Source organism: Ostrea edulis, chromosome 9, assembly GCF_947568905.1.
Source record: "Ostrea edulis chromosome 9, xbOstEdul1.1, whole genome shotgun sequence".
NCBI classification, from domain to species: Eukaryota; Metazoa; Mollusca; class Bivalvia; order Ostreida; family Ostreidae; genus Ostrea; species Ostrea edulis.
In genome coordinates this window covers 49,423,502-49,484,449 of record NC_079172.1, presented here as the reverse complement: position 1 = coordinate 49,484,449, position 60,948 = coordinate 49,423,502, and the positions used below count along the sequence as shown (strand labels likewise).

The 60,948-nt window shown below is 36.0% G+C and overlaps 2 protein-coding genes across 2 annotated transcripts; one reads left to right on the top strand and one right to left on the bottom strand.

Annotated features, from left to right (window-relative positions):
- Positions 1-12,430: 12,430 nt before the first annotated feature.
- LOC125660100 (hepatic lectin-like) lies at positions 12,431-17,468 on the top strand. Its single transcript, XM_056149485.1, has 5 exons — positions 12,431-12,492; positions 12,608-12,714; positions 14,030-14,106; positions 14,843-14,918; positions 16,151-17,468. The coding sequence occupies exons 2-5, from the start codon at positions 12,627-12,629 to the stop codon at positions 16,372-16,374; spliced, it is 465 nt and encodes a 154-aa protein (XP_056005460.1). The 5' UTR covers positions 12,431-12,492; positions 12,608-12,626; the 3' UTR covers positions 16,375-17,468.
- A 1,119-nt stretch (positions 17,469-18,587) lies between these two features.
- LOC125659234 (proton channel OtopLc-like) lies at positions 18,588-20,691 on the bottom strand. The gene has a single exon (XM_048890839.2). It carries the CDS (start codon positions 20,572-20,574, stop codon positions 19,033-19,035), a length of 1,542 nt encoding a protein of 513 aa, XP_048746796.1. The 5' UTR covers positions 20,575-20,691; the 3' UTR covers positions 18,588-19,032.
- Positions 20,692-60,948: the final 40,257 nt, after the last annotated feature.

Here is a 60,948-nt window from a genome sequence, read left to right as displayed (position 1 = left end):
TTGATACTACATTTCAATGAATGCACGATCGTGTCAAACTGATTTGACAAGTAGTTCTAATTATTTTACGCCTATGTTTATGAAAGACATTGTCAATAAATGTATTTACTCCTTTCCCCAACATTTGAAACTTTTGTATCGTTTAGCCGAGAGGTTAGCGCGTTCGCCCCGCATGCGGAAGGCCAGGGTTCGAATCCCGGCCGCGACAGACCTAAGTCGTTAAAACAGGTAGTTCCATCGCCAAACGCTCGGCATAAGATGTGAATGTCACGGGTCCTCGGAGATGACCTTAAAAACGGATGACCCATGTCACAGTAGGTGTGGCACGCTAAAGAACCCTCAATGCTCAATGGCCGTTAACTCCAACCATAGGCCTAAATTTGAAGCCCTTCACCGATCTTTGTGACATCTCCATATAAGTGAAATATTCTCGAGCGAGACGTTAAGCAAGATACAATCAATCAATCTCTAATATAAAGATGTAATTTTTATCGTTCATTTCTGCCTCACACATAATATACGTGTACTTCAGTATACAATAAACAGTTTTATCCGCATCAAATATATACAAAAATATATTGCACAATCTAAATGTAATTCATGGTGACACTATTTTGTACATACATTAATTCTAAGATTATTTCCTCAGGTCGATATACTGTACATGTAGTTACAATATAGTGAATTACACAATTAAAATGTACGTGGGAATGAACCTTTTGTACTATTTAGAAGCGTTCAGGCATCAACACGATGTACTACCCTTTTTACGATCATTTCATGAGAAATAGATGTATTCAGAACTGTAGAACATTCAGATACATCTGTATGTTCAGTCCATATATATATACTTAGGCAATTTTTCACATTATATATATATATATATATATATATATATATATATATATATATATATATATAATGTGAAAAATTGCCTAAGTATCCAGTAATCAATAAGTAAAAAAAAAACAAACAAAAAAAAACGGACGCTGAGACAATTTTTCATATCATTTTTTATTACCGGACACTGCAGTCTGATTAATATCAGCACCCCTTATCCTATCGTCGTCGATAGAAGGGGGGCTGGTTTTATACAGTCTGCGGACACAGGCATTTTTTTCACATATATATATATATATTTAGAGAAATGTAAACAATAAAAGAAAGCAGTAATTTCTTCTACTCTCAGAGAATTTTTTGGGAGAACTTATTTTTTTCCCAAAAACCCTTAAACTTTGCATTATTCCATCAATTTCGCATTAAAAATGACAGAAAATAGTAAAAATGACTGCACAGGACATATTTCAAGCCCTATAAAATCTGTAAAATCCCAGCTAGAAATCTCAGCGTTACTAGTAATTGAAGGAGGGGTGGAATTGGAAGGTTCCGCTGAGTTGGAGATGTTATGTCTGGCAGCTGAAGCTGAAAATGGTGTGTGGTAGGAATATATATCTTGAAAAAGATCATCTGCAGATAATTCTTCTAAAGGGTTGCATGATCTGTCTCTGATATTGCGTGGAGCACGTTTCAATTTGGCATTTGTCGGCATGCAGCCATTTTTATAAAAGCAAACGACACTTTGAGCACATACTTTAAATCTCAAGTAAGCTATTGAGCTTACTCGAGATTTAAGCATGGCATACTCCATTTGGAGTATGTTTTCCTTACTCAAAAGTTTTATAACCCTCATTTCGAGTATGTGCTCCGTCTCAAAATTTCAAGACAACGTTCGAGCCTGATTTGGAGCCAGAGCTTGAGCCAGTTTTTATAACCTAAAATTATTTGGAGCCATACTCCAAATCTTGTTTTCGAGCTAGAGATGGAACTGGAGCCCAAGCCAACTTTTAAAACCTCCTAGCCTGATGTGTAATTAAAAAGTGTTTGTCCTATCTAATAAATAAAGATACATGTATGATTAAACAACATTTTAACTTCATTTTAAACATCTCTGGAGTTCTTCATAATTATCAGTTAAAATTTGTCTCTCCATTGTTATATCAGTTGAGGGATTCAAGCTCCTGAAAAACTTTTGTTTACTATGGCATGTTTGTTCGGTAATTTGTCTAGTGAAGTTACAAATCTCAATATTTTCATTTCATTTTTTTAAATTGATGTTCAAAGTGCTACATGTTGCAATTTTTTTAAATTACTATTTTACGAAATTGTTGTCTCATGTACTTGCAAGTTGAAGATAACAAACAGTGATGAATCTCATAACTCCTAAAAGCAATACAAAAGAAAGAGTTGGGCAAACACGGACCCCTGGAGATACCATAGGTGGGATCAGGTGCCTAAGAGAAGTAAACATCCCTTGTCGACCGGTCACACCCGCCGTGAGCCCTATCAAGATATCATGTAAACGGAGTTATCCGTAGTCAAAATCAATGTGCCAAGAACGGCCTAACATTCGGTATGAAACAAGTTAGACAGCATTCGACTCAATGATAAGTTGTATTAAACATTCTGATCCCATATCATAGTCCCAAATGGTCATAACATTAAAAAAAACCTGTAGTACAAGGTCAATAATGATCATGGTATAAACTATAAGGTCTTGTCATAAGGAATTTATATTCTAAATATTGAAGTCCTACCTTAAACAAAAGGTGAAGATAACGAATAGTGATCATTCTCACAACTTCTATAAGCAATACAAAATAGATAGTTGGGCAAACACGGACCCCAGGACACACCAGAGGTGGGATCAGGTGCCTAGGAGGAGTAAGCATCCCCTGTCCACCGGTCACACCAAGTATTCTGAGAGTATTGCATGGCAATACATACTTCCCTACTGGTCGCAAAAATTATTGGACCGCAACAATATTCAAAATTTATCATTTACGTTATATTGAAGGGGAACATTGGGAAACCAGGATAGGAAAAGAATGGTTGGAAATCAACTATGTACTATTCAGGTACAAGTACTAGACCAGGAAAAAGACAAATCTGTAATACGGAAGTTCCGAGTTCCCCAAGAGTTATTTCCCTTTGTCGAACTCTTCCGTAAATTATGACGTAAAATATGATGACAGTGGGTACATTTGCTAATTACTATCGTTGTATTATTTCTTAAAAGATGATATCCAGAGTTTCTGAGACCATCCTATCTCAGGGAAAAGGCAACTTTAGTGAGTTTATAAGTATTGGATAACAAAATGGCTCAAACAAATATTGTTAATTGCCATCTTTCTTTGATAAAAGCGTCACTCATGTAGAAAAGGAAACGAATAATGATTCAATAGCCAATTTGATGATCTTATTCAAACAGATTATGCTTGATATGGCCAGAATATGCATACCAGTGATTGATATAAACAAAAGTTACGCTTTTATTACATTAATCGTACGTAATCGTTATGTACAATGCCAGTCTACGATATAATGTATACATTGTGTACCACCATACGTCATAAAATGCGAAAGAGTTCGACAAAGGGAAATAACTTTTGGGTAACTCGGAACTTGCGTATTAGGTTTGGACTTTCACCAAGTCAATGAACTGTGAAATGTTGGCGATAATGATAATTTAGCTACATTTTTATCACTATGCTAGAAGTTTTAAGGAGTGTAGTACTCGTATCTACAGAAATAAAAAAATTTGGATGTAAACTGATAATTCATGGCATTTTTTAAAGTCCAAGGGCAATTACTTAGTGAACAAGAAGCCCACAGTCCTTATCGGTCATCTGAGTACTAGAGAAAAAGTATCACGACTCCCAAGGGCTATGAAATTTAGAAAACAATTCCTGTTCTGAATATCTAAGTGCATACACTGATGAAAGGCTTAACATAATATAATATAATAGGTGTATTAACATTAAAAGATATGACTAATTTGGACCCACCCTAGAGTCAAAACCCTGGGTTGTGAAATTCACCATTTTTTGTACATCCTTTTTTACTATTCCTAAGTATGCATTTAGATTTTATACAGTATCAACAAACTTACACATAAATACTATATGGTAAGTCTGGCCCCACCCTGGGGTCAAAACTCTTACTCTGGGGAAAATCCTGGGATAATAATTTCAATCTCTGAATCCATTTCTGAAATGCGTCACGGTACGCTGATTTAGCTAGACTTCTGAAGCACTGGCTGATGGCTGAGCCAAGGATTTGTCGGGACTTGTAACGACGACCAGATAAGAAATGTTTAAGTTTTGGAAAAAGGGAAAAGTCGCATGAGGCTAGATCTTGAGAGTATGGTGGGTGTGGCAAGACGGTAACCTTCTCCGACTTCAAAACTTGCTTCACAAGCTCAGATGTATGTGATGGAGCATTATCATGAAGTAGACGAACATGCCTACCGGTAAATCCTGACACAGGGCGTCGTTTATGATAATATTTCTTGAGCGTTTTTATTATAACATCTCCGAGTCGGTAATACAGACCTGTAACACCTTTGTCCTTCGGCACCGGAATGTGTACGGCTATACCATCACATGAGAAGAATATGCAATAAAGAACCTTCTTTGTGCTTATGGTTCTTTTGGCAATTACAGGCCCTCTACCGTGTTTAGTTAGCTATATTTTGTTTCCAATTTTTTTTACTGGTTCGAGATAGTGAACCCATGTTTCGTCACCAGTAACAATGTTTGCAAATTGTATTTGATTGAATTTGGGAAACATTTTGAGAAATTGCTTAGCGGTTCGTACTAGTATCCGTTTTTGCCATATTTTGTTTCCAATTTTTCTTACTTGTTCGAAATAGTGAACCCATGTTTCGTCACCAGTACGATTGTTTGCAAATTGTCTTTGATTGAGTTTGGGAAACATCTTGAGCAATTGCTTAGCGGTTTGTACTTGTACTCTTTTTTCGTCATCTTATCCATCTGGCAGAAATCTTTCGTACTTTCAAAATACACTTCAAAATGAAATGCACCCGCAATAGCGATATGCCAACAGCTTTGGCAATATCACGAATCGTGTATCTGCCATATTTCCATGACTTTTGAGACATTTGCCTTGCCTGTTACAGTCACAGGTCGACCCGATTTTGCTGCATCTTTGACGGACTCTGTACCAGTCAGAAATTTCTTTCTCCACCCATGAACTGTCTCATAAAATACCTTATCAGACCCATAACCCCCCCCCCCCATTCAGTAAAAATCTGCATTACCGAATGACCGAGTTTTGTGCAAACTTTTATATAAGCTCTAATTTCTTCAATATTCTCAACCCGTTTCCCAACCATTTATACAATAGTGGTCACCGGTAGTGGTGATGTCTCCATATGAGTGAAATATGACAAACAAGTTGATGGTACAAGGATTTCAACAGTCTCGATTGAAGTCAGCATTTCGCAAATTCTATGGTCGTTATAACGATCTAGTTCGTCAATACAACCTCACATTGGGTCAAATGCTGTCTGACGTGTTTCATACCGATTGTTAAGCCGTTCTTGGCACACTGATTTTGACTGCGGATAACTCCGTTTACCTGATCAGGATATAGGGCTCACGGCGGGTGTGACCGGTCAACAGGGGATGCTTACTCCTCCTAGGCACCTGATCCCACCTCTGGTGTGTCCAGGGGTCCGTGTTTGCCCAACTATCTATTTTCTATTGCTTGTAGGAGTTATGAGATTGATCACTGTTCGTTATCTTCACCTTGCATTCTCGAGAGGGACGTTAAACAATATTCGATCAATCAACAGTGGTCAACGACTGACTCTATTGAAATGACTAAAACTATGTGGAGCTGAAGGCTCATGTTTATACCGTTGGGAAGGTATTAGATGCAAGGTGAAGATAACGAACAGTGATCAATCTCATAACTCCTATAAGCAATACAAAGTAGATAGTTGGGCAAACACGGAGCTTTTCAAGAATATCATCGTCCATGAAATCGTGGACGCGTTATCGCGCTGTGATACAATACACATTACATATCGAACAACCCTCGTATTGTGTGCCCAGACAAGGTGTCTGAAGAATCTGAACCAATGGAAGTAGAAGATGGTGAAGGTGATGTTTATTTTGGTTTGATTTGCAAAAACCAGATTCAGGAGCAAGAGAAAGTCGAATCTTTTGGACAGCGTAGAATTTGTTGCGATATGTGTGAGAACTGGTTTCATTTCAAATGCATAGGCATGTCAAAGTCAGTTTGCACTTCCACTTGGTTATGTCAAACTTGTTCAAGTATGTCTTGAGGTGTTTGATCCATTATAGAACATAAACTAATTTTGAGTTATTAAATGATCATTAGATATTTTTAAAAAAAATAATTTGAAGTAATGTAGAGTAGAAATAAATTGGTTTACAAAAATTTCAAAATTGTACCAGATATTTACTCAAGTAGTAATCGAAGGTCTGTGAGGTCTGTGGAGATACACTGATTTTTTACCTTTTAAAAAATAAATATGAAATGTCATAGTAAAACGAAGGTGCATTTTATATTTCGAGTAATAATTGATTTAAATTAGAAATTTTGCCAGTTCCAATGCGTGCTTAAACACAAAGGTAGAAACGTCATAGTTTAAAGTTTTAAGTTAAGGACATACAATGTACTTTATTATTAAAATACTTTTACTTGTAGTTATGAAAATAGAATATTGAGTAAAAATACAGTACACGTCTGTTAAGAATTCAAATTCATTGTGTCTTGGATGGAATACCTTAACCCTGTAGAAGTGCAGTTGTGTATATCACATCAATTGATATCCCAGAAGATATAATTTGTGCTGTGTTTCTAGGCATGTTATTTTGCTATATTGAATTTTCTTTTTTTTTTCTTTCAAGAACTTAATTGTTTGAAAAAAATGCATGTCCTGGTTGAATGTTTTGTTTCATATATAATACTTACAATACTACCAATGCTTTAGTGCCAATGTAAACATTCAGTTATGACATAATCAACTCCCAAGACTCTTAAAAAGAGTGTCAAATATTAGATACTAGTATGCAGCAAGATATTGATATTTAAACATTGACAATGTGGTGACAGTAGTCAATATTAGTATCTTGGTAGTGGTGGCTACAAATTGCAAACACCAGCAATGACCTTAACTATATCATCTAAGTGATGTAAAAGTGTTATCGGCATTTCATTTTTGATGATATGAAATTGCTTCATACGGCGAATTGCCTGCTTTACATATATTCGTCTGTTTGCAATAGACTTAAAAGTGAGGTAGCTAAGTTTTATGGCCCCGGGGCCAAAGGTAGACGTCTATCTGAGAAATTCCGCGTCTACCTGGAGGTACCAAGAGTTCAGACCCTAACAAGGGGAGCTCTTCTCGTATTGGGAAACCCCTATCTGTCATAACTTTATTGTAAGGCTCTATTATATTAAGAAATGTTACAAACTTATCACTGGCACGACCAGTCCAAGCCTCTGAAACAAAATTGATCATGCCAGCAGGAGTTATACTTACTTTTAAAAAATTGCAGTATGGTGGTGTTTGTAGTCACTCCAAGTTTGTGTAGCTACCTGCTAATTATTTGGTGTCTCGGTGAAAAATTTTGTGCCGTCGATATTATGCCGCACACCTCTATTCACATTGTTTTGGAAGGATTGGGGTAAATTTGATAAAACCACTTCTCTTGGTGGATTAAATACTAAAGTCCCAAGTACTGAACTCAAGAGTTTTATCCAAGTTGTGAATACACTAGATACATGTGTAGCTGAAACACCAAACCTATCAGCAATATCTTCATTTAAAAGCCCTAATCTTAGTTTCATAAGACATACTAACATCATCTCCTCTTTTGGACTTAGGATTGCATAATCTTTTGGGACCCTTCCAGTAACGTACTTTTTGAATATGAGGTAGAATTGCTTGAAATACTGAATTGAATGAAGCTTGATTGGGCAGACCTGTGTAATATTTTACTTTAGCGTCAGACTTCATTACTGTAGTAGTACATACTGAATTTTTTTAATTGGTACCAAAGACTTTTCTTTTGACTTTGGTTCAAGTTTCTTTATTTTCTCTTCTGAATGGGCAACTTTTTCCACATTGTCATTTGAGAATACATGCAAACTTAGCTCACCTTCACAAATAAAGTCCGAACTGTGTTGCTGAGTCAAACATTGATGTGATTCTGCTGCCAAATAAAGTTTCTTTCTTTTTCTTTTGTTGGCGTGGGGAAGTCTAATATTTCCATTGGTGGAGGCCTAGATGTGATAGGTTTGTGGGGTGTATAACCTAAGTTTAGTGTAGTGTAGGGGTTTGAGGTAGTAGGTTTATCGTCTTCAAAATGCTCTGAACATACCCTTGAATCTTCTTTGGGTCTCCAGTTTTGTGACCCATTCTTTCTGTTCATGACGCTTGTCCATTTTTGTCGTGCATAATTGTCTTTCAATTCAGTTGGAAAAGGATAGAGGTGAAAATGTGGTTCACAAATGCAAGAACTTAATCCATAATTAATGTGGTAAATTTCACATGTCTGTTTTATCGATTTTGTAATTTTGGTTGCATTACTAGTATTTGTGCAGAAGTTGAAAGCACAACATCTGGTAGACATAATCGTCAGCATTTGAAATTCAACTTCAGAATTGTAAACGTCATGCAGACTTACATCAATAAAGTTCAAATTTTAAAGCAACATGAAATCAACGACATTACCCAATAATTTTGTATGTTCTGAAAATTGTGAAATGGAGGATGTTTATCATGTTAGATGTAAAATATAATTTTAATAGATCTGTTAAAGAGCGCAGCAACGACGATTTGCTTGTATTTCGGTGTAGAAATGACGCATTAACATTTAGAAAAACACAATATTTTTTAATGGAATAAGGCTTGTTAAAGATTAAAAACAAGAATTCTTACGTGATATATCAATATTTGTGATAGATTTTATAGGCTGGTGTGCAAGAATTACGCAGCAATTTGGCTTTATTTCTCGTCGACGATTTGTTTACATCGCTTATGTCCGAGTGACTTTTGACCGGGGCCGCTTTCCGAAAGTGTTGACAGGAGTATTAAAGCGACGCTCACAGATCACTTGGCACAAGTCTATTTCTTTTCAGTTTCAGTGTCCAAATTTTCATAATTTAGGGTCTTTTTGGGAAGAGAAACATATACTAAATCCCTGTCCCGATTTCACATTGCAGTTCAAAGCAGCGCATTGTACCATAAATGCAGGACTTTTCTATGTAAACTCAATGCAATCGAAAGTTGTCTCAGATGACGTCATAAGTTAGGGGCAATAACTTATGTCACAAGACAAATTATCGATCGCTCAGGTAAAATTTTGATAGCGCCGTGTAAATCACGCCAAGTTATTTTCGTCAAAATTGCCATGGAAATTAATCCCAGTGGCGTAGCTTCCATTGAGGCAACCGAGGCAGCTGCCTCGTTAAAAAAAACCCCACCTTTTACGTTGTTAAAATGTCGATAGCTTCTGGGGGCTGCGCCCCCCAGACCCCCTGCCTCGGTAATATTCGAACCCAAGCTACGCCTATGCATAAGTGTACGACAGACAATTTTCTGTATAAAACTCGTTTTAGGAAAATCACCGTACTTGACCTTTAAACATTTCCAATGAGTTGCCCCTCCAATATCATATGCCGTCGTTGCCACTATGCCTTCATCTGTAAAGGAAAAATTGTTGAGTGTGGTGATCTGGGGAATCTTGAACAACAGTGACAAAAAGTTTGATTTAAAAAATGTAGAATTCTGGTGAAAATGAAGACTTTTAAAACGTTTTTGCCTAATGTATACAATGTGACCTTGAAGACAATATATATACTTTGATTGGGTCTTGGGCATTGGCTTTGTTTTGAAATCTTGTTTATATCCAAATTAGGAGTAAAATGCTACAGCTCAGACAGTGTAAACAAATGGACAAGACAGGGTGCTTCCTATAACCCATTCCCTCTATGTGTCAGGGGGTTAAAATAAGTTAGTTTCAAAATACATTGTTAACCAAGAGTACTGCAAACAGAACATTTAAAATTTACTAAGTCAGGAACTAATTAAAGTTTTTAGTACTTGAACGGAGAATGGGATTTCCATAATGATCATCGAACACCATAGCTGAAAATTTTAAACTCGATATATTTAGTGTTATTAACTGCCAGAAGGTCTCCCTATTTAGGATTAGAGTGCTGTGGTTACTAAGTCTCCTGTTAGTTAAAAAATAATAAATCAAACACAAGATGTTTAACTTGTTGACTAAATAAGATCATGAATTATTATTTATTGTTTTATACATGTCACATTCCCTGTTGTAAGTATACACATACACGGTATTATGTGTAAATGCATGTACATGTGCGTTAATGACGTTTTGCCACGGGGGGTGGGGGGTATAAACCACGTGTGTGGTGTTTTTTTTCATTCTCTATCCATAGGTGTCACTCCTCGCTAACACCTCTGTCAATGCCGAAATTTCAAAATTCTTATAAATTGCCTTGTGAATCTTTATATTAACGTTTAACTAAATTCGCTTACTCAATTTATGATGCAAAATTTTAAGATATAGTTGTTTTATCGCTTGTAAACAATTCCCAAATTGTTGATTTTAATCAAAATGAATCAACCCCCCCCCCCCCATTTTTATCTACATAATTAATCATTCTAATTGTTAAATTCCGCTCCGTGTTTTAGCAACACCCTGATGGCTGCAATCCCGTGGGAAGATTTTGCTATGATCGCATGTGAAATGTATACAGGTAACAAAAAACAAAGACAATAAATTGATGAAATATGCAATGTTACCCCAACCACCTCTTCAACCTTTCCCGCAATTTGTACACTAGAAGTATTTTGATTGGTTAAAAGGGTTACATCATTTCAATGACAATGCAACAGGGAGAAGTCATTATGATCACCGGGGGGATCTAAAGAGATATCTTTTTTTTGAAAATTTAAAGAGATATCTCTTTTTACATCGATAGAGAGATATTTCTTTACGCTCAAAGAGGAAGGGATATTTCTTTTGGTTAAAGAGATATCTCCCTAGCGTAAAAAGATATATCTCTAACTTACAGAGATATTTCTTTAACCAATAGAGCTATATCTTTTATTTAAAGAGATATCTTATTTCACGAATAAATAGTAAAAGGGCTTCCCATATCAAATTTTTGTTAGAGAGAACCTTCAGCAATTACGTACAACGTCAACGGGAATCTATGCAAAGGAATATAAATGCAATTTTACATGCTCTTGTGTCGTTTTGAGTCACCTAACTTACACAACATGCTGTACGTAACTAATGCCTCATTACTAAGTCTATGTTTGTAAAGTTCTTACTCATGGTATCATCATCGTACATTACATGAAATAATCAGCATACATATACTTATACAAGGTAACAGAGTTTGTAATGGTGTACATTGCACTATAAAAGTTCATTTTCAAATAAAAACTTACCAACTATTGATAAATTTTCCTATACAATCCTGTATTCAGGCCAAAATAAGATATATGTGTTTCCTGTTTTCCGCCCCTATGAACAAAATAAAAATCCAGAATTTTCAAACTGGAATATTTTGAATACCATACAGTGAAATCCAGAAACAAAACAATATATATCAAACTGTATGTAGTGTTTTCGAATACAACCATATTCAGTGACTTCTTAAAGCCTAGCATTTTTCTATTTTCGTTACATACATTTTTTAAAATAATAATAATGATAATTTATTTGGCAACTGGACAGTTGAAATTACATAATCACAGTTCACATGTAAAATTTCATAAAACAATAATTTATAAAATGATTAACTTATTGACATATTACAAAAGAAAAACAAACATAAGATTATTTGCACTAAAAAAAAAATTAAAAATATGTTTACTTTAAAAAGTTATTGCACACTGACATTGACTGTTAATACTTGTGAAAGGTGAAGATAACGAACAGTAATCAATCCGATAACTCCTATAAGCAATACAAAATAGAGTTGGGCAAACACGGACCCCTGGACACACCAGAGTTGGGTTCAGGTGTCAAGTTGTTTGGCACACCAAGAGATAAAACATCTTCGGAACTTATTAAATTGCATTTAATTCGAGTTCTATACTCTTAAGACTGATTGTGGTGGAGATTTGTGGCTGATTCATCCCATCGGATACAAAAGATATTGATATACAATGTGGATATGCATTAACAAAGTAAATAGAATGGTTCATTCTATCATTTGCTATATTTGTAATAATGCGCTTAAATAAGTACTTAAATAACGAAAGCCTGTATTATTTGAGAATATTTCTACTATATTATATGTAGGACTATAGAACTACGGGAATGTAAATAAGATTTTAATTGCATTTAATGCATCTATGTTAGAAACAAACAAGAAAAAGATTGTATAAAACGACCAATATAGAAAAATCTTTTTAAACCAATAAAACAATCAATCGCATTTTGATAATGTTGTGTTATACACTGTACATACATTCGCATGAAATGCACCCAGCTTTATTTTCCTCCTCCACCATGACAGTGACAGAGTGCGCCACACTGGTTAGATCGACAGTTTGGATGCTGTCAATACTTACAGCAATCTCAACTGCAGAGACTGGTCAATCTTACTGTCGTATGTCTGCCTATGACAACGCCGAAATATCAACGACTTTTACAGAAATAACACACATTTCCTCGTCCGTCGAATGTGCAATGATTTGTTCAATGAAAACGTGTCTTTCTTTCAGTTATCACTCGGGCACACTGATGTGTAAAGTCCACGATCTTCATTTCCTAGCGTCTAAAGCTAATCTGAATCCTACCAACATAACAGGATGGAATTATTTCACATACGGTGTGTATGGTTTTTTTTTTCCAAATGAAATATATTTTGCATTTTTAAATTGTTTTCTTTCTCTCCACATAAATATGAGTTTGTATCATTTTAAAGAGACCTCTACAACTCATTTTCTACATTTTAATCAAGTATTTTTGAAAACATGTACATGTATTGATAAAATGATAATAATCAAATTGGTACTGGCAATTTATAAGAATTTGAATGTATCAATTTGCTCTCTACTGCGCTTTGTAGATCAACCGGAATTCAAAAGTTTCTTCATGCCGACTCGGACATTTTACATCCCGTGATATAGAATGACATTAAAGGCGTTGTGCAGAAACTTGCATGTATCTAAATACCTCTTTAGGGGTCCACACTCGCTTTTCTCTATACAAATGAAAAATTCTCGAGCGGAACGTTACACAGTATACAACCAACCAATCAAGAATCGGATTATTCCTCACTTCTTATAATTAAGTACAAATTATAAATCATTTTCTTACAGAAACCCTTCCATGCATGACCAAACAATGTAATGTTTTAAGGAGGTACTCTACGTCGTCATAATGACCGACTTTCTTTTAAAACATGAATGAAAGTATAAATATCAGCAATATTTGTCATTCATTTCCATTATTATTGCCTAACCGGGTAGCTCAGTAGGTTAGCACGTCGACTGCTGTACTGTAGATCATGGGATGAAGTATACCAGGGTTTCTTCTTCTTCAGATTTCTACTACAACTGCATTTTTTAATAAATAAAGTAAATTTGAAAGTTTTCAATTTCAAAATATTGTGGTACATATCTTCCACTTTTCATCCATATCAATTTTTTCTGGTGTAGCATTCCTCCTTAAAAATTCAAACTAACACGTGAGGTGTTCAGATGAAAATAGCACTTACTTTTAAAGCCCTGCGTGTGTCTCCTAGCTCTTTGTTACTGATCCCCACGTAAATTTTATCCTTATGACTTGTATCTCATTCTATTTTAACTCCTTTTCTCGCATGGTCTGTCATAACTACTGCACGCTTTCTCTCACTGGACGACAAGCTGCATCGTTTACCGTCTGTGCTCATGCGTGTGCAGACCGAAAGGAAAGTCTCAATGTATTTTGTTTTACAGGGCCGTCAAAAAGTATTATTTTTTGCGTTTAAAGGAGAATTTTAAATTTTAAAATGTGTTATTTTCTTAAAGTTTATATATTCTACTATGCAACAAACTTTAAGAAAGCTCAGGGGAAATTGGAATTTATGATTTTTGCGCAAAATGAGCTGTAGTGTCTCTTTAAAAAAGAATCTGAAAATTTCAAAATCATTTTTATTTTAGCTTTTAGACGCACAGCAAAGTTTTTGGAACGCAGTTATATGCTGGTAAACTTTAAAAGTACATGGACGAAAGCAAAGGTAAGGATCGCTGTAAGACATATTTCCGGGACATACATTTGTACATGTACATATACGATAGAATGAAACTAGACCTGCCATAATGGTACAATGTATTAACACCCAACCCCGCGGGACTCATATATATTGGATGGTTGGTTGTATATTGTTTATAGTCCTACTCGAGAATCTCTCGCTTATATGGAGACGTCACTTTTGCAGGGCTGCAAAGTTTTGGCCTATGCTCTGTGCGTACGGCCTTTGAGCAAGGAAATATTTTTTTCGTACATTGTAACACACCTGCTGTGAAACGGAGCCTCATTTTATGCGGTCTCATCCGAAGGACCGGGGTGGTCGCCTCTTACGACAAACAAAGGGTAATGGGGATCTATTCTAACCCGGATCCCCACGGGACCATCGTTATTGGGGTATATTTGAAATTTTGTATAGCCGAAGACCAGCAAGACTTGAGTATTAAAATTATCCATGCTTTACCTGAATACAAAATCTAAAACAAAATGATTTAAGTCCATTAAAATCGAGAGAAAAAACGCACAGTGAAATGAAGGGGAAATGTGATGTTCTATTCAGGACACGCGATATTTTGCGACATGACACAATGGACATGAATCTTAATTGAATATCACTGCCTGTTATCAGATTCATTTACAATTTTTATGTTTGTCTTTAAAACCATGGGCACTATATAAGCACTAGTTCCCCCACAATAAAGTATGGCTTTCTTTCCGTTTTGTAGGAATACTGCTTAGCCATGGCTTATCACTTGTTGGAAATCGCCTCTGTAGAAGAAAATACCTTCATAGATGGTTTAGGTTTGTACAGAAATGCTTTATTTGTATATATGTATGTTGCTTTTGTTTCGATAATTTTTCACTCTGGTGTAGAGAGGTAACCACATATTTTAACAGATGCATTATGTGCAGGGCCGTAACAGTGGGCGACCTTTATCATGCCAACGCCTACCGTGACCTGCGTCATTTTCGAAAGACCTGCGACTCTCACTTTCAATGACGGACGCTTATCGAAGGAATAGTCACGACCTACGTTAAACGTCTTAGGTTTGACACCGCACCACGGGTCCTTGCGGGTGCGACAACATGGAGAACCTAACGAAGGAATTGCCAACAATTTTTTTAATTGATGATGCTATATCTTGTTTAGTATTATTTAAACGTAATTCATTTACATATAGTCTAATCATAAAAATATTCTCTCTATATTTCTCTTCATATATAAAGCACTAAAATCTAAAATAACAAACGATACAAACAATTAAATTGTCAAATTTTCGAGACGGTCGTCCCTTCCTTAAAGCTGTATGACCCGATTTTCATGTATTATTTTTGTACATAATTATTTTAAAGCAGATTAATTACTTTATAAAGTTATTAACTTTCCCTTAATTACATCCTTGTAAACATCTGCATGTAAAAGAAAACAGTGAGAATACCATTTAGAAAGTAAATACAGTGTGGTACATATATAAATCGTCCCATAAATTATACAGTGTGAGAGGTCTATAAATAAACCCACGCACGTCAGGGGAATCCCAACATGATGTTTTAACTCGTACGCAACTGTCTAGTTTTAGGGCTGAAAGAGCGTAAAACAACGAATTACTAAGAGGTATTTGATATTTTTATTTCTATTTAACTTATGGCACGGTACTGTTGTAACAAAATACTCAGCTTTTCACAGATAAGACCACCGACGATCTGAAAGTTTGAACTGGTCACGTGACTGTCACTTGAAATGGCAGAGTGACGCGGTTATTTGTAAACATCGATTTAAAATCAAATAAGTTTGGTTAAAACAGGTGAAATAATGTATGATATGTCATACAGCCTCATAACTACATATGTGCGATGATTTAATAGTGTTTTTACGAGATGGAAAAAAAATTTGTAATTCGGACCATACAGCTTTAAGACAAACGAAAAAGTTTTACATAAATAAAACATGTTTTGAAAAGTTAGCACTAAATCTATAAACGTGCATATAAAAAGCAAAATACATGTATATTGGTTTGTTGTTTTTTTTACAGCACAGAATAATCAGGTGTGGATCGGCCTTTATGGTGAGACCATGTCACCTGATGCGTATGTGTGGAATTTTTCCATGAGACGACCACAGGATTACAATTATATGAACTGGGCAAATTCTGAACCGTCAACATTCTCAAATGAAAACTGTGTTGTATTCGAGTTTGACGGTTCTTGGAATAACATAAATTGTAAATTTGAAAAAGCATTTGTTTGTGAGAAATGAGTAGGAAAGGCTGTGAATCTTGTATTGCCTAGGGTGTGACCTATTACTGAATAGATATTTGGTCACTCATCAATATTGTGAGAAGGGGTTGGTCTAGTCCAGCCAGCTAGAGGTTCAGTGGCAACACTTTATTCTTATGTTATCATGTATCATAAACTCTTGGGTTTTTGTTTCTAAAGCGATCGATTAAAAATTTCAAATTAACGTAGTTCCACACTCCTGTGACGTCATAGGATTTTGCAAAGTCAATGATTTAATGATAGGAACATAAATTTTGTTGGAATCTTTTTCAACAGTTATTGTAAAAAATCTTGTTAGCCATAAAATATTTCAAAATTCTTAGTTATATTTGAATAGTCAATGATATGTTTCAAAATATTGAATCCAAGGACGATAACTCTGTTTTCATTCAATTATTTATCAAGTCCATAATGCGATAGATTTCCTTTATTTTTGACAAACATTTTACCAAGGTGATAAGGAATCATTATCTGTGTCTTTTCATGAAATTACATAAAATTTTAATCCATGAGTGATTTTAAATAGCTCAGCTGTATGGTGTCAGACTTCAATTTTTGATGGGGGTATACATAATCTGGAAGCTATAGATTTGAAATTATTAAGGAAAGGTATGGATTTTCCCCCATGAATAACTATAACAGATGTAACTCTACTAATATAAACAGAAAAAATGATATGTAAACCATGCTATAAGGAAAATGCGTCCACGTTTGTTTGTTTTTTAACATTTTGGGGAATAACGCTAATTCAATAACTTTGCACATATTATTCTAAAACTTGATGAACATATTGAAAATGACGTGTTTTAGTTATTAACATGTTTCCCAATAAATAAATGCAATTCAAAAAATATTTTGTTGTTTTTATATTCAAATAAGAACAAATAACTGTTTCCAATGAATTTCATAAAAATCTACATCGGGGTATATGACTTTAGTGGTGTATGTAATGAAAATTAATATGGAAACCCTTAACTGTTTTGCCTTTTTTCATTACTCTGAATGTTAATTTATTGATTCCAAACAAAAAAATGCTACCTAAACCCCAAAAATCCAGGACTAAGGACCCACCTTAAGATAAAAGATAAATCATTTCTATTATGGATCCAAAGTCATGGATTAGTATTAAAATTATTTGACTATATATTGTCATTGGAGTATTTACATGTACGTCCAGTTACACACTGTGATTTTTAGCAAAGAAGGAGAGGGACTTGTAAGTTGTTAGAATTTGTTCCCAATTCTTTTGATTTGAGCAATAAAATATGTTCAAAACAAGATGGGGGGGGGGGGGGCTTGTGAAATGGTTTTTTTTATTTACTAGAGAAATAAAGCTCCCGTTTTGAAAAAGCACGAGCGTATCATATCCTCACGCCTTTTCCAAAAGGAAATTCATTTCTTATTTTTTACATTCTACTTTCATTCCCAGCCGTTAAGATTTATCAAGATTGATAAGCCCATTGCAAACAACTGCACGTTACTTCACATGATATTTGTACATGTATTTTTAATTGTACTATAAATGGAAAACACGTTGTTCCATACACCTTTTAATTTTTGAAACATCAGTTCTGATAAATTGATTTGTCGATCAGACAAGAAGGTTTGCTTTGAAATTGTCAAAACCCAAATCTAATTACAACAAGATGTACTGTGAGCAACAATGCTCACTAAGAATCCCCCCCCTCGCTTACCCCAATCTCCCAAAGGGTGTTGTTAATAGGTATAAATTACCTCTTTCCTGAGTGTCAAAATATGGTATGCTTTTGTAGATATAGCCCGAACACAAATCCATGGCATAAACCTATAATTTTGACCTTGGAATCAAAGGTCAAGGTCATAAAGAGGTCATGAATGTACATGACACATCGTCTCATGGTGATACACTCATGTGTCAAATATGATATGCCTATGTCAAAGAACAAAGAAGTCACGGCCCTGACACGAATCCATTGTAAAAACCTTTAATTTTGACCTTGAGGTCAAGGTCATGAAGGCACATGACATATCGTGTCATGGTGATACACTCATGTGTCAAATATGGTATGCCTATGTCAAAGAACAAAGAAGTTATGGCCCGGACACGAATCTGCACAGACAGACGGACGGACAGACAGACAGACAGAGTGATTCCTATATACCCCCAGACCTTCGTTCGGGGGGGGGGGGGGTATAATAAATCAACTAAATATATTACATGTAGATTAATTTTCTTTGTTCATTTTACAGCATACATCTACAATGAACTGCATGTACAATACACGACCATCTTACAATGTATATGTTATCATGTTCAATTGATTTATACAATATTGCTACCTAAAAGTCTTACTAGCTGTCCAAGCTTCTTACATCACGTTCAAATGTCATGTTTAAGCCATCATTCGGTTTTGTCTTTCTCCATGTAAAATATTTGAAAATATGTATGCAGTATTCACTTTTTTCGCATTTTAGAAAATTCGTAGTCTAATGTATTTTTTTATCAGATCGAACATCTCTTCCACATATCGGATCTAGAGATGAATGAATAGTGCGTCAATGTTTTTAATACACGTACATTACATAATCCTTCTATGATACTTGTTTTTACGTGTACAAGGTATTGCGAACCACTTGACTTGAATTAGACACGATATCTTCAATTGTATTTTCTGCAGCATTCGTAAAAGTGCATCGAAGTATGGAAACGGTAAAACATAGTCACAGGAAACAATCCATCGTGAATGTCATTCCACAGTGTTTCGCCGTAAAAGCACGTTTCAATGATCATAGCGCGACCCTGCGAGCCAAGAAGCAAACTGAACACGAGCCACTGGATAAGGTTGATAAGGCAGAGGGTGCCAAGAAGTCTCTTGACTGTTTGTTTCTTACCGGGTACCGCGCACTTCTCCATCTGCCATGACTGACGGATAAGCAGCGTTTGTAGAAACATGGTAAGAATTTCAAACAAAGTCTTAAACAAACTGGTAGAAATGGTCCTGGAATCAAATGACACAAAGCCATGAAGAGTAGAATTACATGGATTTGGCATGCGAGTGGGGACCATAATCTTAAATGCACTGTAGCATAAAGCACCCGCCATTGTCAGAATTAGAACGAAACTTTTATTCTTCGTGATGGTAGTAGACTTAATGTTCCTCCACTGGGAATATATGTTCATTTGTATGAAAGTGGCCAGAATCAGAATGAAATGTCCTGCATATAATAGGAGAAGCGTTATCAGGAATGCATTGTAATTCCTGAGACTGTACGTAGACGAATAGGAAAGTACCACGGAAGACACTATCAAGGGGAGACTGAGAAGAGTTCCGAATAGAATGCATATGTAAAACGTATTCGTGATAGTCAAACGACGGTGTGCTGTTTTTCTTGATAATGAATGTCCCGCCGAGTCTCGAATAAGGCTTGTAGATTCGTCACTTGCCCCTGTGTAATTAAATTCCTCCCCATTTTCCTCATCGCCATCTACAGAGTAAATCCATATAACCACTATCAGCTCAACAGCAAGCAAAGAAAACTCTATTTTGGCAGGTTGTATAAGTGGTTGCAATTTGTTCCGCCAATTCGCAATATACGAATTATAGAAGCACATATCGGGATCTGTTTTGCTATGTATATTTTTGTAAAAGGTTAAAAACCACAGCACCAAATGTGTTAGGATAGCAAATGAAATCATGTAATTTTGAGCAATGGAAATTTGAGGAGCATGTCCGGCAAATGAGCTTAGAAACCCTAATTGCACGAAACAAAATATAATGTGAAGGGAAAGTACCACCACCCCATACTCGTATTGTCCTTTGAAAGAGATTGGCTTACCGCGAAACAGACAATCAAAGTTAACAGCAATGTCGTAACAAAAGCTAAAAATAATTAACAGTCCAAATATCCAAAGGAAGACGAGTTTAATTCTAAGAGTGAGGTCTCTGTTAATCTGTCTTCTCAAACGATATCTCCCTTGCTGTATAAAAATCACCAAAATCCCAATGGAAGACAAAATTCCTATTGCAAGTACTGTTCCCTCAACGATCCATGGTTCTTTGGCTACTATTTGAGGAAAATGAGGATAATTCACAATAATAATGACTATGCAAAACACTGTTAGCGATAATCCGAACGCAGCTGATGAAAATCTACCGTCATGTCCATTCACAGCCCGACTTAAGGAGTCCATAATTCCCATTTCGTATATATGAAATTTCACGTACAAGCAAACTTCTATTGACTTCAGGTTTACGAGAAGGAAGGTATTACGTTCTCGTGATTCAATTCTAGTCAGGACTAGAAACAATCGAAAACGAAAATCTTATTCTTTCCTGTTTACAATGTCCTTGTACCATGCATAATGTATTTGTTTTAGATATTTCTTCCTGCATGGTAATATCTCATGATTTCTGTCAGTGATATTACTGATTCAATATAGATCGATCTTCCCGTGATGCCATAAAATGTATGGGGTTTTTTGCAAATTTTTTTATTACATTAAACTTTGCGCATGATAGAAATATATTTTTTAGAGGAGTTCATTTATTCACTGAATAAAATAAAAAATACTGGTAAACTATTGATTGTGAAAGTTGATACTTTTCGTAGATAATCATTTATAATAAAACAAAATGTCAAGGGCAATAACTCCTATGCTGGTATTCCCTCTACTGTATGTCTATTATACATGATTTCCCAAATATCCACATTTTATACATATTTATAAATTAGAAGTTTTTGTAAACTGCTGATATTACAAATTAGCTGCAGAACTGTAGCTCTCTGAAAAAATATTGTGACGGACAGAGAGCGATAGATCCACCCTTTATAAAAACCTTCGATTTACGGCGCACAAAAAGCTGCGCACGGTTAAGACCCGATATCGTTGTATTTTTGTGTTGCTGTCACATAAATTTAATATCAAAAAATTCTTAACATATTGTCCTACTATTCTTGTGTCCAAACATACCTTCAAATATTCATTAAAGCCCCATACGACCTGAAAACTCACAGCTTTTGATGATTTCGTTTGTTGACGTAACCATGTTAAATAGCCAGTCAATTCGAATCCCGGTTCATTTCCATACTTGCACGATAACGTCTAGATGTGAACTAATATCCCTATAAATATTTTAGTTAATTATTTTAAATAATATATCATCCCAGTTCCGTTATATAATAATCATTCAAATAGGTAAACTCACGGCAACGCGGCTTTCATTAATCTGGTCCGGTCTCCATCCCTGCCACTGGCGTGTTAAGGAACATAATGGGCTTTTTGTAGCATTTTCATTTGTCAAGATCACATTTTACCTTTAGAAAAACTATGTTTTTTAATTTCTGTTAATAATTCGTGCTGATAACAAGTAGAGAGCGAATACATGACTTATAACGAATTTTATGAATAGATACCAATAGCATCGGGGGTAGAATTGACCGGCTACCAAACATGGCTACGTCAACAAACGAAATCATTTGAAGTTGTGAGTTTTTCGGGTCGTATGGGGATTTAATGAATATTTGAAGGTATGTTTGGACACAAGAATAGTAGGAAAATATGTTAAGAATTTTTTGATATTTAAATTTGTGACAGTAAAGTGATTTCCTACACACAAAGAACACCGGAAAAACACTTATAAACAGATATATTAACAAATACACAGAACAACTTACAAAGGGTCAACAAATGCAACGACTACAATAGCTCTCTGTCCGTCACAATATTTTTTCACAGAGCTACAGTTCTGCAGCTAATATTACTTAGTCATTTGAACAAGTTTTTATCCATTTATTATTAAGTTTTACGAAACTGAGTGATTTTCCAATGTTGATCAATATGTCTTATACCACAAGAAGGTGGGTAATTGATTGTATCTTGTTTAACGTCCCTCTTGAAAAGTTTTCACTCATATGGAGACGTCACAAAGACCGGTGAAGGGCTTCAAATTTAGGTCTATGGTCGGCGCTTATGGCTATTGAGCAGTGAGGGTTCTTTAGCGTGCCACACCTACTGTGACACGGGACATCTGTTTTTAAGGTCATCTCCGAGGATCTATGACATTCACAACTGATGCCAAGCGTTTGGCGATGGAACTGTTACTACCTGTTTTAACGACTTAGGTCTGTTGCGGCCGGGATTCGAACCCAATCTTCCGCATGCGGGGCGAACGCTCTACCTCTATACCACTGCGGGTTCGTAGTTGGCATATAATGTATTCTACACTCGCAAAAGTAAAGATTAATAGCTATGAAGAAAACCGTCTCCAATGGTTTTCTGTGCATGAGTCAAAGAAACAATCAAAATCCCTCCTTATAAAGGGCATCGCAAATTTACAGATCGTCGGCAAAGAAAACTAGCCTAGTACGCATCTATTTTATCACAATAATAATTTGATTAAAATCTTGTTTGATATTGCATAGGGTTGTTGTGATGATAGGAGATTCAGGGAAGCAACTCTGTTGGCGTGGACAATTAGTTGTCCGAGGTCAAGTCGCAAATGATTAGGAATAAATCTTAAAATTTATATGTTTTGTACTGCTTCCATTTTAATTGTCTTATATAAAGACTCATTAAATATTCCTGGGACTCTTCAAATTTTTATGGAACTCGTCATATTTTCATGGGACTCAAGCTGCTTAAATCAATAATTTCTAGTGACAACCCTGCTTTTACATCAGAAGCCAAAGATTTAAAATGCTCATGTGAACCCTCTTGCATGTGAAACATTTACTTCGTTTGCTTTTATTTTTATTTTTTTTTTTTCGGTTGCAAATTTTGAGAAAAACATTTTTGGATTTGCCTTCCTAATACTTTTATGATCGGTTGTTTACAGTTTTACCTAATTATTCTCAAATTTTACTAACGTAGATATCATTTGGCAAATTCGTAGTGTCTTGCGTGATTCCATGTTCATTAGAAGGGTTAATTAAGCTCCGGATCACGATATCATTTATTATGAGATGACCACAAAAAGTCGGTTCCGAGCGATTATTGTGATGGATGTATATTTTCATATGTACGTATACATTTTATGAATAATGATGACCAAATCTTGTTCATTTTATTGCTAATTTGCTAAATGACATTAACCTTAGCGAATATTGGAATCATGTTTTACATACATATACATGTACTATACTCGCTGGGATTTCCTACTGATAATAATAAATAAAGTAATTTATTTGTGTGTTTTTTGTTTTGATTCTGAATTAAATTAAATTGACTAACTCTTGTGCAGTTTTGATTCGGAGGTGTGATGTCACGACATGGTGGTCAGGCCTTGGTGGGAATGTTCAAAATAACGTTAAAGTATGTCCGGTGTTGGATTGTTGCGAGGCCATTTAGACTTCTGAGGCGACGGATGGGAAGGAAAATCATTTCTGATCTTAACCGTATTGGAGAAAAGGTTTTTTGTCAGCGAATTTGATAATAATATTGGACCCGAATCGAGGAGGGGGAGCAAAATGTCGCTGCACACCTGGGGTATTTAAATATATAAATACGAGATTTTTTATGTTTTCTATTTATATCTATAGATTAAAATACAGATCAAGCGCGTACAGAAAGAGCGCGAAGTGTACGCAAAGTATGGCAAGGGGTCTGGGAGTCTTCTTGAGGTTACCAGTGGGTCTACTTTAAGGCAAAACTCTGGTGGGGACCCAGGGGGCGAAGCCTCCGGAAGCTCCTGGGTTTTACCAAAGAAATATTAACCTAATTTTGTGCATAGACACAGTATTTTGGGGTCAATTTCCAGACCCCAAAGAATTCACAAATTTTTAAATTATTTTCTAGAGTGTTTATTATGTCAACTCACTGTGTATACTTGGATTGACAATAGGCCTCGTTTCAAAGGACAGCCGACACATTTCAAAAGGACACTGCCATCAAGGAGCAAAAGGACACTGCCATCAAGGAGCAAAAGGACACTGATCTTTTCTGTCTTCACAAAATTTCGCAATCAGACAAAGCTGATATCAATCTAGTCAAAATGGATGAATAAAACTGACAAATGCAGCGAAGTCATATGCTTTTTTTAAATCATATTCTGCACCATAAATTGATTAAGCTTAGGTAAATGTATAAAAGTTAGAAGTGTTTTACAAGAATATTGTGATTGCCGCACTATGACAGCAATACATATGGGCAAAGAATGGAAAGACTAAGTTTCAAATTGCAATTACATTTTCACGAGAGAGAGAGAGAGAGAGAGAGAGGAGAGAGAGAGAGAGAGAGAGCAAAAACAAAAGCTGAAGAACAAACAAGAGGCCCATGGGCCACATCGCTCACCTGAGTCACCTTGGCCCATATCTGGAGACTTTCCATATATATTTGCATGTAAAACCTTAGTCCCTATTATGGCCCAAACTACTCTTTGCAAACTTGAATCTACACTATGTCAGAAAGCTTTCATGTAAATGTCAACTTCTTTGGTCCAATGGTTCTTGAGAAGAAGATTTTTAAAGCTTTTTCCTATATTTGTGTCTAAAACTTTGATCCCCCCTTGGGGCCCCATCTTATCCCCGGGGGCCATGATTTGAACAAACTTGAATCTGCACTATGTCAGAAAGTTGTCATGTAAAAATCAGCTTTTCTCTCTCAGTGGTTCTTGAGAAGAAGATTTTTGCTATATATTTGTATGTAAAACTTTGATCCCCTATTGTGGCCCCATCCAACCCCCGGAGCCCATGATTTGAACAAACTTGAATCTGCATTATGTCAGGAAGCTTTCATGTAAATCTCAGCTCTTCTGGCTTAGTGGTTCTTGATAAGAAGATTTTTAAAGTTTTCCCCTATATATTTGTGCCTAAAACTTTGATCCCTCCTTGGGGCCCCATCTTATCCCCGGGGGCCAAGATTTGAACAAACTTGAATCTGCACTATGTCAGAAAGTTTTCATGTAAAAATCAGCTTTTCTGGCTCAGTGGTTCTTGAGAAGATTTTTAAAGTTTTCCCCTATATATTAGTATGTAAAACTTTGATCCTCCCTTGGGGCCCCATCCTACCACCGGGGGCCATAATTTGAACAAACTTGAATCTTCAATATGTCAGGAAGCTTTCAGCTCTTCTTGAGAAGAAGATTTTTAATTGACTCCACCCTATTTTTGCATTTTTGTGATTATCTCCCCTTTGAAAGGGACATGGCCCTTCATTTGAACAAACTTGAAAGCCCTTCACCCAAGGAAGGTTTTTGGCCATGTTTGGTTGAAATTGGCCCAGTGGTTCTGGAGAAGAAGTCGAAAATGTGAAAAGTTTAACAGACAGACAGACAGACGGACAGAAGACTGACAAAACGCGATCAGAAAAGCTCACTTGAGCTTTCAGCTCAGGTGAGCTAAGAAGGAGAGGTTGCAATTGCAATTTTATCTTCTCAATGTTGTTTTCAGGGGATGAAACCCGTATTAATTGGATAGGCTTATAAAATTATTTCTAAAGGTGACTACCAGAGAAGAAGTAATAAGATTGAAAGGTTATTTCTTTTTCAGTATTTGTTTTTATATTTTTAATTTTGTTTTATATCAGTGAAACAACATACTATCACAATTGGTGGGGGGAGGGTGTCAGACAATGGCAAATCCGGGGAAAGGTGGTGGTACATGTATCCTCAAGCGCTTGCTTAAATAGTAAGTTATTACAATTTTAGAATACGTAAATACATACAACTTATTAAGTACATGTATATGAAACAGTGGAACATGATGATGACTTCCCGTTTTCACTGAAATTTCTGTTGTCCTTGTTCATTATACAATAAGCCTTTTAATTTTACAAAACGCTGATCACCCCATAGTATCAACTATGCATGAAGTATTCTACGTTCCGTTCCATTCCGCGTTTTATCAACACCCGATTGATTGATTGAATATTGTTTTACGTCCCTCTCGAGAATATTTCACTCATATGGAGATGTCACCACTGCCAGTGAAGGGCTGCAAAATTTAGGCCTATGCTCGGCGTTTATGGCCATTGAGCAGGATCTTTATCGTGCCACACCTGCTGCAAAACGGGACCTCGGTGTTTGCGATCTCATCCGAAAGACCGGAAGATTTACAGTTCTAAGACAAGCAAGGGGGTACTGAGGACCTATACTAACCCGGATCCCCACGGGATAGCAACATCCGAAAATTGTTTACAAAGTTCCAAAATCCACGCGATTTATTCCAACCCACGCGGTTTTTATATCCTCCCCTACGCGTTTGTGACACACAAAACATCCGCTTGCTATTGTAGCACAAGAATATTCTAAGTACTTTTAAAGAAATGTATGATACTGCGTCGGTATTTTGACAGAAGCGCAAATGCATGAGGGCATTTTCAATCTCTACCCAGAGTTATCGTTCCTTACACTATTTGTTCTGCATACTCTATTTGCTGATAGGTGTCGTTGATTGGAAGACCTTTGGCTACTCTCCTACATGTAATAGCCGCAGACGCATGTACCCGGGGCAGTACATATTCACCACAGGTCACATATCAAAACTAGTGTTGATTTTATACCATTATGTCTAAACTCCCTGCAGTAGAGGCATGCGTCAAACAAGAATCGTCGATAGAGTTAGAAGGACACTGCCCACAGACGAACGGAAATGATAATTTCATACCCCAAAACTGTATTTCCGTTATATGAATATATATATTCCAAAGTTCACAAAACAGAGAATAAGGAAAACCTTAAAAGGTTGTACAAAACTGAATGATCGTTTTCCCTCAAGGAAAATGAACCTGGACTGGAAGTACATTTCTGTGATGTCGAAACGGCGACAATATACAGAATAAAAGAAGGAAAATGAAAGAAGGAAATCTGGTTACATCCATGCACGTCTTTGTACTGTAAGGTACACGCGACTATTTTCAAAGTGACTTAAGGTTATTGTATACTCCAAAAACAATTGTAGAATTTTGTAAAACTATATGTAATACTGGCAAAAACTCATTTACCACAAATTTCCGTATGAAACCACGTTTACTTGAAAATTCAATGGAAAAACATTATCCAAAAATTGAAATCCTCAAAATACGTCTTTTTAATGGTGCATTTCAGGTACACGTGTATTTTGAATGACAAATTAACATAGTTGCTTGATCAAATGGCAGAAAATCCCACGTAATCACTTCATTTGATGCGTCCAAAGTCTTGGGTATCCTATGACCGGAACAATATAAGACAGAATTTTATCTATTTGTAATAGTGGGAAATGTCTTACGAAGATCTTCTTGCATAGTTTTAGTAAAAGAGATACAGCTAGACCTCGCTGTTACGCAAGAAACCTTGTTCTTCAAACCTGAAAAGTGATAGTGGTTATCCTTTTGTGATAGAAATTTAAGGTGTGAATAGTTTCCCCCTAAAAGGGTTTAATAAAGATAATGCATCCCCCCCTAACTCTCCGAAAGGGTAACTTATTAAAATTTGCCAGATACAACAACATATCATGTACCTGTGATCCTTATAGTTTGGAAACATTTATGATTAGAAACTTTTACTTGAGACAAAACTAACATTTTCTGTATAGATAATTTTACGATGTCAATATGCCTGCAAATATATACGTGTAGCCCTCGGTCTCTAGATAATTGTTAAATTTTTTTTCCTTAGCAGGCACAAGCTAAATGTAACTCATCATCCGTTTGATATTGAAGAAAAATCTTTTGCATATGTAAATGTATGATTTGTCTGGATATGATTGATTCATTGATTGAATATTGTTTTACGTCCCTCTCGAGAGTATTTCACTCATATGGAGACGTCACCACTGCCGGTGAAGGGCTGCAAAATTTAGGCCTATGCTCGGCGCTTATGGCCATTGAACATGGAGGGATCTTTATCGTGCCACACCTGCTGTGACGCGGGACCTCGGTTTTTGCGGTCTCATCCGAAGGACCGCCCCATTTAGTCGCCTCTTACGACAAGCAAGGGTACTGAGGACCTATTCTAACGGGATTGGTATCATTTTGAAGGGTTTATCATATAAAAATAATCCACCATAGAAAGTTTTTAAATTTTGTTTACTGCTTGATTTATTTCACCAAGAAAATAAAATTGAAGCCTATGGGAAGAGCATGTTTTATTAAAATATTTTTCAAAGAAATTATCTTCATACAAGTTACATGTACATACACTTTCTCTTTATGAAAATATTTCATTTAGTCGCCTCTCACGACAAGCAAGGGGTATGGAGGATCTATTCTAACCTGGATCCCCACCAGGTGGTGAATGTACGGAATTTCACCTAACATAAATTGATTCCAAATGAGGCAACCTTTTATACACACCGTATGAAACGCCATAGCTGTCTTTTCTTAGTTTCTTTAATTATATGATGCGTTTTCATAAGCATATGCTGTGGTTTCATAATTATATTCTGTGTTTTTAAGTTCTACTTTGTATTCAAGTTCAAGTTCTTTATTATCCTTGAACCAAACGGCTCTTCAGAAACAGAATAACACAAATATGGTATACACAGACATCACACAGGAGAGTATACATAAATAGAAAAAAAAGCTAAATTAAGCATCTCTTTTTAAACATGCTAAATACAAGTATTTACTTAAATTAAAATTTAAATTGGTTGTCATGGCAACAAAAAAATGTATATTGAACAGCTTTATAAGATCTACGTCAGAAAAAAAATTACTTTAAAAATAATATTTGGACCATAAATATTTAAAGAAGCATATAGAATTACTACTCAGCAGGCTTTGTTTCCATGGTAACAGATTAAAAAGAATTATTTCATTTAAGCGATTTGTCACTTTGTTTAATAATTGTACAACTTTTGAAGAATGCATTGAGCATTTTCATGAATAAGATACAATTCCAGCCCAAAAATGATATTTATATTTATTTGTCAAGTATTGTAGTATCACATTTATTAGAAATTAGGAAGTTGAGGTTTTTTTCTAAATTCAATACAATATTTTCAATATCCAGGCGGGTTTTCCACGGTCCTGCTTCGTCATAAATTCCGTGTTACATTAGCCCGAACCTGTCTTACATACTACATCTTTGAAATAATTCCCCTCTCCTTGTTCCATTGCTTGATGTTTGTTTACCTTGTAACCTTCGGGACAATATAAAGTATAAAGCCCGGTCAGTGGTGGATCTAGAGGAGGGGGGGGGGGGGGGGTAACGTAAAGTTAGTAAAAATGACACTAATAAATCTGTTTTATGTAGACGTTATGCGAATGTTCCTAAGACAAAATTAAGACTATTTTAATATGTACTAGAGAAGACCCCTTTTTTATTTTTATACCATCAGATCAGTCGCGTTTTCTACATTTCAAAGTTCATGCGATAAATCGCCCTATCAGCGCATGTAGATGTCATAGCATTGAAATATGAAGTACATGTGATTAGAGAGCATTGTCGGGTTTATTTTAAAAAATGCCTGTGAATGTCATAAAAATTTCTAGCTTCGTTAATGTCGAACCTTGTCTTTGAGGATACTATTCACAAACAATGATCGATTATAACAGCATCAAAATAAATCCTACTTTCCCTACTGAGCAAGATTCGCAGAGATTACATGGTCACAGCATAATTTTAATGGAAATTAACCGTAGCGCATACTATATATGTATATAAAAAAAATTGTAGACTTTCATAATATCAAAGAAAATAATTTATGATCCTTAGCTCAAAAGCACTAGCCAAGTGGACTGCACTCGTTTTTTGCTCAAAGCAGGCAAAACAGAACAAGTTTGAGAATAGAAAATGTCATTTATTTAGTAAATGACGAAAAGTATATACAGTACAGGGGGTCATTAAAACCAAGTAAAGGTTACACATTTGACACTTGACAGCGGTAGTAGATAACAATTTTCCCTCGATTCAACTATGACGTGACGCATTTTTTCATTATGACGTCATAAAGCGCGAACTGCACTGAGGTATATCCAGAGTTATTTCCCTGTTGTTGCAAACCTTACCTTAAAGGATAGACTATGTTATTGAAAATTATTTTTATAGATATTTTAATGAATATTGTGTAGATACAGAATTCTTTGTTCAAAACGCTATATACATGTAGTATACTACATGCTTACAATTTACATGCTGATCTACACATTAGGAGTTTTGTCGTGTTTATTTATATGTTTCCAAGATAATATTTGTTATTTCCTCTGACGACCAGCATTAAATCTAGATAATATATTGTTTCTTCATGGGCCCAATTTTAAAACATCGGAACGTCTCTTTCACAATTCCACTGACTACTGTGGTGACGTAATTTTTAATTACTAATACGTATTATAAGTCTACTATGACGTCATATGGTATAAAAAATTAACAACGAGCGGCATATTTGTTTTCAAAAATGTCAAAAAGAAAATCATATTATCACTATTTTAAAACATTTTTGTCGTATTTAAAAACAATTCCTTCCACATGTATTACTCAGTATGCCTATGCAGAGCACAGATTTACGTCTGACATTATCTAATGACATGCTGTTTGTACATAGTGATTATCATTTTGCTTAGTTTTTCGTACAAAACTGACATTAATATATATAGCTGACCATGGGTATGATGCATGTGACCCAAAGCCATTAAGCATGCCTGTACATTTAATGCGAATTAGCTTCGCTTAGCGTTCACACGGAGCTAATGCGATTTAAATTTAATTCGCATTAAATCTTAATTCGAAGTAAACTAATGCGCATTAAAATCTCCGTGTGAACGCAGTTCAGATTTAATTCGCATTAACTTACGTTTAATGCGAATTAAATTCTTCGTGTGAATGAGGCATAAAGACGCTAATCAGCAGGTGACGTCCGGTAAACAACGAGTAAATATGGTGTTTTGTGCGGTTCCTAACTGCAAGGTTTAATATAGACAGAGTAACAATGTTTAGTTTCCCTAAACACAAAAACAATTGCGGAATTTGGGTGAGGAAATTGACAACAAAGGATTAATTATTGGCCGTCGAAGCACTCTATTGAGGACTGTTAAGCCTACATAATAAGCCGTCCATGGCATGGTCTTTGCATGGAACACTCAAGAATACAATGAAAGAAAAAGCCAATCCCAATTCTCTTTGATTACAAACCGCTACACGTACATGTAACTACAAAGACCTGAAAGGGCCGAAAACGGAAAACAGATTTGGACTTTCCCCTTCAGAAACAAAACTTCCAGAGCTGTGGAGAAAAGAACGTAAGTTTTGATGTAAATCATATTGGCATTTTTATTGACATTAATATAGTATGACACGATTTATTTATCCCCCTACTCCCACCCGTCACACAATTCTTATTTCATACTGAAGCTTATTTTTATTACACCACCCCCCCCCCCCCCCCCTTGTGCAGTCACACAAGTCATTCATAACTGAAGTTTACTTTTATTCATTTGTTTATATTAGTTTATATGAGTTAGAAGTTGATAACAATGTCCAAATCATTCTTCCCCCACCTCCCCAATTCCAAGACAATCAACAAAAAAACAACCAATTCCATTCAATGTCATATGATCCCGCTATTCAAAATGATTAAATCATGAATAGGACAAACACTTATGAAATGACTACACAAACCACATATGGAATGATTGCAAGATTTGTATTAGAGCCACAAAATGACATGAATTGTATTATCAAATTTGTTTTCAAAAATATTCCATATTGGTGTAAATTTAATGGATACTTTGAATGTTCATGTAACATACATACATACATATGTATACAAGTTAGGTGAAGAATATCAAGTAAATATCTATGAATATTATTCTAGATTGAAGTGAACTTTTGCGAATGTGTAAATTAGAATCATAGCCAATATGCATGTTAAGTAACTTTGTATAAAATCTTAATCTTTTTTCACTTGTGTTCTGCATACATGCCCTTTAGGTTTTTTACACTTTGTCCATGATGTTACTCTCGATACTGTTACTAAATTTGAATACAAACTCAATACAGTGTCAAACATGACAAAAATGTAAATTTTTCTAAAATTCATTATTTTTATGCCATAAAGGTAAATGATTTTAAAACAAGTAAATATAGGACACATATTTGTACTGAGTTTTCTCTCAAGTACAATAATTAATATAAAATCCAGAAATAGGTATAGAAAAATCTACACAAGTAGTAGTACAATCAAAATATCACTAGTCGAGTATACTTAATCGGCTTTATGATAAATACATGCAACATGACTAAGTACACATTATCCACATTTGATTAATTAAATGTGGAGCATATGATACTATGCAAATTTACCAAGTTACAGAACCAAAAAAAAAAGCAATTTTACAATTTACTAAATTGATAAATAAATATCTCTTACAACCATATTTTTGATAATATTCTTATGATTATGACATGGAAAATTAAACTTGTATCATTAAATAAATCCAGTTTATATTTATTTATATCACTTATGAAAAATGCATTAAGAATTTATCACACATTTAAATTAATATCAAAGGGTATTTAAATCCACAGTACTGTTGTGATGGAATGATTTCTTATCATAGTCACAACGCAGGATAGAAGAACTTTCCAATTCTTTTTCCCAAGCTACTACCAGATCTCCAATATGCATGATGTCTGTAAAATCTGTTAAAAAATTAAAAAGAATTAAGAATTTTCAAAAATAATTGATGACTTTCATCTAACAAAAAAAAAAGGGGGGTGTATTTTAAATATGAATGATTTTTCAGGAATTAATTTCTGATTTAAAATTGATATAAATGGTTAGACAGTAAATTAGGTAAATATAAATCATAAGAAATTGATCGAGGCACATTTTATGTTTATTTGAAAGGAAGTGCATAAAAGGGCCAACCATTCAGTGGGTTTAGATATTCAAATAGGAGATGTTCATTATGACTATGGCTCATAGTGAATCAGGAGACACCGAGTGCCCCCCCACCCCCACCCCCCGTCATCAATATTAACTTTGAGTAATCATAACAAAATACATACTTGTGAATCAATTCCCCCTCCTCCAAGGGACCAATATTTTGTATGCACTCATAATAAGCTGTTCCTATAACCTATCTGTTGAGACAGTTTGCCACAACAAAACCTTCGTGATCTGTGATGCAGCCACGACACGCCCACCTCTTCAATCCTATGCACGACAACATTTGGACTCCCTTCTTGAGGGCATTGCGATGAAATTACTAGCCTATATGATCACCTGTTAAAATGATAGTAAACTAGTCTTAGAAATACATGCTGATACACTTCTGAGCTTTGAGTAATCGTTTCGTTTCCATTAAAAGCGAATGGGTCAACCATATGATATTTTAATCCTTAAATCTATATTATATCTTAAAATTCATAAAAATATAAACAATAAAATGTTTTTCTTTGCCTAAGCGGGTTATGAAATTTTCATGCAATGCTACATGTAGGTACCTTCATCACCTGATAAAACAACAAAGAAATAATTTTGACCCATTCGCTACCTTAAACGGAACAGACAATGCACCATTTGATCTTGATGACGCTCCATATTTGGTAATGAATACAAAGACAGTTGATACTAAAAACCGGATTGAACTAGTTCATAACAAACATGTATTCATTGTCGCAGATGAATGCAATGCCAATTTCAAAAGAAATGTAAGAGAAAAGATTTAGTAAATATAAATATTATGAAATGACTGCCACGTTTTTGCCAGAAATATATGGTGTATTAGTATTTTTGATGTTGCTAATTTAAAACTAACGTTTTGTTAACATCGTACAAGGCCATTGTCTTCTCTGTAAGGCGTATTGTCGTCACTTGTAGTTGATTGACTTAATTCAAAATTCTCGAGATAACAAGATACAATCCATCAAAATGATTTCTAAAACGTTCATTATATATATATATATATATATATATATATATATATATTTATATATGGTATGTGTGTGTGTCCAACTTCCGCTATATGTAAAATAGGGAAGTGTGAAATTTTTCTACATAATATACAATGGGTGCGTACATGTACCAGCATCACAACAAAAGCATCTAAATAGAAGAATGATGCGATTAAACTCGACGCTGGAAATAATTCTCATAATTAACTGGAATATTGTCTATGTTATATGTGAAGGAATAGGTTTTTGTACACAAGGGTGAGTGCGTTTGAGTATGTCTTCAGTCATTTGTATGATAGAAATAATTCTATGAAGTTAATAAAAAAAAACTTTCTTCACTGTAAGAATCATATCTCAAAAGTCCAATTAAATCATAAAACCATTGTGTTCAAACTATACTACTTCTAATAAAAGAAAATTCAATAAATTTAATGTGGTCCACTTTATTTCTTATTGTCATTATTGGGAAGAGATTTGCGCATGCAAAGCACGACTGTGAACAAAACTAGAAAGCGAGAAAACATGTTGGAATCGTAATTTTAAGTTGTTCATGGTCTTAACTAATAATGCGATCAAAATACAACCATACGTCCAGTTATCGTGTACATTCACATCAGAATCCAAAAGTAACATCAAATAAAAAATCAATCGAAATCTGACACTGGTTGCACATAAAAAGAACAGACAGAAACGGTTTGTTTTTTTCTATTCCACTCTCCTGCCGCGATAGTGTTTGCATATGAAAATGCAGGTTTTGAATTCATTTCAAGGGGTGGGGGGGGGGGCTGGTTTTAATAATCGAAAGACGTGTAGATTAGAGTTGACATATACGATACGAAAAACAGAGATCTTTTGTAACGTTTAAAAATATTCAGGACTTGCGGACCATGTATCTTTAAAAATTAGATTAGGCCAAAAATAATATTTTTCAACAATGTGGATAAAATCGCAACGTTCATTAAAAATATTGCTCTATTGTATTGAAAGATACGTTGGTATACAATTATCATACATGGGAAAATTATGTTTAAGAAAAGATAAAACAGCTCAAACTAGAGCTGTCTTCTTCACTCGCAATTAAGGAGATATGCTACACCAGAGAAAGTTGATATGGGTGAAAAGTGAAGGATTTGTACTCAATTGTACAGAATTTTGAAAACTTTCAAAATTACTGTATTTACATGTAGTCATAAAATGCAATTTTAGTAGAAAGAAATCTGGGGGGGGGGGGGGGATTAAAACTCCTGCTGGACATAACCCCGCAATCTACATTTTAGCAGTCTAACATGCTGAGCTACTCAGCTAGGCGATAATATTTTAAACGAATAGACAAATATTGATGATAATTATATTTTCATCCATGTTTCAAAAGGAAGTCAGCCATTGTGACGATTTAGAGTACATCCTTAAAGTTCGGGAAAACGCACCTTGATTTTACTTCCAAAGCGAGTTAGTACATGTATAACTTGCAAACTTCCACCAGAGTTCGTAGGTGACGTAATGAGGCCTCGACGGGGAGTTTGGTATAACTTGCTTGAAGCATGAATTGGATTATCTTAACCGGGATTAAAGTACAGTTTTTAAAAGCGCCAAGATGGTTTTACTATAATAAAAGAATTCGGACTATATTATTCCGATTTAAAGAGGTTCGCATCACTATTCACAAGCTAGGTAGTAGAACTTTACAATACTGAGATTTCAGCATTAAGATTTGGTCATTGCTTGAAGTAGGTTATATTGAGATTTTACTCATCTAGCCGTCATGAGTTAACCAATCTGAAAATCGCAGTGGGAGCGATTAACGTAATCTGGGTTACTTTATTTAACTGTGGATTTGCCGTATATTTCTATTTTCGCTAGTTTTGATATTCACAGCAGTTCTAATTTCACAGTTCTGATCCATGTTTACAGGGAATGAAAAAAGGTTAAATAACTAACAGTGATCAATCTAATAAATCTTAATAAAATACAAAAACGAGAGCAGAGCAGAGCAACACGATCCTCTAGCAATACCAGAGGAGAAATAGGTATCCCCGTTGATCAGCCACATCCTCCGTGAGCTCTCTATTTTGATCAATGAACGGAGTACTCCGTAGTGACAATCAGTATGTAGAAAAGTGTACAACTGAAAAATACCTGACATGTATGAGATACAGATACGTGTCCTGTACGTGTTGCTGAATTTAATTATAGACTACTAAACTTACGTCTGAATAAAGACGATCCCAGCAAGAAATTTCTTCTCATGAATAAGTTTCTGAATAAATTCTGCCTCATGAAAATACAAAAACAGGTTGCTACCTGTAATGAAAGAGGACACACAGTTTGAGCCATGGGAATTCCAACAGATTTGTCTAACAATCGTAATGGTAAATAATTATTTTTTCAGCAGCTTAATTCTTTTTCCAACAAGGGAGGATATATTTTCAGAGTATGTGTGAACGGTGCTAATTATTTTTGTTGTTTTACGTCACTTCTTCCACTAACAGTGAGACGTCACCAGCAGTTGATGAAGAACCACAATTTAAGACCTAAGCATGGCGTTAAGAATCGTTGCAGTGAGGATTCTTCATCGTGCCAACCGCGGCACGGGATCTACGTTTGTAGGGTCTTATCCGAAAGACCCCCCAACTTTCCCTTTGAAATACCGAGCGTGTGACGGAGGAGCTCACTACCTGCTTTTACGTCTTAGGTACATCAAGGTACTCGAACCTCTCCGTCAGCAAGCGAACCATATAACCACTGGGCAACCGCGACCAGTCAGGTGTTGACTGTTCTGTAACTTTAAAAATGCAAATAAGAAAATAACAAGATGTGTTTGTGAAACACAAATGTCCCTGATAATGATGGCCAAGGTCACAAGAACAAATATATTGGTACCAGTAGAAAAATCTTGTCATAAGAAATGCTCATGTGCAATACGAAAGCTCTAATATTTACCATTTAGAAGTTATGAGCAATGTCAATTTTTTTTTTAAAAAGTAGGTCAAATGGTTTAGTATCCATGGAAAGGTCTTGTCACAAGGAATACTCATGTGAAATATGAAAGCTTTAGCACTTACTGTTCAAAAGGTTTTAGCTGGGTTAAAATTTTCAAAATGTAGGTCAAACTCCAAGGTCAAGGTCACAGGGTCAAAAACGTTGGTACCCACGAAAAGGTCTGGTCAGAAGGATTACTCATGTGAAAAATCAAAGCTCTAGTACTTACTGTTCAAAGGTTATTAGCAAGGTTAAAGTTTCAGACAGAATGACAGACAGGACAAACACAGTATGCCCTTCGATCTCGGGGGGGCATAAAAAGATTTTAAAATAGAAGGACAAAGTCTACCGGATAACTACCTACATTTTTGCTTACTATGATTATATTTTAAAATTACCTCTCATACATGTAATTATTTCTTAATTATGTTTTATAGGTCGGTTGTAAAATGTTGTTTTGGCTTCGAATTAAAACATGGAAAATGTATTGGTGAGTAAGGTCTACAAACAACATTAATGTATCATCTCAACACATTGAACTTTTTGCTTGTTTTTGTTTTATTTTGGTATATTTTAAATTAATTTGAAAGGTTTATTTTGAATAAAGTAAAAATAAATTTATGAACACATTGGTGAAAATATTTCTGATTTCAGAATGTCAACCTGGTTGGTATGGTGAGAATTGCTCACTTCCTTGCCCCGAAGAAACTTATGGCCATTTATGCAGGAAAAAGTGCAAGGATTGTTTTGACAAGTGTCATCATCAACATGGATGTATTTCAAGCAATGGTAATTTATTTTGTTGTTCATATTCAGTGTACCAATAACGGTCTAATAATCGGTATGAAACAGCATTTGACCCAATGATAAGTTACATGTATATAAGTAGATCATTATAACGACCATAGAATTTGTGAAATGCTGATCTAAAACGAGACTGTTGAAACCCCTGTACCATTAACTTGTTTGTCTGTAACCTGCCTCGATTTAAAAACTCATCATACGTGGAACAAACTCTTGCGTATCGAATCAGTTGAGAGATTCAAACACCATCAGCAGGTGATGATGGAATTTTGCTACATAAATATGCGAATTTGACGATGGGGAAGCTGAAATCATCCCGTTTGTCATAAAGTTGAGTTGTTAGTTTGCTGTTAATTAATATTCATTTTCAATAAACTATCTACATGTAAGTATGACGCGGATGTAGAAGACTGTTGTGTCTTTTATTTCGAGTTCACGGGTATATACCGAATCGACAAATGAATGAAAATGATTATAATTGTTAAATAAAACGTCGTCGATTTATCTAAATCTCGATTTTTCTTCTCATATAGCTAGAAGCTTTTGAATAAACTCTGCCTCATAAGAATATAAAAACAGGTCAGCTAACAATGGAGCACAATTTGTGTCCATGGAGATTCCAACAGACAGTTGGAAGACCTGATCACCAAAGACTACGAAGATATTATCAATGAGTAACGATCAAAGGCCCGCATTATCAGAGGACGTATTTTGAAATTTCCTGTGTTGCATACCTAGAAAGATTACACGTTGTGAAGGGATATATTGCGTTTAAAGGATAGAGTTGAAATATGTGGTAGATGTGTGAGGAGAAAAACATCAGAGATACCTAGAGCTAATCTGGTAAACATTCAAAGCACAAAACCATTAGAGATATTATGTATTGATTTTTTGACTCTAGAAAGGTCAAAAGGTGGTTTTGAAAATGTTTTAGTCATTACTGACCATTTTACTAGATTTGCTATGGCAGTTCCTACACGCAACCAACTTGCTAAGACAACAGCAAAGGCTCTATTCGAAAATTTCATTTGTCATTATAGTTTTCCTGAGAGACTACATTCCGATCAAGGTAGAAATTTTGAAAGTAAAGTCATCAGAGAATTATGTAAAATTGCTGGTGTCAGTAAGAGTCGAACTACACCTTATCATCCAATGGGTAATGGTCTTGTGGAACGATTCAATCAAACCTTGATAAAAATGTTGGGAACTTTAGAAAATTACAAGAAGGAAGACTGGAAATCATATATACTTCCTTTGGTACACGCATATAATGCAACAAGACAAGACACCACAGGATTTTCACCTCATTATTTAATGTTTGGGTGGCATCCTAGACTTGCTGTCGACGCATTTTTAAATTTAGATGACTCAGATACATCAAAGCCAACTAGTCGTGCAAATTATGCAGAAAAACTTAAGAAAAGACTAACGTTTGCATATAATGTTGCCAAGAAAAACATAGAGAAAAATAATTCCAGGCATAAGCATTACTATGGTGATCGTGTCTTAGTCAGACTTTTAGCAAAGAAAGGGAAAAGTAAACTATCAGACAAATGGGAAAAAGATCCTTATGTCGTCTTGGACATTCCAAATGACGATATTCCTGTGTACAAAGTTCAAAGATCATCTGGCAAGGGTCAATCTAGATATTTACATAGAAATTTATTATTACCCTTGATGTATCTTTCAGATGATGATTACACTTCAGAAATTCCCCAAACTGTTTCCAAGCTTAGTAAGTACACTAGGAATACAACAAAGAAGAAACAAAAAAGCGGGAGTATCAGTACCGATAGCGACTCAGAATCAAGCGATTCAGAGAGGGATCAAATTATATTTGTTTCCAAACCCGTATCATATACGGATAGAAATATCTTAAACACTTCAGGTGTTAATCACAATACTTGTCTCAATAGTTCAAGTGAACATATGGGATCAGGTGATTTAGGGACAATCTATACTTTTAGTGTTGATGATAGTAGACCCTCACTACAGCAAGAAACATTTTCTTCTGTTGAACTTCAGAATAGCTCTAACACAAATCCTTTTGCAGATTATTCGAACGTAAATATAAATAATCCGTCAAGAAATAGTGAATTGAGCCGGTCTACATTCAGTCCACAAATCCGTCGCTCAGATCGCGTACGAAAACCTCCAGATAGATATGGAGAGTGGGTTGTAGGTGAACAATCTGCGCAAGTATGGTATGTTTAGGGGAGAATGTCACAGGATGAAACAGTCTAGATAGTTTTAGGATATTTCGTACTTATTCATATGATTAGTTAGGAATTTAGCTTAATTTATTTTAAGTGGATTAATCATATAATTTTTCAGAGCAGTATCTGATCCAATTTTATTTATGACATTACCATGTGTACTAAAACTGATTATCTTGCATGTTGCGGCCAAGAGTATTTACATGTTGCAGCTTCTGTTATTTGATTTTCTTATTTACAGAAGAGGATTCCTTTCCAGATCAGTTGCATTAGTATTATTATTATTAATATTTAATTGAATTTTATTACAGTCCTGAGTTCTGATCTTAGAAATGTCAGGAGACATTTTCTCTAAGAGGGGGAGAATGTCACAGGATGAAATAATTCATATTTAACATACTAATATAATTTCATTACGTTACTGATTTCATCGTAAGTCGTTTCATTTCATTCATATTCATGGGGATGAACGCTGATTGGTAGAGAGAGAAGTGTGAAAGGTCAGTATGGTTTGTGTGTAGTTGTGAGTATCTTGTGAGTTGTTTTGCTGGTTTGGTGCTATATAAGCAAGATTCGCGCCAATTCCAGAAACTAACCCAGCAACACTCCAAACCCGGACTGAGTGACTTATTATTCACATATTGTCATATCAAAGAAACTAAGTTTTACTGCAGTTTCTGTTCTTCCGAGTTTACGGTAAGAGTTTGAATTTACTCTATTGGTAAATATTTATCTATTACATTAATTTATAAATATTTTGTAATCATTATTTTAATATAACTAAAAGTGTGAATGATAGAGAGAACTTAATTACATGTATTTTACATATTTTTAGATCATCCTCCAGAATTAGGATATAACAATAAAGAACTTTAGAACCCGAACCACCAGTGTGTTTTGATTTAAATACATGACGGTTACAGACTGATGAAAATGTCTTTACAATTATGATTTGTACTCAAAATGATGATGTAGTTTTCTAACCATGTTACATACTATATGAATTATATCATTAATATGATTTTTATATGCCCATCGAAGATGATAAGGTATTATAGTACGGCGTCGTCCGTCCGTCTTTTCGGACCTTGTGGGTAGGATACATACCGAACCGTAAGCTCCAGGATTTTGCAACTTGGTATATTTGATTACCATGACGAAATATGCCTATTGTTTTCAAGATCAAAGGTCAAGGACGTAGTATCACTTACATGTAGTAGGAAACCCCTGTGGGCAGAATACAAACCGAACCGTAAGCTCCAGAATATTGCAACTTAATATATTTGATCACCATGATGAGAGGAAGATGCCTATTGTTTTTCAAGGTCAAAGTCGTAGTATTACTTAGTAGGAAAACCTTGTAGGAAGGATACAAACCCAACCGTAAGCTCCAGGATGTTGCAATGTGATACATTTGATCATCATGATGAGAGGAAGATCCCTATCGTTTTTTCAAGGTTAGAGGTCAAAGGTTAAGATTGCAGTATCACTTAATAGGAAAACCTTGTAGGCAGTATAGGCAGTAACTGTTGGGGGCTAGAACAGTCAAACGTTGTACACATACACTTTGTGCAAAGTGGAGGATGCCTAGTTTCTTAAAGTCAAGGTCGTAGTAGTAGGGTGCAGACCGATTCGTTGGGGCAAGGACCATCAAACTTGGTACACATACATCTTATACCAAGTGAAAATATTACATAGAGAGTACATGATTTGTCTTGTTTTTACGATGCAAAGAAAGCACCCTGATGATTGCTGAGACTACTTGAAGCCAAGTTCTACAAATCATGGTGTAAGAAAAACACCATATATTAGCTTTTCACGGGCGTATTATGTACCGTTGGCGGTACTGTTGTTTTTTCTTAGAGAACGCAACCAAGAAAGGGAATGAAAGCATGAGTGGGAATGGAAGCATGAGTAAGGGACACGACTTCTTCGAGGCGTTGTCATCCTCTCCATGGATCGCTTCCATTTCAGGGACAGGCACACTTATTTTCCTGTGCATATTCACTGCATTATGGAGAAAATGGTATGGTAATATTAATGACGGATCATTTTATTGATTATATTTTTGGCAGCTGTACTTTTGAGAGTGAATTGCAGCACCTCTATACTAATTATCACAGTAGACCAGTAACATTCCTGATATGCAAACAAACGACAATTTATATAGTTGTAATTATATATATTTCAAATATTATTTCAGTTACAAATCAAAGATAAAATGGAAAACTACTCTCCGATCAGGAATAACCACCAATGGTGGGTATTGTTTCATTTTACTTGATGTCGGACTGGTCTGTAAAATTTTGCAGTGGGGCATGGTCATAGTAGATTAGTGATTAAGGCGATCGATGTTCGTTATCTTCACTTTCTCATACTACCTTACAACGAATTCATTAACGACACTATGTAATCTAATATTTATGTTGTATTTTAAGATAATGCAAACACGGTGTCTGGTTCATGTTGCGAGGCCAAAACCCAAAGTTCATGTAAACGTCTTCCATGCAAAAATTGTGCCATGAATTTCAACGCAAAGATCGTGGTTAATGAATATCCTCACACACATACAAGTTCATCCCGGGAAAAGGAAGACCAATTCAGCCAACTATATTCTACGATTGGCAATGAATATGATGTACACGAATGTCCCAGTTCTGAAAACGATATCAATCTTATTCCGTTGGAAATTGATGAAAAGTACATCATGGTAACAAATACCTCATCTGCAATTGATACCTCAAGTGCGGGTTTTCAACTGGCTCCAGGTAAATACGGAGCGAATGGTGTTCAACTGGCTCCGAGTGAATACAGTGTAAATGGTGTTCAACTGGTTCCAAGTAAATACAGAGCTTATTTTCGTTTGGAAACATCAGAAGCACAATATGTTTCCCCAAACACATCAGAAGTTTTTATCGCGGAGAATTTACCTCCTCCATGTTTTGAAGATTTGGAGTAAGATTTCGTTCTCCCAGTTGGTGATGGAACCAGAGAGGTACTGTTGCCTTTGGGTGGCGGGTTGTTTAACAGCGTCCTCACAAGATGTATAGATGTAGAAAGTTTGAATGCCAACTCCCGATAGTATAAATTTGTTTGTACGGCGATGCCTAATAAACTTTCATAAACAATTGATATGGTGTTGATAAAAATCTTTAATTATTTGAGTGACATGACTTGAGAATATACCAATAAATCAAACATTGTTGGCCTTTATTGTAGGTTCGTGTACTATGGAAACAGATTCTTGCGTAGGTCGTTCAAAATTATAATATTAGAATTTTTTTTTTGCACATTTGAATTAAATGATTGTCCGAAGTTTTCAAACCACGTTTGAAAGTTAATTAGACATAGAAAAAGATAGTGTACATGGTTAGAGTGCAGGGATATAATGGAAATTTGAATGGTCTAGATGTATTTTCAATTATTTCACAGAGTGAAAAGACTATGATTTTTCAAAGTACAAGTATAAAATTTTATTATAACAAGCGTAAGGTTCATGTATAATATAGGTATATTGATTGATTGATTATTGTTTTACGTCCCTCTTGAGAATATTTCACTCATATGGAGACATCACCACTGCCGATGAAGGGTTGCAAAATTTAGGCCTATGCTCGGCACTTATGGCCATTGAGCAGGGGGGATCTTTATCGTGCCACACCTGCTGTGACACAGGACCTCGGTTTTGCGGTCTCATCCGAAGGACCGCCCCATTTACTCGCCTCTTGCGACAAGCAAGGGGTACTGGGGACCTATTCCAACCCGGATCTCCACAGGATGAATAAATGCATACATGTATGTATACAGTGGCTAAACCAGATCCACCTATTCATATAAATACATGTGTAATTCTAGTTTTGAAATATAACATGCAACTAAATACATGTAGATATTCTTTGCATCGTATGACCATCTATTGTGCAAATGCCTTTCTTGTTGTGTGAATAAGTGTACATGTAGTCCTGTATCTGTGTTTATCAATGATATTAACATGATTCAAATAAACGAATTATAAGCCACAATTCATTCATTGCCAATAACTGAGTAATCTCCATAAAGTTATTACAATATCTACCGCTCTGATTAAAGTTTGAGAGTAATAAAACGGGGGGTGGGGGTGGTTCAGTTTCCCCATGCTTTATAAATGACAATAGTAACAAATGGTTTAAAAGCTATTGAAAACAATGTCAGTATACTATTTGGGCGACACAAAATAACGGTTATTATGAGTAAACATCAGGAAGAGATGAAATATATTTCTGCAAAGAACAGCAATATACATGTATACTCTTTCCGGCTTTATCAGTTTGAAACTGTTTCTACTTTTCGTGAGTTGAGTTCAACTTCCTAAGTCATCAGGCACAAGATGCATGAGTGTTTTGCATCACACCTTAATAACCTTTTTGATACGTAACAGACATGATAGAAAACATCCAGAAACATCGAATCCGGGTTTGCCCAACTCCATATTTTGTATTGCTTATAGGAGATTAAGTAAGTACCCCTTTTCGTAGACAACTAGGAGAGCACTGGATAAGGACCCTACAATACGTAGGTACTGTATTTCCATATGGATGCAATGCTAATGTATATGATGTGGGAAATTTGACTAGTCCACAAGGAAATAACGTGAATGTAATGGGACTCTTTCCCAATACCCAAAGACGGAAACACACTTATGGACATAGGAAATAAATTTTCAAATACAATGTAGTACATTTACAATAGAACTTACTATTGTTATTGATGCAATTATTAATCATGGCTTTTAATAATCAAGTGATATATCAGGATTTAAACATTTTTGTAATTCTTCAAAATTGTTGAATTTACATCAATTCATTATCTAAAATTATATTTTGTACAGCTGACATTGGTCTCAAAATGGCGAGTCAACATTAAATATGCAACTACAGTGAAACTTCTCCAAACCGACCCCTCAGAAAACCGGTTCTCCCTGAATATCGGCCGATTTTCAAAGTCCCGGCAGAAATCTTAACATTTCCTTACAAAGAAAGTCTTACAAAACCGGCCACCCCTGAAAACCGGACATCGGCCACTTTTTAAAGTACATTTGTTAACAAGCATGTGTATTTTACCCTTAACATACCGGCCACTTTTTGAGACAAGAAAAGTTTGGCCAGAGGAAGATCAAGATTGTCCAGGTGTGCAAATTGACTGACCTACTGGCCAGGTGGGAAATTATCGACTGGAGGTGTGAAAAACACTAGTGGCCTCTTTATTTTCTAATGTTTACCTGTGCTGTCAAGGTTGTTAACTGACACTTAGCTAACCCAAGGGACCCTTCCAAATTCTGTACAAAATGTAAAAAACAGTTCGGAACATATCGAATGAATACAGTATCAGACGCCATATTGTTACACTACATTACCGTATGGGTATATAAGCGGTAGTTAATAAAGAACAAACCCATGACTGTTAATGATAATTATTAAAAGATAGATTAATTTTCTTGGTTTCCATAGACTTAAAATTCCAAAGAAATATTCAAATTACAATTTCATTTTTACTACTGTACTTTTTAAAAACGTCAAAACAAAATTGTTAATGACATAAGCGATGAATGTAAACAGAGTTTTTATAGGTAAGAGGAATTCCAATAATAGGCCTCTGTGTTTTCTTTATGTATCCTGTTATAGATTTTCAGTTGAAAATTAGAGGATTTCAACGAGAATATTTCTTGTAATTCATAATTACCTTTAGGTACAAGCGGACTAGTTTAATCTCCACCGATAATTGATCATAGATCACCAGATGAAAGTGAACAGTACCTACTTTGTGAATATTGAGATGAAACGTCTATAATTGCTCAATTCTCAGTATACCGGCCATCCCTCTAGACCGGCCGTTTTTTCCAGTCCGAGAGCCGGCCGGTTTAGAGAAGTTTCACTGTATACCAAAACTAGATTTGATACAAATCAAACTAGTTCTAATTATAAAGGGGACCGTTACGCATGCTCCCCAAACCTCCCCCAATTAAAAAGTTCTTTCATTGTAAACCTATTGCAAAAAATCATTTTCTTTTAGCCTTTAATTAGTTCGTTTAATTTGGTAATTTTAGCACAAGTAATGAAAGAAAACAATCAACGTACATGTACATGCACACGCACGCAAAAATGATTCCGCACTTTTGTTAATGTCATTCAACAGGCATTTATACACGTATCATATACCCACAGTATGAATTTCATAATGTTTGAAATAAATATAAGAAACTCATAGTGATTCTAAAATGGTCCAATCAGAAATCAGCACACGTTCAAGCAAATACTGAACAGCAATTTTAACCACAGCAATTTGTAAGGAGTACCAAGACACTGTAAAACCGTAACATCAAAAGAATTTGATGAGAAAGAAAAACGTTATCGTCCTTCAAAAAATGAACTTTCGAAAGACGATGCATGCGCGTGTAAGTTTTGTTATGACTCCAATAAATAAGTATAAATATTATTTAACTATGCTGTGAATATCAACTCATTCACTTCATTCATAAGAGATTTACAGACGTTTTGTTAAAGAAGCGCACGAGCATGCAGATTGGTAATTTTGACCATGCAAATCAGTTAAGGGTCTCAGTATCTACCTATGATATAAATATCAAACAATTTCAATGAAAAAGAAAAAAGTTAGACTAATTACAAAGTTAATGTACAAACATTGTGATGCATGCGCATGCCCGCGCGTGCAGACAAAATGACTATCATTTTGTACATCTACAAATGATATACTATCATCTTTTTAAGGTTTCATATCGATCTGTTGTGTATTCTGATTGCGAATATTTTGTACCCAAAAATGCAATGAACGTGCAGACAAAATGACTATCGTTCTGTACATCTACAGATGCTATACTATCATCATAATAATAATCTTGACTTGGATTTCATCTGCACAGACTAGTTGTAATGAATTGTAAACAGATGAGTCTTTACTTTAGATTTAAAGATACAGAGACTTGCAGCAGTTCTGATATCATATGGTAGAGCATTCCAGTTTAGGGCCAGCCGCACTAAAAGCTCGAGTTTGAATCACAGATGAGGTGGTAAATGGCACTTGTAGTAGGCCCTGATCACTGGACCGCAGAGTTCTGAAGGGAGCATAGGGAGTTATGAGTTCCTGAAGATAGGATGGAGCCATGATGTTCACTGTTTTGTACACTAGTTTTAACACCAATGACTTGAAGATGACTCTTTGCTGAACTGGCAGTCAATGGAGGGAGAGTAGTACTGGTGTAATGCTGTCGTATTTACGGGTGCCTGAGATGATTCTGGCTACAGCGTTTTGGATGGATTGGAGCCGCTGGATCTGCTTTGATGGTAAGCCGTAGTAGAGAGAGTTACAGTAGTACATCTTTGTTGTTATGAAGGCATGGACAACACATTCCAGCGATTCCCTGTCCAGATATCTCCTCAGCTGGCTCAGGTTCTTAAGGTGGATGAAGGCACTTCTGATGATATACACTGTATGTGCCTCCATGGGCATGTGACAGTCAATGGTTGATTATAATAATAATAGCCTTTATTTATCCAGGATAACACAAATAGCATATAGCTAGTTTCAATTGTGATCCTGCATTAAAACATTTACACAAAATTAACATCTAATCATGAATACATTATAAAAGGAAAAGGAGAAAAACTATAGCATAAAACACACCTAATTAGTGATAAAATTATCACCTAAATATGAATATGTGACATAAAAGGAAATAAGAACAAAATAGCATAAGATCTAGTACGTAAATACAACATATCATTGGGACAAATTCTGTTTGACATGTTTCATACCGATTGTTAGGCCGTTCTTGGCACACTGATCTTGACTACGGATAACTCCGTTTACCTGATCAGGATATAGGGCTCACGGCGGGTGTGACCGGTCGGCAGGGGATGCTTACTCCTCCTAGGCACCTGATCCCACCTCTGGTGTGTCCAGGGGTCCGTGTTTGTCCAACTATCTACTTTGTATTGCTTATAGGAGTTATGAGATTGATCACTGTTCGTTACCTTCACCTTTCATAAGACACATGCACACACAGTGCCATATCACAATTACATTTGGCACACCTGAACAAAAAGAGAAAAGCACGATGTTTAAGTGCTACTTCTATGAAAATATTCCATCAAATACAAAGCTTTAAAAATGCCAACCCAACCAGAGTTTCGAACATTTTGAGACAGTTTGTTTCAAAGGAATGCAGAAGAGTAGCTGTATGAACGTTTAACATTTTCAGGTTTAGCTCTTAGTAAATATAATAAATTAGACATATAATCATTCGACCTGGTTTGGCGGTAACTCACATATCTTGTATATTCAAACACGTTTGGGTAATTTGGCATTTGATTATTTAAAACTTTGAACAGAAAGACAACCTTTCTAAACATAAAATAATCCTTAATTGGCATCCAGTTCAAACAAGAAAATAAAAAGCCAGTTGAGGTCCTGATGTCTCGAATATTTAAAAGAATTCTTGCTTCCCTCTTTTGCAGCTTGAAATGTTTTTCTAAATATAGTTGATTTTGTACGTTACACCAAACAGTACAGCAGTAACTAAAATGTGGAAAAAATACTATTAAAAACCTTGATAAGTGTATTTGGTGGCATAAAATAACCCACTCTCTTAATATAGAAGTACAGAACGTTTTCTTACAATTTTCTTTGAAATAAACTCCACGTGTGCGTCTCATGATAAAGTATTATCTATATAAACACCTAATAGTTTAGCCAACTTCACTAATTGAATTTGTACACCATCAAAATCTATATTTAACATTCGACATTTCCTTAACATTTGAGACGTGTCAATAAGCATACATTGTGATTTTGAAGATTTATATTGAGCTTAATATTTTTAGCATCCATTCTGCACCCAACTTAAGGTCCTCTTGCAATTCTGATTCAATTACATCAACAGATTTATCACTCACGTCCTGTGAAGTGTCGTCTGCATACATTGTAACTGAAGAGTGTTTAAGACATTTTGGACAATCGTTAATGTACAAAATAAAAAATAATGGTACTAAAATTTACCCCTGAGGAACTCTTTAGGATATACTTTTTTCTCTAGATAACACACCTTTCCAACTGCCACATTGCTAAAGATTTGTAAGATATGAATGATTACAACAACACCTTAATAACAGGAGTGATAGAGTCGTCTCCTACTTGCAGTAATGGTAGAGGCCATTTGTTTGAAGGATATCACTAGCACCTCAGTCTTGTCTGTGTTGATCTTGAGGCGATGCTGAGTCATCCAGGTTTGAACTGATCTCAAGTAAGTCTCCATCTGACTGACTACAAGAGCGGCCTGTTGAACTGTTCATCATCGTCAGCATACATGTGGTACAGGACATTGTTCTTTCTGAGAAGGGCCCCCAGGGATGCTGTGTAGATGTTGAACAGAACGGGTCCGAGGACCGATCCCTGGGGGACACCGTAGCCCAACTCAGTGGCACCAAACCTTCACTTTGAATCTGGGTCCGATTGGTAAGATAGGACGTGAACCACATGAGCACAGTGTCCATAATTCCAAGGTCCTTGAGTATTTGCAGCAAACGTGAATGATCTACAGTGTCAAAGGCAGCCGATAGGTCCAGTTGCACTAGCAAGAGAGCCTTCTGCTCTCCTATGGCACAAACTACATCGTTGTGAACTCGCAGAAGTGCCGTCTCAGTACTATGCCCCTGACAGTAAGCACTTTGGAATGGCTCCAGTAGATTGTTCTCACTGAGGTAGGTTTATATCTGTGCTGCTAAACCTTCTCAATCAACTTGGATAGATAGGCAAGGTTAGACACTGGCCGGTAGTTCTTTGGTATGTCAGGGTCGAGTGAAGCCTTTTTTCAGAAGTGGTGTCACAATAGCTCCTTTGAAAGATGTTGGGAAGGAACCACTCTCAAGTGACTTATTTATAATAGAAGTGATAATTGGAGCAAGAGCTGTGACTTCTTGCGTCACAAAGGATATAGACATGGGGTCCAGTTCACAGCTCTTGTTGACCTAATCAAATTTTTTTGACCTCATCCACAGTAACATGTTGGAAATGGGTAAGTTTAGTTCCATCGCCGAGTGCTGGTGGGTCAACAAGTGGATTGTGATTGTCACATGTAATGGAGCTGCGAATTCGTGTCATTTTCTGCACAAAAAAGTCACTGAACATATCAGCCAGATCTGATGGTAATTTGTCGGCAGGCAGTGGAGTGGTGGAGTTCCTACCAAGAAACTTGTTGACCACTCTGAAAAGCTGCTTACTGTCACCTTTGTTATCATGTACCAAAGTCCTGTAATGCTGGAGCTAAGAGTCTACTGACCTGGAAAGTTTCATATTGATCCCTTGTTTAAATTCTGAGAACACTCCCTGACAAATAAGTACCGGAGAAAACTAATAATAGTAAGAAACAGAGTAAAAACAATATGTTCCCAAACTTTGTTTGGGGAACATCAAAATTGAAAGATGTCAGTAAACCTCAACTTTCAGATGCCACTTAAACACGTCCTGAAGTGTGTATGTTAAAATCAAGGTAAGACAATGCTCAAAACGTTCACTAAAGTTGCGCCACTATATTTTCTAACAAATCTGATACCCAAGAGCTTGTTCTGTGTATGATCAGTTTTTAAATCGAGTAGGCTACGGAGAAACAAGTTGATGTTACAGGAATTTAACACTCTCGTTTGAAGTCTGTATTTCGCAAATTCTATGGTCGTTATTACAATCTAGTTTGCCAATACAACCTATCTTTGGGTCAAATGCTGTCTTGACATGTTTCATACCGATTGCTAGACCGTTCTTGGCAAACTGATTTTGACTACGGGTAACTCCGTTTACCTGATGAAAATATAGGGCTCACGGCGGGTGTGACCGGTCAACAGGGGATGCTTACTCCTCGTAGGCACCTGATCCCACCTCTGGTGTATCCAGTGGTCCATCTTTGCTCAACTGTATTTTATATTGCTCATGGGAGTTATGATATTGATCACTGTTCGTTATCTTTACCTTTCACTATATGAATGACAAACAGAAAAACTGCTATATTGTAACTAACAGTCTTGATTTATTGGGCATTGTCAAGTAGTGTACATTCTAATTTCGGTAAAATGTTTAATTAACTTTAAAGTTATAAGGCGTGAACTTCCAAGAACAATCCTGGTCCATCCCATATCTGACGTATCGGACAGTTTTCGACTTATTACTTACTTTAAACATCTCATAGTCGGTCACACTTCTAGTAAAAAAAAAAGTGCGACCAACTGTAGAATTGATTGATTGTATATAGTTTAACGTCCCTCTCGAGAATATTTCACTCATATGGAGACGTCAACATTGCCGGTGAAGGGCTGCAAAATTTAGGCCTATGCTCGGCGATTACGGCCTTTGAGCAGGGAGGGATCTTTATCGTGCCACACCTGGTGTGACACGGGACCTCGGTTTTTGCGGTCTCATCCGAAGGACCGCCCCATCTAGTCGCCTCTTACGACAAGCAAGGCGTACTGAGGACCTATTTTAACCCGGATCCCCACGGGATTCGACCGTAGGAAGGAAGATCTGTGTCATCACAAAACATGTTCAACCAAAATCAAATTTTTTCGTGTTGATTCATGTGTTTGTAAATACATGTGTCAGTAACTGTTAATAAATCATCACAAAAAGTCGTAAACAGTGACTTCTATAATCACGGAAAAATTTAATAACATCGAAAATATCAGATGAATATCGTAATTAAAAATTTATCGGTTTGTCAGATCGTTGGTCTTGGGAAGGGGGTGTCCTTCGTTGAATGAGATGTAAATAAGTAATATAATTATAAATCTTTATGAAATGATAGATTTGGGCCTATTCAAAACTATTACAAGTATAACAGTGAACACCTACATAATCTTATGCTTATCAAGTTGTAAACCAATCGCAACTTCTCGGCTTGCCAGAAAGGCCCGAGAATGTGCGATTGGTTGTACGGTGTTACCACGTTCTGGGCGCTTCTTTCTGGAAATTTCCTTAAGGCTGATTCAACACTAAATTCACGGATTGAAGAAACGAACAGGTATGTTTTATTCATTCAACAATTAATTTTTACAGGAGTTATGGGACTTTGTTGAATTTGTACATGCTACACTATAGGAACACTTTGTGGACACAACTCCGAAACCGCTCAACGGATTTTGTTCATGATTTGTAGGATTGTAAGTAACCATGTATAGTTGATCATATTAAGCCGGAATTTTGATTCGACAATTTTTATAGGAGTTATGGGCCTTTGTTGAATTCGTACATAGTACACTATAGGAACACTTTGTGGACGCAACTCCTCCGAAACCGCTCAACAGATTTCATTCAAATTTTGTAGGATTGTTAGTCACCATATGTAGTTGATCATACTGCACCGTCATTTTGAGTCGACAATTTTTACATGCTACACTATAGAAACACTTTGTGGACGCAACTCCTCCGAAACCGCTCAACGGATTTTGTTCAAATTTTGTAGGATTGTTAGTCACCATATGTAGTTGATCATATTGCGCCGTCATTTTGATTTGACAAATTTTACAAGAGTTGTGGGACTTTTGTGCTTCAACTTTTTTTGCGGCGGTGGGGGGCATGGCTACGTGTAGTAATCTTGTTTTTAAATGTAGCTTACGGACTTCACCTCACATATGAAACAATATTAAAGGTACAAGCAGTAACTTTGGAATAAGCGTTGCGAACTTTATTGGCAACAGTTGTTAATTTACATGTATAAGTATATATACATGTGTATATCTATATATAATAGATATAAACACCATATGCAGGTGATAATGAAATATTGCTCCATAAAGACACAAACTAAAATTGCCCATAATGATAAAAGGCTACAGAATACAATGTATATTATCTACATTATCTTACTATTTTGGACCTGCTCTATAGTCAGAACCTTGGGGTTGCGAAATTCAAAATTTTGGTACATCTCTTTATTCTGTTTTTCCTAAATCTACAGTATCAATAAAATTATAGAAGTCGTTCAAATGATAGACAATAATCACAGTGATAATTTGTCATCGCCCTGGAACCAAAATCCCTACGTCTGGGACCAGGCAAGTAAGGGCTATCTGCACTTTTTAAATATCTATTTACTTTCAATGTATAATCAATAGCATTAAAGAAATTATTAAGTCATTTAAATGTTTTACACACAAGCACTACTACTAGAGAGTATATACCAAATTTGTCCCCGCTCTGAAGTTAGAACGTGTACAAATGTATCACGGGATCACGAAATTTACGATGTTGGTAAAGGTCTTCCTGCTCTACATGAATATGCATTTTGTTTTTCTTGCTGATATACATGTACGCTTGTAAAGCAGATTTTTGAAAATTGGTCAATTTTTACCACACCCCAAAGTCTCTGAGGTTGGAGGAATCCCGAAATTTACAATTTGACTCCCTTTTCCGATGCTTCATACCATTTAAAAAGAATTGAAAGGACAGTTATCATGAAGTTCAAAATGTTCAGTTGTAAGCGGACGGCGACGGACCAATAGCGATAGATCACCTGATTGACTCATGTTACCTAACAATAATATTTTCAAATAGCATGAACTAATTGGAGTTGCTCGTTTTGCCGCACCATTCGTAGTTTGAATCCTCCATGTTTCATATAGAATTCAACAACAATTGACATTTGGTTGTAATACTTTTACCCTTGATGTTAATGTGTATTATCTTTAAGATATTAATTTTATTAATCGCGCTTATTCGGTTGTGATGTTTTTGATTTGAGTGCAATTTATATTGTTTTAGTTTTTAAAGTATCCTTATGAATTTGGCGCATAGTATTGTAGTATTACACTCTGTACTACTATAATCTGAGTGTGGAGCTTGTGAACTTGCTCTTATATTGGACGAATCCTACTAAATGAACGTATTGTTTAGGAGAAGCTTCAAATTATTGTATCACAGCATATGCCAGAATTGGTTTACATCAAATATGGATTATACAAATACCTAAGAGCTTTAAGTAAATTTAAAATCATGAAACTCATCAAATCAATTACATGTACATAAAAATGTATGACTTTTCAACACTTTAAACGACCATCCCTCACGATGAATTAAAGACTAGGCTTTTTGACGTCATAGACAGCTACTTCGTTAAAAGAAAATGGAAAAAGAAAATATTCATTCCATCCAAAACATTACTTTGTTAAACACCACTTCGATTTTACATACAATAACTTTGGAGTAGAAATAGAGTTCCTCAATGACAATAGCTTCACTGCGATGCTAAAATTGGGATAAAATATTACATGCAAGGTGAAGATAACGAACAGTGATCAATCTCATAACTCCTGTAAGCAATACAAAATAGATAGTTGGGCAAACACGGACCCCTGGACACGCCAGAGGTGGGATCAGGTGCCAAGGAGGAGTAAACATCCCCTGTTGACAGTTCACACCCGCCGTGAGCCCTATATCCTTATCAGGTAAACAGTTATTTCATGATGCTTGAATTTAAGGGAGTATAAGGCTTCCGCATGTGAAGTGGATTCAAGTTGGGTAAGTCAAGTCTCGGTTGGGTAAGTCAAGTCTCGGTTGGCTTAGGTGGGGTCATAATATGGGTTCCAAATTTTTGGTGGAAATACAGATACAACACCATGTTGACTTAGGTAACGCAACCTCTTATTTTTTAACAATGAAGATAGAACAGTTTGAGGATTGTTTGTACTTAGCGGTCATTTCAATCTAATGCAGATATAATATAAAGATATAAAGTCGAAATCGAGGCGGGATAGTGACAAACAACTTAATGTTACAAGGGTTTAAAATATCGTTTAAAGTCAGCATCTCGCAGATTCCATGGTCTGTAGAACGATCTAGTTTGCCAATACAACCTATCATTGGGTCAATTACTGCATGACGTGTTTCATGACGTTCTTGGGCACAATGATTTTAACTACAGATTACTCAGTTTACATGATCAAGATATATAGGGCTCTCGGCGGGTGTGACCGGTCGACAGGGGATCTAGGCATCTGCTCCCAACTCTGGTATATCCAGAGGTCCGTGTTTGCCCAACTCTCTATTTTGAATTCCTTATAGGAGTTATGAGATTGATTTCTGTTCGTTATCTTCACCTTTTATACAGCAGGAATATGACAGACATGTTATGAAAAAATACAATGTATTGCGTCACTGTCAGGTAACAATAGAAATCAGTTTATTGTACATGTACGTAACGAACAAACACCCCTCAGTATTACGCTAACATGACATTTAAATGTACTATACGTCATAACAAAAACAAGAAAACATAAATAAGTATATATTGACGATAATTGATATATAAATACCACTGCCCTTTGATAAACATCATCATGTCTACTTCAAATTCTGTGAATCAATGTTGAATCTAAACCCTACCCAAGTGAAGATAACTAACAGTGGTTAACCTCACAAGTCCTATAAAAGATATATAATTTAGATAATATCGTTAAAATAACAGTTGATCGAATATTGTAACCCCGTTGGGATCCGGGTTAGAATATATCCTTAGTACTCCTTGCTTGTCGTAGAAGGCGTCTAAATGGGGCGGTCCTTCGGATGAGACCGCAAAACCCGAGGTCTCGTGTCACAGCAGGTGTGATACGATAAAGATCCCTCCCTGCTCAAAGGCCGTAAGAGCCGAGCATAGGTCTATGCAGCCCTTCACCGGCAATGTTGACGTCTCCATATGAGTGAAATATTCTCGAGAGGGACGTTAAACAATACTTAATTTTTTTAAAATTCTTACGGGACTAAAATAAGTGTGCCACTTCACTTGATCGAGCGTGCAAATTTCACTCACTGATTGGCCATGTGGTTAGAAATTCGGATGACCACGCTACGTCATTCTTTCCGTGTGTTTGGTCACTGAGAACAAAAGTAAAACCAGTTTTATTGAAGTCTATGAGAAGCCTCGCCCAAAAGTTTTGCACCCCATATCAAGCGAAGTGTCCTGCTGTTATCGAAATGATAATAAGAGAAGGGGAGATATATTAGGAGTTAGGAAGCACAGGCACTCGACGTTTTAAATGTCTATAATATAAAAAATGCCTTCCTATAAATAAATTCTTCACAAGGTATATCACGCCGCAATCTTGGTTTTTTTTATGAGCTGCATCGCTTGCAATTTTCGGCGAAAAGTTGGATATGATATCATGATAATTAGACCCCTACCGTATAGAAGCAACTCTCTCAAGGTCTTACTTCTCTCATAGTCATGGTGAAATGGAAATAAAGTCCGTTTATCGGCTATCATCAACCGCCAAACATAATCTACTGCTTCTCAAATGCAAAAAATTGTGTAATATACTGTCTGGCATGTTTCATACCATTAAAGCCGTTCTGTACACTGATTTTGACTACGGATTACTCCGTGTACCTGACTCGAACTCACGACCTCGCGGTTACGAAATGAATGCTTTACCACTGACCTAGCGTGACAAGTTACTACAAATGTAGGTCTGTAATTTATAATGCAAATTGTATAAGCTTGAAACTGATTATTTCAATGTTGTAAATTCGTTAATTAGGTAGATCTATTTTTTCCATACCCAACATTGATTTTGTGTGAACATTAGTTCCTTGGTGAGTGATTTAGCAAACAAGATTAACTTCACGTTACGCATATACCTGATGAATATTGCTTCACTTATACTTTATCAATTCCAGACCGTAATATGACGATTTCGTTGGATGATTAATTTTACAACATTTTGTAATGTTGAGGCCATGACTTTCGTTTAAAAAAAACGACGTTTGTCAAGGGTTTGAATGCAAAGATGACTTTCGTAATCTTCACATTAAAGTTCTGTTTTACGTTGTGTGATACTAAGGTGACTGTTAAAACCTACGGGACTCATAGATTTTATTCATACCAAATAACGCAGTCGGAAATGTTTGATTTTACCCACTTCGTCTCCAGACATCGGTAAAACAACACCCTACGCGGCATTTTCGAAAAAATAAAATTACCCCCAAACAAAACTACCCTCAAATCCACGTGTTTTTCACGTGATTAATTGATGAATATTGTTTAACGTCCCTTTCGAGAATTTTTCACTCATATGGAGACGTCACCATTGCCGGTGAAGGGTGCAAAATTTGAATTTAGCTCTTTAGGTTTATGCTCGGTACTTATGGCCTTTGAGCAGGGAGAGATCTTTATTGTGCCACACCTGCTGTGACACGGGGCCTAGGATTTTGCGGTCTCATCCGAAGGACATCCCCATTTAATCGTCTTTTACGACAAACAAGGGGTATTTAGGATCAATTGTAACCCGGATCCCCACAGGACTATTACCGGTGTGATACCTTGAAGCCCTGGGAGAGGAAATGTGTACGGCTTTTGAGACTTATAGACAAAAGACAAACATATTGTTTTAGTTATCCTTTATTTCTATCACACACTTATTCGTTATGACATACAATTGTCCTGTTAACTAAATAATTCCTGGGGAATTAGTGATCAGATAATTTTAAAACTCCATGTAGATTAACTAATATTGTCAAACATATGTTCGTAAAACTTGGTGAAGTCTGTAGTACGTTTAAAGTAAGTAACAAACTTGCGGGCGGTGTACCTTGAGATTTAACAAGGCGTTTCTCTGCTTGTGACAAACGTATGTGATTTTCTCCTTAAAGATGGTTTTGAGTGACATTTAGTCCTCCGCAATATCACACCTTTAAGTATGGATGTGAATTTCTGACCGCTGATACAATACAGAATGAAATTGATGCAATGATTGACGTACATTAACAACTCGCAGATAGTTCTCCCGACAAGAAGATTCGCCATGTTTGACGGCGTGAGGCTGCTGTCCAATAAAACTCCCGATATCATCAGAATAGCCATTGGACATGTAGAAATGCAAAAGGCAATGGAAGTAGTCAGCAACATAATATTCAGTTTAATACATGTACCTCTGTGGCGACCCTTCGTCCTGTTGTTCAGGTAATGCTGCAGTGATCGTCTTCTTTTCGTGGCGGCTACAAGATTGATTATGATGAGTGTATTCAGCAATACTAAGATGAAGAGAGGAAGAAAAAAACAAAAAATGGCATCCATCCAAGGCCAAACTCTCGTTACGAAGTTTCGATGGTTTTCCAAGGCGTCACATTGAGTTGTACCTTGACGGTCCACCATGCCAGTTGTTATCACAAAATGCAGGTTAAAACAAATACTAAATAGAAGGAGGCACTTAATAATGAAGTGAGCTTTTATCTGATTGCAGATGCGATGTGCTAAAAATGGAAGACAAACGACAATAAATCTTTCAGTGGTTATAATAACGACCAACCACACGGAAAACATGTAAGAAGTGTAGACAAAAAAATTCCAAAGTTTACAGAGTACGTCGACACTTCGAAAGATGTCCGCTCCACTGACCGAGTGTATCCAAGTGGAAAACAGCCCAAAGATCAGCACACTTATATCTGCGAGAGACAGCACAGAGAGATAGGTGTTGACAGAACTTCTTTTCATGCGTTTGTTCCTCCAAATTACAAATGAGATGATGTTTCCCATCAACCCAATAAATATAAGAAATGGAGGGATGTAGACTTTAAGGTCGTGTGTCAATTTCTGACCCCAGAAATGGGAAATGATGTCGTTGGAAATCGGTTCTTTCAACAAAGTTAGCATTGTTTGAAACTTGAAAGTTTTCTGCTCTGACAACGATGCGTTAGCTTCCATCAAATAGCTTTGTAAACGTTGTAAAATGACAGAGATATTCTTCTTGTCATAAAGAATGTAGTTTTCCACTGAAATTGTGCTGAAAAGAAGCATGGAGTCCTTATCAAAAGTCGTATATGATATCTGAACAATAAAACTTTGTTGTTAATTTTGAAATTATAATAATTATAAAAGAAACTTTAACAGTAAATTGACACATACCTTGTCTCGTTCATCCTGTAGTTTTGTGAGGCAGCAGTTCAACATTTCTTTTATACAGTATCTCTGTCTGACAAGTTATTAACACGTTCTCATTTACGTGCTTGAAGGCAAATGACTTGCATTTAGAACTCTGATCCTGGGGTCCATGTTTACCCTTCTCTTAATTTTGTATTATTTATAGGATCTTTGTTACACGTTACTTAAAATGGGTAAATCGATCTTGCAATACTTTTGGTTTTAGCAGAATGTGTTGGGATATAGTACATGTAACACGACGAATTTGACGTAAACATCATTTACACCAGTTTTAGGTCACTTGAATTCATTCAGGTGACCTATTGCTATCTGTTTTTGTCCGTCGTCGTGCGTTAACATTTGAACATTTTCAGCTTCTTCTCTGAAACCCCTGAACCAATTTCAACCAATTTAGGCATATAGCATCTGTGGGTGGAGGGGAACAATAATTGTGAAATTCGTGGTCCCTGCCCCCCTGGGGCCTGAGGGGTGGGGCAAAAACCATCAAAATGAGTGTCATTTTAAAAAATCTTCTTCTTTACTCCTGGACATCAAGAAGTTAAACTGTGGGCATAATTATAATGAGCGTTGAGCCCTCTACCAAAATTGTGAAATTCATGGCCCCTGGAGCAGGGGTTCTTGTGTTAGGGTGGGGCTCTATTGGTCATATAGTGAAAATGTAGAAATTCTTTGAAAATCTTCTTCTCTGTCTTTGGGTATTAAGTAGACAAACTAATAGCATGGTAATGATGAGCAAGGATGCCTCTTTATACCCCCGCAACAAGTTGTGGGGGGTATACTGGAATCGGGTTGTCCGTCTGTAGACGCAATGGTTTCCGGGCTCTAAAGCATTATCCTTTCCACCTACAGTCACCATATTATATATATGGACTACCCATGGGATGAAGATGATCCCTATCGATTTTTGGGTCAAAAGGTCAAAGGTCACGCGCACTGGACATTGAAGTAGCAATATGGTTTCCGGGCTCTAAAGCGTTACCCTTTCCACCTACAGTCACCATATCATACATATGGACTACCCATGGGATGAAGATGTTCCCTATCGTTTGGGGGGTCAAAAGGTCAAAGGTCATGCGCACTGGACATCGAAGTAGCAACACTCAGAAAAGAGGTAGTTTATACCTATTACCAACACCCTTTGGGAGATTGGGGTAAGCGGGGAGTATTCTTAGTGAGCATTGCTCACAGTACCTCTTGTTAAAAATTGTGAAATTCATGGCCCCTGGATCAGGGGTTCTGGTGCTAGGGTGGGGCTCTATAAGTCATATAGTGAAAATGCATTATTTCTTTGAAAATCTTCTTCTCTGTCCTTGGGTATTAAGTAGACAAACCAATAGCATGGTTATGATGAGCAAGGATGCCTCTTTCAAAATTGTGAAATTCATGTCCCCTGGGTCAGGGGTTCTGGTATTAGGGTGGGGCCCTATTGATCATATAGTGAAAATGCATTTTATTTCTTTGAAAAGCTTCTCCTCTGCTGATGGGTATTAAGTAGACAAACTAATAGTATGATAATGATGATCAAGGATGCTTCTTTCAAAACTGAAATTTATGGCCCCCTGGGTCAGGGGTTCTGGTGCAAAGGCGGGGCTTACCACATAGCTATTCAATGTTTCTTCCATCCAAAAGTAAAATTCTTATATTTAAACACAAACCTAATTCAAGCATTGGAAGGTTGTTACATGATACTCAGGTGACCTATAAGGCCCCTGGGCCTCTTGTTAAATGATGTACATGCACCGGTAGTTGTTTCTGTGACGAGCGTAATTTTCAACAAAGAATATACTGCTTCA

Bases quoted from the DNA above. Each gene is read 5' to 3' on its own strand.
- LOC125660100 (XM_056149485.1), top strand. From the start codon at position 12,627: ATGTGTAAAGTCCACGATCTTCATTTCCTAGCGTCTAAAGCTAATCTG. The intron at 12,715-14,029 runs GTGTGTATGGTT...TTTTTATTTTAG, and splicing joins ATGGAATTATTTCACATACG to CTTTTAGACGCACAGCAAAG. The intron at 14,919-16,150 runs GTTTGTACAGAA...TTTTTTTTACAG, and splicing joins TACCTTCATAGATGGTTTAG to CACAGAATAATCAGGTGTGG.
- LOC125659234 (XM_048890839.2), bottom strand. From the start codon at position 20,574: ATGGGAATTATGGACTCCTTAAGTCGGGCTGTGAATGGACATGACGGT.